Here is a 72,089-nt window from a genome sequence, read left to right as displayed (position 1 = left end):
AATAGTTTAAGGAAAGGATATGTGTTGGTTTTCGGCTGCTCTTGCTGCTGTGAAACTGATGTTAAACGACCACCGAGGCTTGTTCTTCCTTGTTCTTTCTTCCCTAACCGCCACAAGTCCAAACCCTTAGCCGAAAAAACTTTTCTCCCCTTCTTCTCTTGCTGGCCGATCGCAGGTAGGCTGCCCTTCTAGGGTTTTTTTTTCTTTTTTATATAATATAATATAATAGTAGGCTTGGGCTTTTCCATGATGTAACGGACCGGGCCTTGAGTTTTTACTTGAAAATGTATGCGTAAAAGGCTCGTAAACTACTCCAAAAGCTCGGTTTCTTTCTTTCTTTCACCCAAAACCTACAAGATAAATAAAAAATATGTAAAACATATCTAAAACAAGTTAAAATACATAAAATTAATACAATACGTAGATAAAAAGTGCGAAAAATACGTATGTTTTACAACACATCATCTTTCTTTGAGAAGCTTCTGATAATAAAAGCTCATCTGCCTATTAATATCGCTGCGATTTCGTATAAAAAATAAATACTTAGCACAAGAGGAGACTACTTCGTATCCACACAAAACCTGAAATGGATTGAAAAGGTTGACATCAAATAATTGACTCATCAAAATAAACACTTAGGGTCATTATATTCATATAAATTAATGGTCTGTAGTTCTCTGATATCTTAGGGTCACCTTATTCATATAGATTAATGATCTAATTTCTTATTTGAAAATGAATAAGCACCCGAAAATGCTTTAATAGAAATGCATAAGATTTTACCTGTTCAAGTAAAGAGTCTGGCTCCGAATAATCACTTTCTTATCTAATTCTCTGCCTTCTACAGCCTCATAACTCTTATGTGAGATAACAATCATTACTTTTTGAGTATACCAATCGTGGCTGTATATAACTTTCTTAACACCAGCACTATAGGTTCATTCACCAAATCAGGAGTAATTCATTTTTGTCTAAGTTGTTCAAGGACCTTCAAAAATAAAAATAACAATCAGAAGAGACTTTATCCAAAACCTTTTGATTTTGGGTTGATATTGTCTAGTTTGAGGATAGGCTTGGTTTTGGTTCTGAAATGTTGATTTTGTGGATGGTTTTCAAACACATTTCTGTGTTGGTTCTGGTAAGCATGGTTTTGATTTTAAAAGTGTTGGTTCTGTGGAGCTTGATTCTGATATTGCCTAGGCAGGTTGCATTCTCTGGCAAAATGGCCAGGTTGTTGACAGTTGTAGCAAATTGCTTTGGATTTATCAAATCCAATCCTGTCATTTGGTCTAGTGAAAGTTGACCTGCCGGTTCTGTTGTAAAGTCTCTTACTTCTCAAAGTCAACATGGCTGTTTGCCATTTCAAATCCATATCCTCTAGATTATCAACATCAATTTGCTCTAAATCCTTTTGAACAACACTTGTGTGTATGAGATTTTTGGCAAAAAAAATGCATTGTATGATTCTGTGAATATTGAGAATAAGGCCTGGTATTCATTGTTGTGGTTTGCATTGGGAGGCACATATGGAGCTTAGCTTGTCCGCTGGCTGTTGATGCAATATCACTATCTTCAATCATTTGAACATTAAATCTTGGTTGGTTAGACTGGTTTGAAGAAGCGGGAACACTTGGATACACCCTTGGAGTTTCTGAGCAACTGAGCCTGACAAAGTTGAAGTTTGAATGTTCTTCAATTATAGGAAGTTGTTGAAGAGGACTAGTAGACAGATTACTCAATGGAGCAAACAAGGCGTTTGCAACAAGGAAACTAGCCTATCTTCCTTAATCATATGATTTTCTATCATCTCATGTTCAGTTGCTTGGAGGAAAGAGATCACAACATCAAGCTTGAAGTTGAGAAAATTGGCTTTCTCCTTAATAAACTTGCTGGCTGTATACCATTCTCCTGATAAAGAAGACAACAATTTCTTGTTCAATTCAAAGTCAATAATCTGCAAGTCTGTTGTCCTAATTTCATTTTCAAAGTCATAAATCTTTCTTCCTCCTTAAACTTGAATCTATACAACCGCTGCTTGAGTCTGTCTTTCTTTATGTCTCTCAACCCGTTGTTTCTCTCATGCATCTCAACTATTGCATCATACATTTCTTTTGCATTGGTGTGGTGTTACACCCCGACTTAGGACCTATGCGTGACCGTAGTTGGTACCTGTTTTGTAAATATATCAGAGTTGCGGTTTATTAGCGGAAGTCTTTGGTTATAAAATATTTTATATTGAAAATCTCTTGGATAATAAATATCCAAGTATTTGATATACAAACCTTGTTTGTTCTTGTTTACAATATTTATTTATTTAAAAATGATCCATCTCCATCTACGAGCATCTAACTCCAAGAGTGACTCTAATTCCTTGCTCTCTGTGCTATACTTGCTTTCCTGTAATGTCGGGAACAATCTCAGCAGAAACGTCTCTTATTTCTGGGATCTTGTGCCACTGCCATACACACACAATTATGGTTCTCCAAGAACAGATGCCCATTGGAGAACTTTGGTTATGACTGTTTCTTTTTCCTTACCTCAGTTTCTTTTTCCTTTCATTTATCATTCTTATATTCCTCTTGATTTCTAATAAGACCATTCATGAGATAACCAGCCAATTCCATGGCTGAGTCAGTAGTGTGAGGCAGATTGGATCTCACCATGTCTCTAATTTCCCGAGGCAATCCCCAGATATGTCGAGTCACTTTGTGTATTCGGTTGTTACCATATACGGTACCGGTCTACAATACTCATGAAACTTAGTATTGTATTCCCTGAGATTAGTGCCTTCCACTTTGTGGTTTAAAAACTTGGTTTTAATAAGATCCTTTTCATGCATGGGACAGAACCTTCGTATTACAAGTTCTCTGAATGCTTCCTATCCCATTTGATACAAGGTTTCTCTACCCTTTGACATGATTAGGTCATTCCACCATTCCAGAGCTTCACCTTTGAATAGTTGAGACGCATACTGAATCTTTTGAATCTCGGTACATTGAATTATGATAACGATGGACTCGATCTCTTCAAGCCATCGTAATGCTGATATGGCACCTTGATCGCCATGGAATTCTTTTGGTCCATAGACTTGGAAATTCTTGAAATTCGAACCTTGGATTACTAACTTATTCTTGAAATTGCGATTGAAACTGTTATCAGCGCTAGAACTATGAACGCTTTCTTCATGATCAGAAGGATTTCGGTACGGATGATGTCTAACAGTCTTGTTTGAATGCGAGGATTTACTTTTATGTGATCCTCCTTTCATTGCATCGATGAGAGGAGTGATTGCATTATGAATCATTTCTTGTACTTTGACTAAGTATTACTTAGGAATCTCCTGGGCATGTTTTGATACTTTTCTGTTGCTTCTTTAATTTGAAGTTTCATCATTGTTCTCTTGATTGATTGGATTCGACATTTCTGTGAACAGAATTTATTTAGTATGGAAGAAACTTTTTATATCAATAAAATGTTCGCAATAATTGCGTGACACTGAAACAAATGATACAAGTACAAATTATCTATTTTGCTAATTTTATAACGATTTTGTCGCACTTCGAGAAGATTTATAGAAGATCTCTTATTGACTTTTCCTTTTCTTTTCTCTGATCTTCAATATCTCTTTCTTGAGATTATCTATTTTACATAAAGCACAATCTCAATGCTTTCTCTTGAATGAGGTAATCGATAAAGCGATAAATCCATGCATTTTTTTTCGGAATGTCTTGAGTCTTTTCTTGAGATACTATCACATATCTTGTGTGCATACAGATTGTGAGAATTTCTCTAATTCTCTTTCTAGGTCTATTCCTTTTAAAAATATAGCATTGACTTGAAGCTAATCATCTTTTGAAATTTGTCCACCTGAACCTTTTCTCATTTCATTGTTAATGTTCTCTCTACTTCCAACATTCTTGGAAGGATTGTCTTATAAGTGTGCACTTTCTTTTCTTGACATACTACAATAAAATTTTCAAAGATAAGTTCAATATTCGGGGAATTTAAAACATATATTTTATTTATTTATATTGTAGTTTACAAGAGTACACAACATTATTATAGTTATACTTGTTTACAGCCATTGCGATTCTTAATATCTATATCTTCCAACGGACAATCAATTTCTTAATTTTACTATCCTTCTTGGTATTCTCCTTTATCGCCTTTTCTTTTTCTTTCTCTTCTTCCATCTCTATATCGTTGAGCATTGCTTCTGCTATTTTTGTAACATCGACTCCATAGCATGTTGAATCATCAATGAAGTTGTACATTCTTTCATAACCTGTACTCTGGTGTTCATTTTGTGGATGAGCAAAGTAAGGATCCTGATCTGTTGAATAATTAAAATATTCCTAACCCTGAGGATTTTCTTCGGGATCAGTCATTATTTCTTTTCTTTTTGACATTGTTAGCTTCTTGGATCCACTTGATCATGTTCCTTGCATATTTTGTCTTGGAATGATACGATCTAATGGGATGTTAGAGTCGAAGGAATACGAATCTTCCTTCATTGTTGTCTGATGCGAGTTGTCTTCACTACTAGAATAGGGATTGGGAGTAAAGCGATTCCTATACACCCTTTTCCTTTACTTGAGGGAGGTTTATATGATCCTTGACTGGATTGACGATCGGACATCTGTACGATGTTAGATTGGGAATAGGATTATATTCCTATCTTATACGTAATATTTTTACTTACATTTCAGATACTTTTAATTAAATACTTATCAGTATCAGTATGATAAGATTGAATCTTATGTTTTAATCATTCAATGACTATATATGTTGATATTCTTAATTAAATACCAATGCTTTCTAATTCTGATCAAAGCCTAGGTATACTCAATACCTAATTCTCTAAGAACGATGGCTCTGATACCAACCTGTCACACCCCAACTTAAGGCCTAGGCGTGACACCCGTAGTTGGTACCTGTTTTGTAAATATATCAGAGTTGCGATTTATTAGCGGATGTCTTTGGTTATAAAATATTTTATATTGAAAATCTCTTGGATAATAAATATCCAATTATTGGATTTGCAAACCTTGTTTGTTCTTGTTTACAATATTTATTTATTTAAAACTGAGCCATCTCCATCTGCTAGCATCTAACTCCAAGAGTGACTCTAATTCCTTGTTATCTGTGCTATACTGCTTTCCTGTAATGTGGGAAAAAATACGTCAGCGGTATGCTGGTGAATCGTTGACTCTGAAAACATTTATTAATATTTGACTGACAATATAGTTTTGGAACAATCTCAGCAGAAACGTCTCTTATTTCTGGGATCTTGTGCCACTGCCATACACACAATTATGGTTCTCCAAGAACAGATGCCCATTGGAGAACTTTGGTTATGACTGTTTAGCCTGCTGCCACGTAGCCTTGATTGAAAGACTGTCCAGTTATGTTTGGATCCAGACACATGTGTACTCGGTCTGAGTTGCCTTTTATTTTCTACCTTGTGACTTAGGGATCACGTAATCCCTTTAAAATTTAGAGATCACGTAATCTCTTATTTGACTGACTGTTTAAGATAACCCATTTATCTTAATGACTGACTGAAAAAGGTTTAACCTATTCACCTGTGATTGTCTTTTCTGAATGATGTGGTGATCTCGTTGAAAACCCTTGTGAATGAATGATGACTGATCTATAATAAAGTAGGTTTATATAAATACCCGGATCATCTCTTGACCCAGCTACAGACCTTTAGTCTGGTTTTAACCTTGATTTGGTTTGTGAATGTTTTTGAAATCATGATTGTATTTGTTGTGACGTTTGATATAGCATGCTTTGGGTTAATAGGTTCTATCACTTTGGTAAACTTCTCCAGGTAAGTAAACGGGTCCAACGGTTGATTGTGATTTGTACGAATTACTTACCAGGCAAGAAGAGTGATATCCCCCTTACAGTTACTACATGCCCGTCAAAATATAATTTTGTACAGCATTATCTTTATAGAAGTAATGTTTGATTGAAAACCTTTTTGTGAATGCTTTTGAAAATATTTTCAAGGTTAAAGGCCAAAGACTTGACTGAGTCTAAGCTATTCGTAATATACCTGAATTAACTTATACTTAGATCCTACCTTAAGCAGCTAGTCGAGAATAAGAACTCAGAGAATCAGCGACTCGTCGGTTAATGTTTCGCTTAATATGACAGCGGGTTATTAACAGCGTCTCGAAACCTCGTTTCGTCGTGAAAACAAGCCCTCGGAATTTCGGGAGAACACACACTCCTAGGCTAACTATGTGAGAATGAGAGCGAAATGGGATAAATGGGGTTCAAGCCCGTAGCTCCCCTTTTATAGGCAAATTGTGATCACCATCGCATAGTGCGATGGTCCCTGATGGTGACCGTCGCGCAGCACGACGCCGCAATTTCGAAGATCATGCCACGTGTTGACACATGGTTGGACACGTGGATCCGGTTACTTAACGTGGTCATCCCGTAGTGTGATGCCCCATTTATCTCTGACCATCGCGTAACACGACGCCCCCTTTTTCTTGATTTTGATGAAACTACATCGCTTAACGCGATGCTCTTGTCCTGGGCTCATCGTGCAGCTCGATGGGTTCCTGGATTCAAATTTTACTTTTTGGTCCCTTGTATTTGATAACTTGTCACTTCTTGGTCATACTTCCATTTTCCAAAAATACTAAAGCGGCCCTTATGCGGCGATGCGAGGGTGCAAAGTGCGCCATCAAAATGCCACATTACGCCCATCGCCCGAGTTCGTGTCTCTGTCAGTGTCCGAGTCCGAGTCCGTGCGCGTCGGGTGCTTTGCACCCTCCTCTAGGTCTATGGAGAGTGGTTAGCCACATAAGAATATTACTATGGAAACTCTCTTCCTTATAAAGAGCTTCCATTTCTTTTCTCCTTTTCATGTGAGATGAAAGTTCCCTTTCTTATTTACACTCATGTGAAATGCTTCCATTTTCTTCCATCTTTTCATGTGGGATGGAATTTTCTCATTTCCTTAACATGAGATATATTTATTTTTCTTATTTCATTTTTCCCATTATGTGTCTTGTGAATGTTTTTTAATCCTTCAACTTTCAAAATTGACATTTTTAGTCCAAAATAGTTATGGGAGTTTCTAGGATGTTACATGTGGTGGTTGACAATTGTATGGATCTCCCAAGACAGTCCCAATTTGAGCATGGATAGGGCTTTTTATCCCTTCTCTTCATCTGTCTTTAAAGCCTGATTTGTGTTTGGTGAAGTAGAGGAAACATATGGACCTTCACTGATTGAGACCCATAGTTCAGTGTCATTATAGTTCACTGCAGCTTCAAACAACACTTTCCATTTGATGTAGTTTTCTTGACCTAACAATCTTGGAATCTTGTTAGTAGACACTTCTTAATCATTCATTTGTTATTTTTAGAGATTTTATAAAAGACTTAAGAAATTATTTTTGGTGTTTTGATTTATAGAATATTGACAACTAAAACAGAGTAAAAACACTGAAAAACTTGAGATAATTTCAAAAAGTTTAAAAACTTGTAGATTCAAGAAAATTTTCTTAGATCTGCTAAGAACAAACAGCCTTGATCAAGATCTAAGGACAAAATAACCCAAATAAGCAATAACAAGGATTATAACACTTTTAAACCTCAAACAGTAGTGAGTATGCTTACGTCATCGTCTTTAACCTCAAAAAACCTTAAATCTTCTGAAAACTTCAAAATCACACTATCAAACAACAAAATTGTCTTCACTGAGCTTACACGGCTCTGATACCACTTGTCAGAATCGTGATTCCGTGATACAAAAATAATCGACAAGAACACACACGAAATTAGAAATGTAAAGACCCACTGAGAATATCCGACGGAATCCGTTATACTCAGGATGTTGCTAATATTAGTATGATAACGATTAATAGACACAGAGTACATATACTCAAAAGATTTCCATTATATATATATATATATATTAAATGTTCGTTAATGGTACAATGGAAGCTTTGAAGGTTTTCCGTTAGGAATGTGTGGTGCAGAACCCTAGAAAACAAGAATATTCTGTTTGCTCTAGTATTGTGTGCAAGGGACCATCTGGATTGATGTATCCTAGTAATTCTTTTATAGGGGGACCAACATTCCTTCTAGAATTTCATCATTACAAAACAAAATTGAAAATAAACAAAAGTGTAAAATCAGGTCTTCGAGTATGCTTTTGTCTTTGTTGAGCAGACCTGGTAACCTTGAGTATGCTCGAGCATTTCTTCGAGTAGACTTTACTTAGAATATAAATATTCTACTCCAGTAGACTTTATTCTATCTGATTAATCCCAACTTTGCTCGGATCAATCCCACGAGCAAGCATATTCTTCCTTGATCTCTACAATCTTCACTAATGCTCTGTTCCCGAGTTTCATTTAACAAGGGAAAGGAAAGGAAATGAAGGGATGGAAAGAAAATGTTGTGTTCTTGAGTTTCATTAAAGGAAGGAAAGAACAATAAGTGTGTTCCCGAGTTTCATTAAAGGAAAGAAAGCAAAGGAAAGGAAAATGGAGGGTTTTATAGTGTATATTCTTTCCTTCCATTTTGGAAGGAATTGAACGGATGGAAAGGAAAGGAAAATGAATGAAAGGAAAGGAAAATGAAAAGAAAGGAAATGAATAGAAATGTTTTCATTTCCTTTCCTTTCCTTCGTTAAGTGGGCTCGGGAACAAAGCGTAAGGTTTATTATGAACAAGTTTAGTATGCTCGGGTACTGAACCTTGCTCGAGATTGAGCCATGCTCGGAGCTTTACTTAGAATATTTCCTTGACTCCTCACAAGCATGCTTGAGATCATTCTTTATTATATCCTTGCTCGACCCACTAAAATACTTGTTGTCCTGATTTAAGCTTGGATAGATCAAGTGTTTGCTCGAACACAAACTGTGCTTGATGAGGAACATCCTTGCATGATGACGTGTAGCTTGCTCGAAGCTTTAAACACTTAGAAGAATACCAGAAGATAACCTTACAATAGTAAGATATCATGCTCGAGTTAGTAAAAGTCATGCCCGAAGATCCTAATCTTGCTCGAGTTCCATACTTAGCCATTTCAGAGGAGGTTGAGAAGATTCCAATCTTCCTTGTTAATATCTTGACCCAACGGGTGGTGTGTGAGAAGATGAATGAACGATTAATTGGTCAATAGACAATGCATGTATAAAGCCCGGAAAATATGACGACATTGTGTTGTTCGGAAGGTGGTTGTGGTGGCCGGAAATAGAAATTGAGAACACACACACATATAGCATCAACTTCGTAATATATGTAAATTACATGGACCAATTGTGTAATTAAAAGTAAATGGAGTTAACAATATGTTAGTGTGAGATCGTTATTGGTAACAAAGTTGAAAGTTGAGATTACTGCTAAATAATTTGTTAGTTAGGATTAATATTTGTCAACAAGTAATTGTTTGGATTATTAAAATCCAAGTTTCTTTTAAAAAAATTACACATAAGCATGCCTTGTAATTAAAATAATGTCACGTCAATAACTAACAAAGTTAGTAACCTATTAGTTTGTGAGTGACAGAAGAAAAATATGGTGAAAGTTGGAAATTATAGGAAACATTTTGTTAGTCGGGAGTTTTTAGGTTAATTACTAAAAGTTAGGAGCATTTAAATCCAACAATCCAAATGAATACGATTGGTTCATAAAATAAAAAATAATAATATTAAGTTGATATAGCTGATTAGTAAATTAAACAAACATCAAAAGGCCTGTGATTTATTTGTATCAAAGTCTTGTATAAAACTTTATCGTGAAGTATATAAAGTTGCTTTCAAATTCATATTCCTATAATCTAATTAAAAAACCATTTATTTCTAAAATTTAAAAAACTTTAAGAAACTAATATTCTTTTATTACGGGTGTTTATGAAAACCAAAATTCAAGGAAAATCGAATCAAAACTGAAACCCAAATAAATCGATATGAATTGTTGGGTCTAAAGGAATGATTGAAATCTTTATAAATCTTCTAAGTGTTTAGTTTCGAGTAAACTGCACTTTATCGAGCAAGGTTTTTTCTTGGTAAAGTATGGTTTACTACCGAGCAAACCCTTGATATAACATTGCTTAAACTAAGTTCACGAGAAACTTAGTGGGTCGAACAAGGTTTGGAATAAGCATGAATCTCAAGTATACTGGTATGGAATTTGTGAAAATCTATCTAAGTGTTACTCCCAACATGATTGGGCTCGAGCATTTCTACAGTAACCGAATACACTTAGAATGTTCAAATAAATCTAAGTAAAGGCTGAAGAGATTCGAGCAAGAACTTGTTTGCTCGTAGGAACTATCCGAGCAAAGTTAGGTATGCTTGTGAAGATTGAAGCTTGCTTGAGAGGAATACTTGAGTACTTCCAAATATTCTAAGTATGGACCTGCTCGAAGTTATGTCCCGAGCACATTCAAAGATTACAAGGTCAATGGATCTTTACTCGTCAGTGAAGATGTCTGCTCGAAGACCTCTTTTTACACTTGTTTTAATTTTGGTTTAGTATTTGTAATGATTAGGGTTTCGAGAAGAAATATCAGGTGTGCTTATAAATAGAATGATTAGGTCACATTGAGAGGACACCACTTTGCACATCTTCCTACCTAACAACTTTATTGCCGTCATTCCTTCCAAAACCCTAAGTTTTCGTGTATCTATTTTAATATTGATATCAGGTGCGGGACGTTCTTTGGGACATCTTAAGGCTAGCTGGGATATCAGCTAAAAAGGAAGCCCCCGTAAACTTCCTTACAGACCCCACGGAAGGGAGATCCACTCTACGACCGGCAGATTTGCTCGTCTTTGGTTGGGCCGGGGGAAAACACGCTTGTGTTGACCTCACAGGGGTATCTCCCTTAGCTGGTTTGAGGGATAATGGGTTTGTAGCTGGGCAAGCAATGAAAAGGGCTGAAACAAAGAAGGTGGAGAAACATGCTAAAGCCTGCGAAGAGAACCAACATGTTTTTGTCCCTCTGGCTTTTGATACATTTGGCTCCTTGGCACCGGAAGCTATCATTTTTCTAACCGGGTCCAACAGGTTGTGCATAGCAATGTGTCGACTCCAAAGGGGCAGGGGTATGTCTTTAGCAGGTTAGGGTTTGCAATTCAGAAAGGGGTGGCGGCGCAGCTTGTTGCCCGCCTACCTACTATATTGATGTAATATCTATGTTTCTACATATTGGAACCCAATTTTTGACACATCTAAATAAAGAAAATTGATATGTTTATTTAAGAAAAAAAAATATTGATATTAACGATGATGAAAATCTTTTGAGTTTAATTTGTCCTTAAATCACTTAATATATCCAGCAACTTACTACTTGTGGTTGATTCCGCTGGCCACATTTTAGGGCTTTTCACATTCTGTGTTTCGTTTGTTCTTGTCCGATTTATATCGTTATCACGAAATCCGATCCTGACACGAATTCTTATTCAGATATTCGGATCGGATCATTACAAATATCTGAATAACTAATTTGGATTCGGATATAGAATTAAAAAGAAAAAACTAGAAAAATTTTGTTATTGGGTTATTTTCGGATTGTTCGGATAATTTAATATATATGGATTATATCCGAATCCGATCCGAATTGAATTCAGATAAATTCGGATTGGATTTCGAATAGGTAGTAAAATTTCTAAAACCGAATAATAATATAATGATTCGATTAATATCCATAACAAAAAGTATGGTGTTTTACTATTTCTTTTCCATAAAATTTGGAAAATGAAGATAGAAAAGTTGATACAGAGTTAAAAAAACACGAATTTTGTGATTTCTACTAAAATTTAGAGAGAGAAACACCAGTGAAAATGCTGATGTAATGCTCTTATGTAAAATGATGATAAAAAAAAGTTAGAATGAAACAAAAAGCCATTAAAAAATTAAATTAGTTAAAAGAATATACTGCTAATTTATTTGAAGCCACGGACTAGTAAAATTAAAAACAAATAGCAAAATTGATAAATTTATTGTTTTTTTTTATTTTTGTGGTAATTAAGTTTTCAACATATACTTAAAACTTGTGTGTGACTTTGAAGTAGGGGTATGTGGTTTTCCCAGTCTCAAGTCATTTAACATTACACGCCATCCTACTTTCTCTCCGTACCAAATCCAAATGGCCGTCGTTTCACTAATCACTAGTTTTCCGTCCGAAACATTATTACCACCGGTGAAACTAACCTCCAGAGCCCCGAGTTTTCCCGCCAAATCCTCAACAAAATCCAAGCTTATTTTCACCGCCGGCAAGAAACTCAATTTCAATTTCAGTTTGCGTGCTTCCACCGAAGAGAACTGGGAACCGGTGGCGGTGACGGAGAAAGAACCGGTGCCCGAGCCAACGGAGATTGATACGTTGAAGAAGCAGCTGGTGGATTCGTTCTACGGGACCAACCGTGGGTTGACCGCCACCAGTGAGACTCGGGCGGAGGTTGTGGAGCTGATCACGCACCTCGAGGCGAAGAATCCGACTCCCGCGCCGACTGAGGCGCTTTCGCTGCTCAACGGGAAGTGGATATTGGCGTAAGTGACTTATTTACAGCTCTAACTTTATAAGCTTGGCTTGTGCATAGTTTTTCAAACTCAAGCACGCTCGTTTATTATTTGTCAATAATTTAACTATTTTCTTTATATATTTTTATAATTTTTCACATATATATATATTTATACTTATATTTTTATGTATAGTAATATGGTATAATATACATTACTTAATTATTTTTATCATAGTTTTATACATAATGATAGTTTTTATCTAAATATATTAAAAAATAAAAATTATATAAATAAAAACCTCGTTTAGGCTCACAAGTGGGATCTCGATATGTGAAGCTCGGGCTCGTTTATTAAAGAGTCCCATTAAAAGCTTGAGCTTGTTTAAGCTCAACTTGATTGAAGCTTTTCACAAGGCGATCTTGAGTAGCTCACGAGCTGCTCGGCTCGTTTACACCCCTATTTGCACCTAATCAAATATCAAAACTAGTTCAGGAGTTGTATGTTATAGGTTTATATCATGAATCTTAGGGCGCGTTCATTTCACATAATGGAATGAAATTGAAATTGGAATTGGAATTTGCATAGGGTTTGGAATTGAAATCCAATTATATTTTTGATGTGTTCGTTTGACAAATGAATTGGAATCAATTGTTTTTTTTGTTTTTCTTTTAACGAGGATAACGGCGGAAACATTCTAGCTTTTTTAGATTTTTTGTTTTTTATTTATATTTTGTGTTATGATTTTATTATTATTTTTTTAGAGGTTTTCTATTAAGATTAAAAACCCTTCAAAAAATATTCAAAAATAATAATAAAAAATTCATAACTCAAAATAAAAATAAAAAACAAAAATGTAAAAAAACTATAATGTTTTATTTGTTATCCTCGTTCAAAAAAAAACCCTTAGAGAAAAGGTTCTAATGAATTTACTTGAATTCCTCCATGGAAAGATTTGGAATTCCTTTATTCAAAGGAATTTGAAGGAATTGAATTCCAATTCTTTGAACCGAATTCACCAAAATGGAATTAAGATTCCAATTACAACGAAACGAACACGCCATGCCATTGGATTTTAATTCCAATTCCTTTGAATTCCCAAGAATTCTGTGAAATGAACACTCCCTTAGATTGTCATCGTATACAATTTAATTTAATTTATTTAAATTAGCACGGAATGGTAGTTGATGTTAGCCTGTTTGGTAAGTCACTTTAAAATTAAAGATTTTCTGTTTGTTATAGGCTAGTACCACTTGATGAATGTAATGTATATATAAATTTGGAAAATGATTGTTACGTTTAACAAACGAAGAAAAAAGCTTGATCATAGCCACCAATTCCAACTCATGTGCATTAAATGAAACCAAACTTATCCAAAATACATAGGCTTGTTTGAGGCAGTTATGCTATGATGTTATCTTTCTTGTTTGTGTGGTTCGAACTTTGTTATTACTACATGTGTAAATGAGCCCTGAGTCGTAAGGGTGTAAATGAGCTTGAGCTCGGCTCGTTTTCACTTACAAGAGCTCTAGCTTGAGCTTTGCTTGTTTCAGCTTTGTTTATAATGCTCGAGCTTGACTCGTGAGTGAGTCCTTTCTTCAAACTTAAGCTTGGCTTGGGCTCGGCTGGCTTATGACCTATTACTTAATTTAAATCATTTTTATATATTTTTTAATTATAATTTCAATATATAACAGAATACAAATTATATAGTAATTCTTATGATAAAGTATATATATAATAAATCTTATTATATAAATATGTATTTAACAAAAATCAAACCGTTTGATTCTCCGTTTCGAGATGAGTTTTACATCAGTTGATTCGTATCATTCTTCTGATCAAAAGCCCTAAAACATCGGTTCGAAACTTGGAAAAAAAACTGGATGACGTTAAGTGCTTTTTAACAAAGTTCCATTGAGACAAAACTAGTTGAAATGTTGGTCGTAGGTAGTGATTTTTAAATATGAGATTAGTATTGGCCAATACACAAAGGGGTGAGATTATTCCAATTTTGCCTTTTCTTTGTCTAGGCTAGCCTTAAGTTTTTAACAAGCCGATCTCATGTAGCTCACGAGCTGGATATGGCTCGTTTACACCCCTAGCTAAGAGAGCTCTAGCTCGAGCTTGACTCCTTAATTCACTAATTATGTTTTATATATAATTATATATTCAGTTTTTTTTTTCATAAGTATATGTATAATAATATCTATTATGTAATTATGTGAACAAGATTATATATTATTTAAATAATGGGCTCATTTAGGCCTGCGGACCTAACCATATGTGAATGCTTGCTTATTAAAAGTGCTTCTCTTAGGATTGACCTCATGCTAGAGTTTGTTTATGCTCGGTTAAGTCGAACTTTTAGCGAGTGGATCTGGTTGTCACTCATAGTTTCTAGCGCTTCATCAGTTTATTACGAAAAACGAGTAGACAAAAATTTCATAATCAAATATGTAACCACATTTTGATACATGTTTTGTGTGTTACTGCAGTTATACATCCTTCCTAGGTTTGTACCCTTTGCTGTCAAGGGGATTGCCAGTGGTGAAGGTTGAAGAAATATCACAAACCATTGACTCTGAAAATTTTACAGTCCAAAACTGTGTTGTTTTTTCTGGACTCGGGTCCACAACCGCAATTACTACAAATGCCAAGTTTGAAGTCAGAAGTCCTAAGCGAGTGCAGGTGGGTCTCACAAACGCTTATTTTATTTGTGCTAAGGATGAAATAGACCTAACGAGTTAAACGGGTCAAAGCTGCTTAAAATGTATATCTCATAAGCTTAGGGTGTTCATCGGTTGGAATATCAGTTTATTCAATTCGTTTAGTCGGTTTTGAATTTTTTTGGCCCTAACCGGCAGTGAACCGACCAGAATTAGAAATCTGTCTAACAGAATTCAACCGATTATTTCGGTTTATTCTGTTTGGTTATCCAAGTAAACAAGTTTTTTGGAACCGATAACTGGGTTTACAATTCTGACACGGTTAGGAACTGAACTGGAAACCGAATTCTCAATTATATAATTCACAATGCGGTTAGGATACGGTTTGGTTTTCGGTTTTTATTTTCCCACCGCTACGTAAGCCTCTTAAAACACTTTCTGTAATCAAATTAACACATTAACTTTTCAATTAAAAAGGGATAAAATCATAAAATAATAACGGAATTTCCATATTGTTCGAATAAAGTCAAACATATCTTTTTTGCAACTATAATAAGCACTCAACTATCAATATTGTTTCATTGCTGTGAAGCCTTTTATATCTGTTTAATTTCAATGATCAGAATGAAACAATTATGATCACTTTATAAATGAAAAGAATAATCAGTAAACTAAAACCAAGAGTTTCACATCTGCTCCATTTAAATAACTTAATTATGCATTGTATAAAAGCATCGGAATTGTTGTTTGAATGGCAGATAAAGTTTGATGAAGGGATCATCGGGACACCACAGTTAACCGACTCGATTGTGCTACCTGAAAACGTTGAAGTTTTAGGGCAAAAAGTCGATTTGTCTCCTTTCAAAGGCCTGATCACATCGGTTCAAGACACGGCTTCAAATGTGGCAAAGACCATTTCCAACCAACCGCCATTGAAGTTCTCCATCTCGCAAGCAAATGCAGAATCATGGCTATTAACAACTTACCTTGATGAAGAACTTCGGATCTCGAGGGGCGATGGGGGTAGTGTCTTTGTTCTCCTTAAAGAAGGCTCCCCCCTTCTTTTACCTTAATCTGTCTCTCCTGATCTTCAAAGTGTTGAACTCATAAATAAAATCTATGCTTTGTATTATATGTATATGTAAATCTCATAATCATAAAAACTATGGAAAGTTGAAAGTGAATTACAATATAGGTTTTGAGTGTTTAAAAGGAAAGCTTCTTAGTCTTATCTAAAGCGTATATGCTTTGATAAAAGAGTGATATTATTAAATGAGTACCCTCCGCTCTGTGGTGGATTTATGATTATTTTTGCGTGCGGTGTGTTGTCATGTTTCGATATTCAGATGTCTATTAATTTGATTTTCAGATTTTCAAAGCACTAATCCAAATTTGGTACTAGAAGTTAGAATGTGACCTATGACCAAAAACACTCTCCCGTTGAACCTTGTAAGATGTGGTTGGTATAGCTTCCATTTCTTTGTATCTTTCACTTTGATGACGATGAAGCTGAAAATACAATACACATATACCAACTTCATTGTTTATTCTTTCACATAATTTTTTATACTGTTTTTATGGTATACAGAGTTTAACCATTTTAAGATTAAGAAATCAAGAAACAGATTAGTGTTGATCCGGAATTTACTAAGCAATTTGTGACATGCCAATGAGACGTTTAATTTTAAAAATTCATAGATCTTGAGAATAAATTCAAGTAGCCAATGTCGACGACTAGTATATCGTCTCAAACCCAACAATTACAGGAAGATCAAGAGAAGAAAATGACAAGTTTCACTCATATTTATTATTTAAGTATGAAGCAGCTTCTTTATCTCAAGCTATTCTCATCATAAAGTCCTCACTCCTCAAACTTTACAGAATAACTACTATTAAAAAAATTTATTTGAAGTACCTGAAAATCGAAATATCCAAAAAAAGTAATAAAAATTATCCAAAATTATCCAAATTATAATTAATATTTATTATTTAATACATAGACTCGCTTAACTTATACAGTGCTCGAGCTTGGCTCGTTTCAATCTAAATTTCTAAAGCTTGAGCTCGGCTCGTTTACCATTTCTTAAATAATTTTATATATTTATAATTATTAGTTATATATATTTTTAAATTATAATTTTATATATAGCATACCATATATTATGTGTTATTTTTTTCATAATATTAACTTGATTAACTAATAATTATTAAATATATGCAAATATATTATAAAAATTATATTAATGATAATAGCATTAATAAATTAATATAATTCAGGAATACTTTTGAGTTTGTATTTGATTATAATTCTTGTTATCCTTATCTCAAAAAGATGAGATATTATTATAAATACCTATTTATAGGGAGATGAATGGAAGGGGAATTGATTGAGCCGATAATTATCTTTCATGGTATCATACCTAAACTCGCATTCTCTTCTTCCAGGCGATAATACGATCCTGAACACCTTCTGTTTTCTGTGATAGCCTTTTGCTTCCTTCGACATCTCCCCCCCCCCCCTCTTTTTCATGAACACCAAGCTTCACCCCGCCGTCGCCATATCAAATATTAAAAACTTCATCCCCATCACCTTAGATAATGAATCTGCACCCTATGCTACTTGGTCCGAGCTTTTCCGGATTCATTGTACCGCCTTTCAGGTTAGGCATCATCTTCAACCTAAACCGGCGCCCACCACCTTTTTATCCAGCGGAGATAAACAACCCGAAACCACACCTGATGACACATGGAAATGCTTAGACGCCATTGTCTTGCTAGGGATATATGGCACTATCTCAACCGATCTACTCCAAAAATTATCAAACCTAACACTACTGCCTATGATGCTTGTATTGCTCGAAAACCTGTTCCAAGATAACTAACCTTCACGTGCCATTCAACTTCAACAAAAACTGACCAACACCCGACTCGACAACTTTACCGACATGGAAAGTTATTGCCGGGAAGTCAAAATACTTTCTGATCAATTGGCAAACGTTGATGCACCGTTATCCAACCAACAATTGGTCCTTCAACTATTAACTGGTCTTAACGAACAGTTCGAAACCTTGGCCACTTTGCTGCAACAATCGACCCCACTTCCAGATTTCAATGTTGCTAGGTCACGATTGGTTCAGGAAGCCACACAAAAAGCTCATCACATCAGAATGGCACAACGCCATGATAGTTGAGTTTAACGCCCTTATTAAAAATAAGACGTGGGAGTTAGTTCCACGCCAACCACATATAAATGTTCTACGTAGTATATGGTTATTTCACCACAAATTTAAATCAGATGGCATGTTGGAACGTTACAAAGTGAGGTTGGTATGTGATGGAAGAAACCAACAGATTGGCGTGGATTGTGGTGAAACATTTAGTCCAGTTGTTAAACCGGCTACTGTTCGCACGACATTATCTCTTGCTTTAGCTAAATCATGGCCAATACATCAACTTGATGTCACTAATGCATTCCTACATGGTACACTCAATGAGACTGTTTATATTTATCAGCCTACGGGTTTTCGACATCAGACTTATCCAGATCATGGTTGTCTTCTTAAAAAGTCTCTATATGGCCTTAAGCAAGCACCACGTGCGTTGTATCAACGGTTTACCGATTTTGTTTATACTATAGGCTTCATACATAGTAGATGTGACAACTCGTTATTTGTTTACCATCATGGTAATGATATTGCGTATTTTCTCATTTATGTGGATGATATCATTCTTACCACGTCTTCGGATCAGTTACGGGTTACTTTAATGGCTTCTTTAGTGCATGAATTCGCTATGAAGGATCTTGGTCCTCTCAGTTAATTTTTGGGCATCAATGTTTCTAGACGGGGAAACCTCATGTTTTTATCACAACAGGCTTATACAAATGATATTATTCATCGAGCTGGTATGAAAGATTGCAAATCAGTTCCCACACCCGTTGATACTAAACTGAGTAATCATGATGACAAAGTTTTTGACGATCCAACGTTGTTCCGAAGCCTGGCAGGTGCTCTACAATATCTTACGTTTACCCGTTAGGATATTTCGTATTTTGTACAATAGATTTGCATCCACATGCACTCACCTAAAATCATTCATTGGCATGCTCTCACACGTATTTACGGTACCTCCAAGGCACGACTTCATATGGTGTTACCCTTGGGCCCTTGCAATCAGTTTCTCTACGAGCCTACACCGACGGTGATTGGGCCGGATGCCCCGATACTTGTTGTAAGGCCCCCGAGCCTGGGTGCCCTACTTTCTCGCTGGTTGGATTTACTCATTCACATAATTTGGAAAATCAGAGTTAATTAAAACATTTAGCGGAATAAAAGTCAACCATCATACATAACTTAAATACTTGTCTTAAGCGGAAACAACATAAGTCTTAAACATAAAACATAAACGACACGAGAAACTTCTTCATAGCGATGCCAGTATTCCTCTTATTGCCATGTGTCCCACTCTAGCAACCTGTCTCATCCTACTCACCTGCGTGCATACTAAAAAGTCAGCTACGCTGAGTGAGTTCTAGTTAATCAATTAACATACAATACATTCACGTCCATACACATACGCGTCAGAAGATACGTATTTCGTACTTTACTTGCTATTACTCATTCATATATACTTTACGTACATACATACGTATTTACACACTTTCTTTCCTAGTTTCCTAAGGTATACTATAACTATCCTACTTCTACTATCTCGGATATTATTAGGGTCTGGTCCCTCAATCTCGGATATTTTCAAGGTTCTGGTCCCTCTAATCTTAGATATTATTAGGGTCTGGTCCCTTCTATCACAATCTTAGATATTATTAGGGTCTGGTCCCTTATACTTCAGATATCATTAGGGTCTGGTCCCTTTGTCTCGTTTAACCATACAACCATACATGTCCCGTCAATCATCCATACATTACTTCCTATGTTTCCTATCATACGTGCATACTTTACGCATCTTTCAATTGCATATATAATAATTATATTTATATACGCATATTCATACAACGATTAATAATAACATTAAATAAATAATCATACACATATCATACGCTTATCACTTAGGATAAGTGTATTAACTATATACAATTTTTTTTAATAAAGAAATATAATATTTTTGGCGATCAAGACACTAACGGGCTCGTATATGACTGAGCAATTGCTTTTCTCCCTATCATTCGGAGAAATGTATCTAGAGACATGCAAGCATCTTCAAAATGACTCTCCACAATAAGTTTAGCAGATTTAGTTTATATCACTTCAAACTTTTACATATCATGGAAAGCTACCATACACATCAATGACTATTCAAAAGCCCTTTTAGCTTAATAACTTCGCACACAAAATCAATTTATCTATCATTTTTCAAATGTTGGATCAATTTTCATTTGAAAATATTTAAGTTTCTATAAAGATTTTGGCTGAATAATCATATCACTTCCTAGATGATAACTTAGAAGACAATTTTAGATTCAGTCGCCCTAGTCATGTTCAGTCTTCAGGTAAATGGCTGTCCTATATGTCTATCGGTAGACAATAGGACCAAACATGTATTAATATATGTCCCTCAAACTTTAGGTAACCGACATAATTTTCAGCGAAAGAATTAAAATCAGATAGTTAAATCAAAAACATTATTTTTATATTCAGTCACCTCAGTCACTTTCAGTACTTAGGCAAATGGCTATCCCGTACGTCAAAGATTGACAACGGGACCAAACATAAGAATATTTCCCTCAAACTTGAGTAATCGCATATTTTTAAGCGACAGAACAAAACAATTTTGTTTATTTATATATATATATTTTTAATTTTTTTAAGGACACACACACTCTTTTTGTATTTTTTTTTCTTTTTCTCCCCCTAAAGTTGTACAGAAATTATGACAAAACAAGAAAATATTTATGTACAAATTTAACCTAAAAAATACTCAGTCATCAAAACGCAACATCTTAAGAAACCCTACAAGCACATTAAATCTGGCTGTTCCGACCAGTTTTGTAAATACGTCCGCCACATTATTATCAGTGTGAACTTGTTCAAGATGAATCAATTTCCTGTCATAACAGTCACGAATAAAATGAATTTTGATATCGATGTGCTTGGTTTTAGAATGCTGAACCAGATTTTTAACAATGGCAATGGCAGCATCATTATCACAAAAAATAGGAGTGTCAAGAAATTCCAAACCGTAATCCAGCAATTGATGTCGCATCCAGATAACCTGTGAACAGCAGGCATAAGCAGCAACATACTCAGCCTCAGCACTGGATGTGGAAACCGTTTGTTGTTTCTTGCATTGCCATGAAATGAGTCGATCTCCCAAGAATTGACATCCAGCAGACATAGATTTTCTGTCAATATCATCACCTCCATAATTGCTGTCAGCAAAAGCATACAGGTCAACTTCTGAGTTTTTGGGATACCAAATACCTAGCTTCGATTGCCCTTTCAGATATCTAAAAATACGTTTAACAGCAATTGAGTGAGAAAGTTTAGGATTAGCCTGGAAGCGAGCGCATTGACAAACTGTAAACATAATGTCTAGGAAACTGGCAGTGAGATACATCAGGGATCCGATCATCGATCGATAGTACATTTGATCTACGGGTTACCCTTCAGGATCTGATGAAAGAAGATGTCTTTCTGCCCTAGGAGTCGCCGCACTCTTGGAATCTTGAAACTCGAACTTTGCCAACATGTGCTCGACGTATTTCCCTTGATATAGTAGAATACATGTCGAGCTCTGACGAACACGCAAACCAAAAAATGTCGTCATCTCCCCCAACAAACTCATCTCAAATCTTTTCTTCATCACTTTATCAAATTCAGAACAGAGAGCAGTGCAGGTAGAGCCGAAAATGATGTCATCCACATAAATCTGAACAAAAATCAGATCCTTTTCAACAGTCTTAATGAAAAGTGTCTGATCGATGGTTCCTCGCTCGTACCCATGCTCCAGAAGATGAGCCGTCAACGTCACATACCATGCCTGAGGAGCCTGATGAAGACCATAAAGGGCCTTGTCCAACTTGTAGACATGCGACGGATGCTTGGAATCAACAAAACATGGTGGCTGATCCATATAAATCTCCTCCTTCACTTCACCATACAAAAACGCTGTCTTGACATCCATCTGATAAACCGTGAACCCCATGTAGGATGCATAAGCCAAGAAAATCCGAATAGCCTCAAGACGAGCCATTATAGCATACACCTCAGTATAATCCACGAACCACAAGACGCGCTTTGTTCAAACAATAACCCCAGTATCATCTTACTTGTTACGAAAAACCCACCTCGTATCTAAAGACTTCTTCTCAACAGGCAACTCAACCAACCTCCAAACCTTGAGTTTCTCAAGCTGATTCAGTTCCTCATGCATGGCGTCTACTTGGTTCTTTCAAAGCCATCTCAACGAACTTAGGTTTAATCTGAGAGATGAAGCAAGAGTATAAGCAATTGTTGATATGTCCTGTCTGACTTCTGGTTTAAATGCCAACTTTAAGGGGACCAATAGCATTTTCGATTTGGTGATCCCACTGAATTCTTGACGGAATGTAGTGATCGGGAACAGATTAGTTTGCCGGTAAGTTTTTTGGATCTTCAATGATTTCAGTGAGAGGATTCTTCCATCCAGATGCCGCAGTACTATGCGAGTACGAGGTACTGAAAACATACTTATTTGGTATGGCATCAGGGAATATAGTGCTACCAAAAATTTGACGAATAGCACTCTCCCCCTCAACTGGTGAGGCATCGGCTGCAGAGGTCTCTTGTGGGAACACAGTCTTAGTAACAATTTCTTCCTAATTTTCAGACAACGGCTGAGTAGTGTCCAAAGACTCAGACGGATCGACACTCAGCATAGGAGATTTTTGATCATCAGTAGAAATGTCATCTTCATCATCAACAACATTAGAAGTCCCTACACCTGAGTTTTCTGCATCAACTACTAGAAACACATTGAACGGCTTAAGCAGTTTGTTGTAATCGAATAGCCAGTTAGGACTAACACGGGCATCCGTTTCATTCTCCTCTTGACAGTGCACATCAAAAGATTCGACGATCTGTTTCGATGCCTTGTTGTGGACTTTGTAGGCAGTGCGACCAGCATATCCAAGAAAATAACAATCATCTGCCTTGGCTTCAAAATTTGGAGTCGATTCAAGATTCAGGAGAGTACACGGACCACCAAATGCTCGAAAATATGCAACAGTAGGCTTGTGACTATAAACAATTTCATAGGGAGTCTTCATCTGCGATTTGTTGATCAACACCCGATTTTGAACATAACAGGTCGTGTTGACCGCTTCAGCCTAAAAGAACAACGGTAACTTTGAATCACACAACATAGTTCTTGCAGCTTCAATCAAAGTTCGGTTCCGTCTTTCAGCAACACCAGTTTGCTGTGGAGTACGAGCTGAGCTGTACTGTCGAAGTATTCCCTTTTCGGCACAAAAATATTCAATCCATAGTTCTTAAACTCTGTGCTGTTGTCATAGCGAATTCCTTTGAGCATCAAATTCAGTTGATTTTCCATAAGCACTACAAATCGCTTGTTCAATTATGCAATTTCACCCTTATTTGACAAGAAAAACACCCAAGTGAAACGTGAGTAGTCGTTAGTAATAACCAAACAATGATTACTACGAGAAAGACTCAGAACGTGAACCGGACCAAACAAGTCCATATGAAGCAGTTGAAAAACACCGGAAACGTATTGATCAGCTTTGGCTTGTGTGATTTACGATGACGTTTGCCTAAAGCACAAGCCACACATTTCTCAATTATCACAAAATCTCTAACAGGTAGACCATGGAATATGTTGTTTTTAGCAAGACGGTTCAGGGTTTTGACTTTTGCATGACCAAGGCGACGATGCCAAAGCATGGCATTGTGTTCTGACACTTTTGAAAACAAACATGTAATTTCGTCAGGAACATTTTTGCTCATGCCAATCAAGTATGCATTATCTTTCCTTTGAGATCGAACAAGATCCCAATCTTCTGGTATGATGATACTAGGCTTCATAATCAAACACTCTTTGTTGGTCAAATGAGTTGAAAAACCTTTGTTACAAATCTGCGAGACGCTGAGCAGACTGTGTTTCAACTCCGGAACATAGTTCACATTTTCGAACTTGAGAACACCATTACACACAGTACCCTTCTGAGTAATCTTTCCCTTCTTTCCTCCCGCAAAGGAAACATACCCTCCATTAAAAATTTGAATGTCGTGCAGTTGAGAGATGTCTCCTGTCATGTGCCTGGAACAGCCACTATCAAACATACCACGGTCTGATGATATTCCTTCATAGCTAGTCCTGCACGATGTGCGAGATTAGTTAGTTTTAGATACCCAGTCCATAGCCGTTCTAGGTAGGCCTGACTTGTTCAAACATGTCACGGGTTGCAATGACATGTCTTCCTGATTATCAAAGATCGAACAGGAAGGTTTTGATGACTTGGTCACCGGAGATTTAGGCAACCATTTATATTTAGGTTTTAAAATTTTATAATTTGTACAAACGGTTGACTTTGTCTCCGGTTTGCGGACGAAAGACACATTTGACTTTTACCTTCTAAATGATTTCGATTCTGAGTCCCACTTGGGTCTCGGAGCCAAAACCAAGTTTCTGTTCCGCCTTTGAACCGTAATAGGCTTGGTCTGATAGGAACTTGACTTGTCAGCCATGTTTCTCCTCCAATCATCGTCAGAGGGCTTTGCCTTATAATACCTTGTTTTATTTGAGTTAAAATTCTTGTAGGTATTTTGAGGCATAGTCCTCTGATGATGTCTGTAATATGGGACATACGGGAGACATGAACAATTTCTAGCAATGTGACCGGGAATGCCACAATTAAAACATGTTTTCCTTTTAACAAAAAAATCGTTGTGGCCGATTCCTGGTCTTGCTTTGTTGTGTAAACTTGTTTGTCCACCTTTGGACTTAGCCTTGGATTTCTCACAGTTGTGAGCACATGAACCTTTTTCTTTAACAAACTTAGGTGACAAAAATTTATTCAGATTTTTACTTTCATCAAGTTTATTAGAGAGTAGATCACTACTTTTAGAAGTTTTTGAAAAATCTACCACAAAATTGTCTTTGCTCTTAAAAACAGAGCCCACACAAACATCAGTAGCAACAATATTCAAAATAGGCAAATTCAAAGAAACATAAGAATCAATAGGTGAGTCATCATCCTCATCAGTCCAATCCTCAATTATTACTTAATTTGCACGTGAAGTAAACACATTAGAATCGTTCACCCCAGATGTTGATTCAGTAGCGCTGACTAAACCAACCATACCTTTGCCATTTGCAGTTGAGTTACCATACTGCATGCATTTTTCCATTTCTTCCTCTTCTTTGGTAAAAGGAAGACCAGTGTAGTTGTCATTATATGGAGGGGGAACCATGTTGTACCCAATACCCACACCCTTATTCTCTTTCCATTTTAACTGGTTTTCAATCACTAACTCAACAACAACACTAGAGACATCAAATTTCTTAAAATTGAATTCAGAATTTTCAAATTTATTTGTTAATTTAAGTATCTCCAACTTGGATGCATCTAACTCGGCGGTTAGTTCAGAAATTTTCTGTTTAGCATCTGAGTGGTGACAACATTTTATGTTGAAATCAGATTGAAGTTTCGAAAAATCCTTTTGCTGTGCCTTTAGTTTTTCTTTTAAAGCCTTTTCTAGTTTCTTAAGGGTGAGATTTTCATTTTTAATTGCCTTCATTTCTCTAAGCATATTACTATTGTGAATTTTATACAAATCTACCTTATTAATACAGGATTGGGAACACAGTACAGAACTTACCTCAGAGGAGTTGAAGGAGGTGAAGGCCATAAAAGCATGCTAAAGATCCTTAACCTGATCCTCAGCTTCATTCTCGTCTTCTTCGACATCGACATCAACCTTAGCAAAGTTGACAGTTTGATTGCTGATATCCAAAGCTGCCATCTGATAATCCCAAGAGAAGTGTTGAGCCACCAAACCCCGCTCACCTTCATTTGAACTAGCCACATTCTCACCTCTACTACTGTTCATCGGAACCAATGCCCTCTCCCTGTTTCCCTCCTTGGTTGGATTTGTTCATTCACGAGAAAAATGACCCGGCTCATGACAGTTATAACACCTCAAAGTACTCTTGTTGAACCCCACCTTCTGATTTGCAGGCACATTCTAGTTGTTTCTACCTGTCCTCTTTATAAACTTTTTGGCTCTAAACACAACCATGGCAATTTCCAAGAGATAGCCATCTCCTCCACATCATCAGGATGAATCTGATCCAGCTCAGCAGCCATAACAGGTTGAACCAGATCTCCAGCAAGAAAAGCATTGTAGTAGTTCATAAAACCTGCCATCAAAGCAATGTTTTCTTGAGTCTCCTTCGAAATGGTGGGAATTTGAATGGGAGACTGGTTGGAGGTGGCAGCAGAAGCTTGAGGCTTGGTTGTAGAAGCTGATTGTGGAAAGAAAATAGGAGTAGGCTGTGCTGGTTGCGGAGTGAATTGACCTTGAGCTGACTTAAACATTGAGAAGGTCTGCTGAGACTGCTGTGGTTGAGCTTGCTGACCTTGAGAAGACTTGATTATGGAGAAGCTGTCTTGTGAAATGAGAGCATTGTTAGAAGCAACACTATAACCAGCAGCATTGTAGGAATTGGCATGATTAATTGCATGCTGCTTGTCATCCATATCACAAGCCTTAATAATAGGGATCACTTCTAAAAGAGTTGTCTGGCCAAATCCTTTGTCTTCTTAATGACAGCCACATTCATGTCCCAGCTTTGCGGCAGGGAGTTGACCAGCTTGTTATTGATTTCAGCAGAATTAAGGTTTATGTTTGCTGATCTCATATCTATGACCAATGATATAAACCTATGAAGCTGCTTCTCCAATGACTCTCTTAGTACATGATTGAACATGTTGAATTTTTGTCTCCATAGATCTTGCCTACTTCTCCTCATATCCTGATTTCCCTCATATACTTCTATGAGAGCCTCCTACAGCGCTTTAGCAGATTGTAACTCTCTGAACCCCAAGGCAATTTCAGGGGAAAGTGCCATGGTCAATGTAGCGAGAGCCTTCTCATCCTCCTCAACCTTTTCAAAGTCTGCATCCACATATAACTCAACAGGCTTTGTCACCACTTTGTCAGAACCTTCTCTTTGATAAGTGATGACCTGAGGGCCCCTGACAACGCTCCTCCAGATCTTTGCATCCTTCATCTTTACATACTTCTCAAATCTCAACTCGGCAAACCCCTCATGAGACAATAGACGGGGTACACAAGTAGCAGTTCACATGATTGATCCAGCTCTTGGTGTAAAGCAGCATTTGAAGATGTACTAACTGATTGGTCCATCTCACTCTTGACCGAAAACTCTGAATTCAGATGATAAAACCGAGAATAATGAAAACTTCCCAAGAACCCAGAAATCTTCCCGAGAACACTGAAAATTGACCGAGAACAGTCAATAATGCCCGAAAATACTGTAATCTACCCGAGAACATTGAAATCTTCCTGAGAACACTGAAATTATCCCGAAAACACTGAAATCCTCCCGAGAGCACTGAAAACTTCTCTAGATCCCAATAAAACCACCGAGAACTATCAAATCTTTCCTGAGAACCTTCAAAACTTGGCCGAAAACTATTAAAAAACTAAAGATATGGTAATCTTTGAAAATATAGTCAAATCCTGAGAATGAAGGGATTTGAACTAACTCAAAGATTACCCTAAATCTTTTCTAGAAAAATATCACCAGCCCGAAGAACATGAAGAACAGTTCTTCTTCAGAATCCATATATCTTCAACCAAAACACAACCGAAAATCACCGGTAGAATCCTTGATATCACCTTAAATCGAGCCTAGAATAGGTCTATAGGCTATGATACCAGTTATAAGTCCCGTGAGAGGATCTTTCAATGTGATATCAATTAACTCGTTGATTAGGCGGAAATTAACAACAAGCCGATTGTATAACAACCAAAACAATCACAATGAACATAATAAAACTAGCTTCAAAACACACGTATATTTTTACGCCGGGTGCTTAAGCCCTTTAACAAACTTACACGGTGATCGACCAACTAGACAAACAACACTACAATGAACTACATACATCATATATATATAGTTATACCAACCTAGGCCCAAAACATACAAAAGCCCACCGAAATCTAGAGATTTCGGTTTACATAATATAGCCCAAACTAAGCCCAATATTACAAAGCATAAACTATAAACTATAGCCCAACACATGCGTAACTTGACGGTGGTATGCATTTAGCATGGCATCAGACGTGTAACCAGTGCCAGTAAGCGTGCCACATAACACCTATACGCAAGCACTCCGATATGCAAACAATGTCATCCGCGTAATTAATGCTTGAGTACTCACAACTGGTGGCGACAATCAAGAAACAAAGATGAAATGTAAAGAAATTTCAAATAAACTTCTTTTTAACCCAATCCGTTTTGACGGACATGTTCCGACCCGATAACGTTGTAACCTGAAGCCCTTTTTGACATGATCCCTTTCGATCTAAACCCAGCCTGACATGAACTAAACTTACCCTTTTATGTATTAACCTGTTCCAACCCTAACTCGTTCTGACACCATTAGCCAAACATGCTGTAACATTTCGGTTTTCCGTTTTCTTTTACTTGTAAACGTTACCCGACCCGGTTCGTGTTCGGGCGAGCTATTAATAAAATATTCCTTTTATTTAGTTATTTCTTTAATTTATTTATTTATTGTTAAGACTATCAAGGATATACAAATCTAACCAGTAACTAATCGTTCGATCTTCTTTGTACCCTTAGCTATAATAGAAGGACCAAAATGCAAGTATCATTCAAAATTATAATAATAAAATAATATATCTTTCCTTCTTCTTCACCATCAGACCGTCGCCTATACCCCCCCTCCATTTCTTGATCCTTAATTCTTGGGTATAATCAAAAATTGATATAACCAAATCTTTTATTACCAAAAACGCATCACACCAATGGTTTAAACAGGGAAAAACGAATCAAATTGATAGAGAATTTAATTAAAACAAATCGCGGCTGACCTAGCCTCTAAATCACTATATAAACGCAACGAAAATTCAATTAAACGTGCACACCACATCCTCGCTTCATCTCGATCACAAACCCTAATCTAATTGCACTGCACCTGGCCGTTAAGAGCAAGCCCCCTTTCTGTTTGAAGCCGTGACCTGCTGTTGATCGTTAACCATCAATCCGCACTAGCATACGGTAATTAATATATGGTTTGCAATCATTTTTAATCGATAACAAAAAACCCCAAATCAATTTAAACGAACAACAAACAAATCAACGGATTTAACTCCTAGGGTTTGGAATTGAAATAGGGTTCTGCGTGATGTCTGGTTATAAACTTGCAAAAACTGATATAAACACAAATTAAAGCACCAGCCCGCTGGCTGGTGCGTTTCGTTTAAAGTCATTGAGCCGGCCCAGGGCGCGGGTTCGACCCCCTAGACCCGGTTTTGTTTGTTTTTTTATATATTGTTTTTAATTTACTTTAATAATAATAGTAATAGATAAACATTATTTTGGTGAAACCAAACCTCGAAAGTGTTAATTTGGCCATGGCTTTGCGTCATAAGTATGTATACACATATACACATAAACATACATATATATACATATAATACTATAAAACAAATATTATATTATTTATTTATTCATCTATTTATAATACTAAACCGATCTAGTTCAAGGGTCCGAATAAATTCTCCCATGTTTTATATATACATATATATATATATATGAATTTGTTTTTAAAATTAATGTTTATTAATACTTAATATCGTTTACCATTTATTTAAAATCTATTTACTTAAATAATATAAACATGGATAAAATATATCGCTTATATTATTTACCAAATAATAATATTAACACTAACAATTATAATAAGTATAATAATAATAATATTCATAATAATAATCTTAAATATAATAAAAATACAATAATAATATATCATCAAATCTCAAATCGTTGTTAATTCTTTTTCCTCATTTATTAATGCTATCATTAACAATTAGGGCATCTTTGTTGACGTATCTCAAAGGCTTGAACGTGTTCATCCTCATTTTCTTGTTATTATTATCACATCCTCACTAATCCACTCACTAAAGGTAAGTAATTCATATCCCCCTTTTTACCGTTTTACATTTTGGGGGCGTTATGCGTTAATCAATTTTTCACTAAAATTCCACTATTTGCGTTATATGATGTTGCTCAATTAGTTATACGTGCAAATGTGACTATCTGTTGAATTTATGTTTTGGTGGTTGGTATCTCATCCTCATCCTCATCCTCATTAGTATGATCATACACCATTGAAGTAGCTCGCTATCCATGAGATTCGAGTGAAAAGACAACTTTTATATTATTGTTATATTGTTGTTATGCTAGTTGTAGTATTTCATATTATCGCAAAGAATTGTCAATTTTATATTATATGTATTCAAAAACCGTGATTACTTGCTTAACTTTATGTTGACAAACTATGTATTTCCCGCATGGCGCAGGTAGCTATATTGGATGAAGCAAGAGATTTAAAGAATAGTTGACCTTAGGTTGCATGATGAACTAAAGACTTATTTATTTTTTTATTTTATTTAATTGTAATGTTTATTTCCATGAGACAATGTTTGTGCTTTTGCGCACTTGAATAATATGAATTTAATAATTTAGATATTGACACGTGTATTTATTTTAGTGTCTTTTGAGCTATGATACAATTATGTCGCGCCCCGGCATATTCCGCCGTAGATTGGGGTGTGATAGATTGGTATCAGAGCCGAAGGCTATAAGATAGGTGGTTAGACGTAACTACCTAGTAGCATGTTTAGGGTCCCTATACATGTTCCTATACATGCACCCTATTTGTTTAAATTTTTGTTATACATAGATTAACTTATTTAAATTGTTTATCATATACAATGGTACACGAAAGCACACACTTATTCCGAGGCTATGCCTCAAAATCATTTTTTTCAAAATTTTAGGACGGTTTTTAAATATGGAAATTCCTTAAGAATTCCCACCTTTTAACTCCCCTCTCCTAGAGGAAGATTCGTGTAACGGATACGTAGTAACTGTAAGGGGGACACACCTGTACACCGATCCCTTGATACCAAGGCTTGCGAGCCTAAGGAAGTGCAATGCGCATACATCTCAATCAACTGCGAGACCTGGTTGCCTTCCTAGAGGGTGAGGTGTGAGTATGAAACTTGTTAGGCCAAAGCATATCACACCAAACGTTTACGAATCTACTACCCTCATTGTATCAATCGTGGTCATGTGACGATCACATCCTTAATTTATAACGGAATTCACGGTGATACGTGGCTAAACTCGGTTTTTCGTATTGTGTTTTAGTTGAATAGTTGGGTGACGTACACAAATACGGGGTGGTTCCCGAAGTACTTCAACCATCTATCTCAACCCCCCTCACAACTCAATTTTAATCAATTTTATTTGGTTTTAGATATTTTCATTTCGTTGGAAAGAACCATGGTGGTTCATGAAATCCTAACCAACAGATGTAACCCCATGTTTCAATTTTTTAAGTTATGTTATAACTATTTATTTATTTATTTATGTATTTATTTTATTTATTATTCCTCATTACGTCAACACTTACAAAATTATGTCTCATAAATGACCTCATTCTCAACCTCAACCACAAACTCAACCTCAAATTGTTAAATAGAATTCACAAGTATCAACTTATATAAACTCAAACATTTACAACATTTACCCAAGTCTCATAAATTTTACACATTTTATCCTTGCAGTATGTCTTCTAGTCTCATTAACCGTAAACGCCGCATCGACAACTCAGGCCGTCGCATGTCTTCCCGCATTACAAAGGGAATCGTGGAAGCCCTCCCTATGGTCATCTCTCAACTCCAAGTCGTGAATGCCGCAACTGTTCCTGTAAACCCTAATGTTTTCACTATCAAGCAATTCACCAACGCTAACCCGAGCGATTACTTTGGGACTGAGGGTGCTACAACCCTTCTTCAATGGTTCGAGCACATGGAGAGCGTGTTCCTCCACTGTGCATGTCCGGATGACAAGAAGACCACGTATGCATCAAGTGTTTTCAAATCTAGTGCCCTTACTTGGTGGACTAGCAAAAAGAGAGACCTTGGGGCTGAGGTTGTCATGGCCTTGCCATGGGATGACCTCAAGAAGCTCATGTTAGACAAATTCTGCCCGAATTATGAACTCCGGAAGTTGGAAGAAGAATTTTGGAATTTGAAGCAAGAGGGAGGTGATAATACCGCTTACAACAATCGGTTCCACAAATTGAGCGTCCTCATCCCGCACATGGTTACTCCTTGGAGCGTGCCATTGATAAGTACATCACGGGTTTGCCGATGCAAATCCAAGATTCCGTCCTTAGTCGTGACCTGAAAGAACTTCATGATGTCATCACCCTAGCCGGTACACTAACTGAAAACCACGTTAAAGCCGGGACCTTGACGCGGAAAAGTTATAAGAAGCCCAATGATAAGCCCGCATTCGAGCCCGTTAAAGAGTCCAAGCCCACATTCTCAAAACCCGAATCCTCCACACACAACCACAACCACAACTCCTCTCACTACCGCAATAACAAACGAAAGCCCAATTCACAAAATTTTGTTATAGCCCAACCACAAGCCCAACAAGCCCCTCCAACCAAGAAACCATACACCGGCCCACACCCATATTGCAACACTTGCCAACGTCACCATCCGGCCCAATTCACTTGCCGAGTGTGCACCAATTGCCATCGATTCGGCCACCTTACCCAATACTGCCGAGAAGCACCCCAAGTGCAAGCCGCTCCACCATGGTTCGCACCATCAAACCAACCCAACCGAGCCATCCCTCGTGCTCCAATCATTAATCCCGTTAGGGCTTGCTATAATTGCGGTGATCCAAACCACCTCCGCAATGCGTGTCCTCGACTCGCTCAAACCCATCAAGCCTTTGTTGCCACACAACCCTACTACACCTCCCAAGCCTACTAAGTTCAAACTTACCAACCTCAATTACCCCAACTCATGCCTCCTCCAAACCCTCAAGCTCAACCCATGCTCATGCAAGCCTACCAAACTCCAACCCCTCAAGCTTCAACTTCCCAAACCCAAGCACCTCAAGGAACTCAAGCGCGAGCTTTCACCATCAATGCTAATCAAGCCCGAAATTCGAACGATGTGGTGAACGGTACGTTTCTAGTTAACAAGCATCATGGATCGGTAGGAGCCGATAAGAGTTTCATTTCCTCTGATTTTGAGTACATACTTGATGTGCCACGTAATAAATTGTCTAAGCAATTCACGGTAGAGATAGCTAACGGTAGTTCGATCGTTATTGACTCTGTTATCCGTAATTGCATGCTCACCCTTAATGGGCAAAAGTTCTCCATTGATCTCATTCCGATGCAAATGGGTAACTTCGACGTCATCATTGGTATGGATTGGCTCTCTCTTCACCGTGCTGAAATTCTATGTTTCGAGAAGATTATTCGTATCCCTATCGAAGGTGGCGTGATTCTAAACGTCGTCGGAGAAAGACCATTCTCGAAGCTAAACCTCATGTCGTGCCTTGAAACCCAACGTTATTTGCGCAAGAAGTATGTCGCTTTCTTAGCCCATGTCACTACAAAGGCCCACGAAGAAAAGCAACTTTCCGACATCCCGATTGTTCGCGATTTCCCCGAAGTATTTCCCGAAGATGTTTCTGGACTCCCTTCCATACGTTAAGTGGAGTTCCGTATTGATCTTGTACCCGGAGCAAACCCCGTAGCCAAAGCACCGTACCGTCTTGCACTCTCCGAGATGCAATAACTCACCAATCAAATCCAAGAACTCACGGACAAGGGTTTCATTCGCCCAAGTTCGTCTCCATGGGGCACACCCGTTTTGTTTGTCAAGAAGAAAGATGGTACTCTTCGTATGTGTATCGATTACCGTGAGCTCAATAAGCTTACTATCAAGAACCGCTATCCCCTTCCGCGCATCGATGATCTCTTTGATCAACTCCAAGGATCCGCTTGTTTCTCCAAGATTGATCTCCGTTCGGGTTATCACCAACTTCGTGTCCACGAGGATGACATACCCAAGACCGCCTTCCGTACTCGTTATGGCACTTTGAATTCCGAGTTATGCCTTTTGGGTTGACTAATGCTCTTGCCGTTTTCATGGATCTTATGAATCGCGTTTGTAAACCCTACCTCGACAAGTTTGTGATTGTTTTCATCGACGACATCTTGATATATTCTAAATCCAAGGACGAACATAAAGATCATTTGCGTGCTATTCTCGACTTGTTGCGAAAAGAACAACTTTATGCTAAATTCTCCAAATGCGAATTTTGGCTAAAGAAAGTTCAATTCTTGGGCCACATCGTCAACGACAAGGGTATTCACGTTGACCCCGCTAAAATCGAGGCCGTTAAAAATTGGAAAACCCCGTCCTCTCCAACGGAGGTTCGCTCATTTCTTGGTTTAGCGGGATATTGCCGTCGCTTCATCCGCAACTTTTCGAAGATTGCTTCACCCCTTACCGCACTAACCCACAAAGGGAAGGTTTATGAATGGGGTCCCGAACAAGAAAAAGCGTTTCAAAACCTAAAGGACATGCTTTGCAATACTCCTATCCTTGCTCTTCCCGAGGGCAGCAATGATTTTGTTGTGTTTTGCGACGCTTCCACTCAAGGTCTCGGTTGTGTTTTTATGCAATGAGACAAGGTTATTGCTTACGCTTCGCGTCAACTCAAGGTTTACGAGAAAAATTACATGACGCACGATCTCGAACTTGGGCGGTCGTCTTTGCCTTGAAAATTTGGAGACACTATATTTATGGCACGAAATGTGTGGTCTTCACTGATCATAAGAGTTTGCAACACATATTCGACCAAAGAATCTCAACATGAGACAAAGACGATGGGCCGAATTGTTAAGTGATTACGATTGCGAGATTCGCTACCACCCCGAGAAAGCAAATGTCGTGGCCGATGCTCTTTGTCGTAAGAGTCACATTAAATCCGTTTTGCTCAATTGTGTCACCATGCAATCCGACCTTCAATACCGCATCTTCGACGCTCAACACGTCTCCGTGACCGAAGGAAGTTTATACGACGAGATGTCGTGTGGCGCCGAACTCCAACTTGAAACCAAACGTAACGGTTTTCTTTATTATTTAAACTGTTTATGGGTTCCCGATCATGACGGTATTCACATGTTCATCCTTGTTGAAGCTCATAAGTCACGATACTCGATTCATCCCGGTGCGGATAAGATATATGCCGATCTTCGTCCCATGTTTTGGTGGTCGGGAATGAAGAAAGATATCGCGGTATATGTATCTAAATGCCTCACTTGTTCTAGGGTCAAATCCGAGCATCAAAAGCCATTTGGCTTGCTCGAGGAACCGCCGATCCCCGTTTGGAAATGGGAGGACATAGCTTTGGATTTTGTCACCAAACTCCCCACTACTCAAAGCCGCAATGATAGTATTTGGGTAATTATTGATCGGTTGACCAAGTCGGCTCATTTCATACCCATTCGAGAAAAGTTCTCCGTGAGTCAACTAGCTCAACTCTATGTCAAGAATATCATTTGTCACCATGGAACACCGTTGACCATTATCTCCGATCGTGATGGTCGGTTTACCTCTTATTTTTGGAATTCATTGCAAACCGCCTTGGGTACCCGTATTGATATAAGCACCACTTATCACCTGAAACCAATGGTCAATCTGAGCGAACGATTCAAACGCTCGAAGATATGCTTCGCTCTTATGTGCTAGACTTTGGTGGAAATTGGGATACTCACTTACCACTTGTTGAGTTTTCCTATAATAATAGTTTACATACTAGTATTAGCATGGCACCCTTTGAAGCTCTCTATGGTCGTAAAATGTCGTTCCCCGATTTGTTGGAACGAGATTGGTGAATCGCAAATCACCGGTCCCGAGCTTGTTTAAGAAACTTCCGACCGGATTGCTCTTACTCGTCAAAATCTTCTTGTCGCTCGTAGCCGTCAAAAGAGCTACGCCGATAAGCACCGTAAACCCCTCGAGTTTAATGTTGGTGATCGAGTTCTCCTCAAAGTATCTCCTTGGAAGGGAGTAGTTTGTTTTGGTAAAAGAAACAAGTTATCTCCTCGTTTTGTTCGGCCATTTGAAATTATTGAAAGAGTTGGTGGATTTGCGTATCGTCTCGATCTCAACTTTTCACGTTTCCAATCTCAAGAAGTGCTTGGCCAAGGGGAATCTCCACATACCCCTCGACGAAGTACAAGTTGATGAATCTATGCGCGCGATCGAGAAACTCGTTGAAATCATGGATCGTATGGACAAAGAAACAAAGTGTAGCCGCATTCCGCTTGTCAAGGTTCGTTGGGAATCCAAGCGTGGACCCAAGTTCACTTGGGAACGGGAAGACCAAATGGAAGCCAAGTATCCGCACCTCTTCGTTACGACTTAATCCCTAATTTCGGGACGAAATTTCCAAAAGTAGGGAATGCTGTAACATTTCGGTTTTCCGTTTTCTTTTACTTGTAAACGTTACCCGACCCGGTTCGTGTTCGGGCGAGCTATTAATAAAATATTCCTTTTATTTAGTTATTTCTTTAATTTATTTATTTATTGTTAAGACTATCAAGGATATACAAATCTAACCAGTAACTAATCGTTCGATCTTCTTTGTACCCTTAGCTATAATAGAAGGACCAAAATGCAAGTATCATTCAAAATTATAATAATAAAATAATATATCTTTCCTTCTTCTTCACCATCAGACCGTCGCCTATACCCCCCCTCCATTTCTTGATCCTTAATTCTTGGGTATAATCAAAAATTGATATAACCAAATCTTTTATTACCAAAAACGCATCACACCAATGGTTTAAACAGGGAAAAACGAATCAAATTGATAGAGAATTTAATTAAAACAAATCGCGGCTGACCTAGCCTCTAAATCACTATATAAACGCAACGAAAATTCAATTAAACGTGCACACCACATCCTCGCTTCATCTCGATCACAAACCCTAATCTAATTGCACTGCACCTGGCCGTTAAGAGCAAGCCCCCTTTCTGTTTGAAGCCGTGACCTGCTGTTGATCGTTAACCATCAATCCGCACTAGCATACGGTAATTAATATATGGTTTGCAATCATTTTTAATCGATAACCAAAAACCCCAAATCAATTTAAACGAACAACAAACAAATCAACGGATTTAACTCCTAGGGTTTGGAATTGAAATAGGGTTCTGCGTGATGTCTGGTTATAAACTTGCAGAAATTGATATAAACACAAATTAAAGCACCAGCCCGCTGGCTGGTGCGTTTCGTTTAAAGTCATTGAGCCGGCCCAGGGCGCGGGTTCGACCCCCTGGACCCGGTTTTGTTTGTTTTTTTTATATATTGTTTTTAATTTACTTTAATAATAATAATAATAATAATAATAATAATAGATAAACATTATTTTGGTGAAACCGAACATCGAAAGTGTTAATTTGGCCATGGCTTTTTGTCATAAGTACGTATAGACATATACACATAAACATACATATATATACATATAATACTATAAAACAAATATTATATTATTTATTATTCATATCTATTTATTTATTCATCTATTTATAGTATTAAACCGATCTAGTTCAAGGATCCGAATAAATTCTCCCATGTTTTATACATACATACATACATACATACATACATATATATATATATATAGGATCAGGATCATGTGAGAACTTTTTGGGAATCCCGGGAATCCTACAGTTGGTAATCATATTCAAAAATTCTCAAAAATTTAAAACCAAACATGTTCATCTTATTAAAATCAGTTCAGAGTAATCAACAGTGGAATAAATAACATCAAAATTCCCAAAAACCAGGAAAAGTACCCAAAACCAAAATTTAAATGCTTATAGTAATAAATTAAAAGAAACAGTTTGCGTTATTAATTCTTCGACTAGATATGCCTTCAACCTCTCGAGTAGCATCCAGCACGTCCAAGCGGTAGCATCCACTTCTAAACCTGAAACTCACACTAACATACACACAAAGTCTGCTTGAGCTGAGTGAGTTCAAGTTTTAATAATAGAAATTTAAATAAATCATTCCAATGGGTTAATTATAAAAACGGGACTATAAAGCATTTCAAGAGTTTAAATATAAAAACAGGATTATAAAACATTCTAAGAGTTTAAATATAAAAATGGGATTATAAAACATTCTAAGAGTTTAAATATAAAAATGGGAATTATAAAACATTCCCAGGGTTTAAATATAAAAACGTGATTATAAAACATTCCCAGAGTTTAAATATAAAAACGAGATTATAAAACATTCTAAGAGTTTAAATATAAAAATGGGATTATAAAACATTCACAGAGTTTAAATATAAAAACGGCACTATAAAACATTCCAAGAATTTAAATATAAAAACGGGATACGAACAGTTAGGCCATCATCAACACTAAGTATTGATACTTAGACAACTATATACATCCATATATTTATATCCCTATAAATACCATCCAATTAAATAATAACATCAGGGTCGAGCACACGTACAACCCAAACACGTAACATCCGATAATGATCATGCCACACGAGCCTCCCCCCTCACGGGCTTTTCAGGGCCCGCCACAGGATTTAAGAACCTGAGTCGTATAGTTTGGCCCGGCCAAGATCACCATCCATCCGTATGCAAACACAAAGTAGGCATACACAACATCAGTAGTCGAAACGACTACAACATCGCCAAATATAGGCCAAACAATAATTTAGATATATATATACATACTATAACATTCCAAGGCCAACTATATACTAGCAAGCCTATATAAAATAGTTTAAACGTTTCATCAGGAAAAATCGTAAGAATTAATACTAGGCCTAATAGCAACCTCGAGCCTAGACCACAAGTAATATGTATAACCTTAAGGAATATAAGACCATATATATATATATAACATCCACGTATAACATCAGGGTCGAGCAAACATACAACCCAAACACGTAACATCAGTGCATGCAAACACAAAGTAGGCATACACAACATCAGTAGTAGAAACGACTACAACATTGCCAGATATAGGCCAAGCAATAATGTATATACATATATATATATATTTAACATCCCAAGGCCTACCATATGCTAGCAAGCCTATATAAATTCGTTTAAAACATTTCATCATGTAAGAAAACACTTATGTGTGCATGCTAGCCCAAAAGTAAAAAAAGTAAAAAGGGCATCATGAACTCACCTGGAATCAATCAAACACCTGCAACGAGCTAGGAAATCCCTAAGTGCACAATCATAAGCAAGGGCCTGTAAATTATACACAACACGTTACTAAACTAGACTGTAAGAACACTTTTGCCTATTTGGCCGTTCAAGCCTAACTCTTTGGCCCAAGGCCCAACAACTTGGCCCAAGGCCCAACACTTGGCCCATGGCCCAACAACTTAGCCCAAGGCCTAACAACTTGGCCCAAGGCCCAACACTTTGGCCCAAGGCCCAATGATAATCAAATCGGGTCGAATGCGCGTGTAATAAACCTTAAAACCATTTGTTAAACGACTCAGCCCCGAATGGACCAAATTCCATTTTAAATCTTTTCATTCATCAAGATTATGTCACCCGAGTTGATAGGGTTGACGGTTCCTTTTTACAACTCTTACTTTAACGTTTAAACGAAAATTTGCGCACCGCCGACTCGATTGACGAAGCACTAACCACAACAGCCCCGAGCATCAAAAAAATAATTTTTCCACAGCCCTTAAACCCCCTTAGGGCTGTACAAACTGATCCGGTGGGTCACCCGATCAATTAACGCATCAAACTCAACAATTTGCAATTCTACACCCGATAAACCCTAGTTTTCGAACTAAAATCGATTGACCGGCCTAAACACCTCCATTGGCCATGAAATTATAATATGATGTAAGTGACATACCAAAGAAGATGACGGAGCACGAACTTCAATTATAACAGCCCCGAAAGATGCGAGAAAGGGCAGCCACCACTTAAGCCTAAAACGAACTTATCGATCAATAACGAATATAACATGCAGATTTTAGCATGCAAAGATGTATTTTATTACATAGGAAAACCGTGGAATTAAATTATTAAAATTTTACTAATGTTGCATAAATATCTTAAGTTTATAAAAATATTTTTATTATATTTTTCTAGTGGACACAAAAATCATAAAAATTCTTCCAACACAGAAAGGTATGTGCAGCTATTTCAGCCCGCAACAAAATGGTTTTATTTTTATAAAATTAATTACCAAACCAAATTAAACGATTCCAATTGGGTTTGATTCTTAACTCAAAATATTAAGTTCCAGAAGTGGAACCAACTAATTTGGACTTGTTGAAAAAGAGTTATGATGTCGGGAAGACAGACCAGAATCTGACATCCCGTATCAGCTTTGATACTCGATTTTATAAAATCATAAAAACCATTCAAATCTCGTCCAAAAATTACGTATTATACCTTTCTGGAAACTAGACTCAATGTAGAACATCATGGAATCAAGAATCGATCAAAAACAGTGGATTAACATCACGTTACTGACCCTACAATAAACGTATACGAATCTGTCAGCAAGCTGTTATCATCAAAACTCAATCTTAATGACCAATAAACGCATTAATATGATCAATTAAGGTGTAAAAGAGTTGTAGACACTTAATACCGACCTTGAATTAGACTCGGGAGGGCTGGAACTCGGCTGAAGCTGCACGGAAAACGAGGTGGGAGGGCTGTAGCTGCTGCGATCGGCTGCTGGTAGGAGTTAGGGTTAGGGTTTGTTTTGTTTTATGATATAAAAACAAAAGTTACATCCAAGTCCCTCCAAATTGAAGTGTAAGGCAAAATGGAAGGAAAGTTAAATGGTTTAACGTACCGAGATGACGCAAAGGCTTCCGAGAAACGTCGGATAAATCCCGAGAATTATACATACTTTACAAGCTTTAATTCTTGAAACCAGAATTAACGGGCGTTACAGAGAACTATGAGAACCATTTTGGACCACAAAAAAACCCAAAAATAAAAAAAGTAAAAAAACCAAAGTTCTTATTTATCATCCTAGTTTCTAAAAAAAAACATAAAAAAAAAATTCTCGGTTTAGCTAAATTATACATATACATATATGTATAATATGTACATATATGTACACACATGTTTTTTTTCTATACACATATGTATAATTTAAGGTAAATGATAATGTACATATGTGTACATTACATAACTAGAGATTAAATGAAAGTATACATATGTGTATAGGTATAATACGAATTAAAAAGAAAAAAAATTGGTTTTTTTTATTATACATATATGTATAATATGCACACACTTGTTTTTTCCTATAAACATATGTATAATTTAAGGTAAATGATAGTGTACATATGTGTATATTACGTAACTAGAGATTAAATGAAAGTATACATATGTGTATAGGTATAATACGAATTTAAAAGTAAAAAAAATTTCGGTTTTTTTAGTGAAACCAGAATGAAATATAAGAATTTTGGTTTTTTTACTTTTTTAAAATTTTCGGTTTTGTTTGTTTTATAATTTTTTTAAATATTTTTTTAGAGGGTTTTTTTAGTGATCCAAAATGGTTCTCAAAGTTCTCAATTTGCCAATGGTTCTCTTAGGATCCTTACCCTATATATATATATATATATGAATTTGTTTTTAAAATTAATGTCTATTAATACTTAATATCGTTTACTATTTATTTAAAATCTATTTACTTAAATAATATAAACATGAATAAAATATATCGCTTATATTATTTACCAAATAATAATATTAACACTAACAATTATAATAAGTATAATAATAATAATATTCATAATAATGATCTTAAATATAATAAAAATACAATAATAATATATCATCAAATCTCAAATAGTTGTTAATTCTTTTTCCTCATTTATTAATGCTATCGTTAACAATTAGAGCATCTTTGTTGATGTATCTCGAAGGCTTGAACGTGTTAATCCTCATTTTCTTGTTATTGTTATCCCATCCCCACTAATCCACTCACTAAAGGTAAGTAATTCACATCCCTCTTTTTACCGTTTTACATTTTGGGGGCGTTATGCGTTAATCAATTTTTCACTACAATTCCACTATTTGCGTTATATGATGTTGCTCAATTAGGTATACATGCAATGTGACTATGTGTTGAATTTATGTTTTGGTGGTTGGTATCTCATCCTCATCCTCATTAGTATGATCATACGCCATCGGAGTAGCTCGCTATCCATGGGATTCGAGTGAAAAGACAACTTTTATATTATTGTTCTGCTAGTTGTAGTATTTCATATTATCGCAAGGAATCGTCATTTTTATATTATATGTATTCAAAAACCGTGATTACTTGCTCAACTTTATGTTGACAAACTACGTATTTTACCGCATGGCGTAGGTAGCTATATTGGATGAAGCAAGAGATTTAAAGAATAGTTGACCTTAGGTTGCATGATGAATTAAAGACTTATTTATTTTTTTGTTTTATTTAATTGTAATGTTTATTTCCATGTGACAATGTTTGTGCTTTTGCGTACTTGAATAATATGAATTCAATAATTTAGATATTGACACGTGTATTTATTTTAGTGTCTTTTGAGCTATGATACAATTATGTCGCGCCCCGGCATATTCCGCCGTAGGTTGGGGTGTGACACCTGCCCGATCAGTTGCCGGTAATAACTGGTAATCACGTAACATGTTAGTCTTTTAAAAATTAACAAACTATAGCAATACCATACTCAAATTAAAGAGAATAAAATGCTCGTTTTTATGGTGCAACTTTTTAGAAAAAAATATTAGTTCGTGAAAAGTTATGACCGTTAAAAAGTCGTGGGGGTGGTGATTTAGAATGAGGGAAAAATGTGTAACTATTTAATAAATTAAAAAAAAATTGATTGAAGTTGAAGGACCATAATTGTAAATTATTTTTGAATGTATGAAGACTATATTACCCCCACATTCTTAAAATTCTTTGTATTGTTACTTGTACAATATGCAACAAGAGTGGTACCTATTAAAATTTAAGAGGTCCTCACTCCTATATAATATATATATATATAGGGGTGGGTTATAGTAAAAAGAGATAATTTTTTAGGAAGAGTAAGAATAGATATAGGCTATTGGATTTAGGATCTAGTGGTTAAGATTAGTAGTTTCAAAAATATCAAATAGTTTCATAGGATATAGGATTTAGCATACATATAGTTCCCTAAATAGGCTCACATAGTTTTCTAATTCTAAATTTTATGTTCTTCCTACTCTTCTGACAAAACTATGTAATTTTATTTTAATCCTTTTATATATATATATATATATATATATATCTATAATATATATAAATGAAAACCCTAAAATCCTATGTGTCGCGATGGGTCGCTCCCTCTTTTTATGAAAGTCACTAGTTTGCTTGATTAATTAAGCGGTGGCCTCTCATTCGTTTAACTCAGTTTACATCCATTTATGATCCGAATATTAGACGGGTTATTGTACTTCTCCTCTCAAACCCTATGGGTGGTTGTTTCTTCTTCTCCACACCTACGAACCCAAAGCCCTACTCCTACCTAATTAGATCCTGATCCACAAATTCAGTCATAGTAGTCCGACATCCATCACGGGGGTTGTTTTACATTATTCGTTTTTAATATATATATATATATATATATATATTTGGATTTTAATTTTATTTATAGTAAGAAAGTTAATAATTAATACACTTGAGGTTTGATGATAAAATGGTTTCACAAATAAATGATATTTTATAATCCGGTTTAAAAGTTATCTGGGTTTGGTGATACCCATTACCTGTTTATTTTCTTTATTATAAAATTGTTTCTTAATTATAAATAATATCTTTTTTTTAAATAAAATAGGATATTAATTTTTTGTATATCCCTGTTTTATAGGATTTTCATATCAAATATTTGATGAGATTGATTTTTAATATAATGAAATGTTATAACCCATTTAAGAGCTATCTGAGTTTGGTGAGATCTTTACCCGTGAATTCAGGTCAAATGCTTGAGAAGCCTTCATTTACAATAAAACAATCTAATGGCTTGAGAGAATGGTTGTTTTACATTTTTCGTTTTTTAATATTTATTTTTTTGATTTTAATTTTCTTTATTGTAAAAAAGTTAATAATATACTTAGGGTTTGATGATGAAATGGTTTTATAAATAAATGATATGTTATAACTCCTTTAAAAGCTATCTGGATTCGGTGACCCATGACCCGCTTATATTTTTTACTATAAAATTGTTTATTAATTATAAATAATATATTTTTCTTTTTAAATTGGATATTAAATTTTAATATATCCTTATTTTATAGGATTTTCAAACGGGTAATGGGTATCACCAAACCCAGATAGCTTTTAAATCGGATTATAACATATCATTTATTTGTGAAACCATTTTATCATCAAACCTCAAGTATATATTAATTATTAACTTTCTTACAATAAATAAAATTAAATCCAAATATACATATATAAATATATTAAAAACGAATAATGTAAAACAACCCTCGTAATACGAGGGATAAAATCTAGTATATATATAATGAATATTAGAGAGAGAATGAAAAATGTTGAAAATTTAAGAGTTTTACAATGTATTATGCATTGTGTACAAGTGGTTAAGCATAAAATCTTAAAGCCCAAGTCGAACAGTATGAAATATTGAAAAAGGATGATGAATCACCCTTTGAGTTTTTTGGGTACCATTTTGTATTCTAGGTCCAAGTTTGATTACTTCAAGTGCTAGGATGATGGAGGTGGTAACTATATTTAGGAAGAGAGAGAGAGAGTGGGAGAGAGGGGGGGGGGTGTTGACGTAGACGAGGTCCAAATATGGCTTTGAGGCTTTCTCTCTATGTTCGGAGTTCCCAGCAGAACTAGGTTGAAGCCTGAAGGTAGTAGCGATGATCATGGTGGTCGGAATTAGATGACAAACTTGCAGTTGGTGGAAGCGTTAGGTTGTACATAAGGTTTTAACATTTTGTACCTAATGTAAAAGATCAATATGCCCTTTATTTAAAAACCAAGACTAACGATATTAATCAGCTGTCTGATTGCAACGAGAAGAAAGCATCCCTGGCTAAAATAACAATTTCGAAATATTAAACTGAAATAGCAAATTTCAATCAACAAGAGGACGAAAACATTATAAAAATAACTTAGATTAAAAATAAATAAAAACAGAAATATACATTTATATTTTTGTCCTTTATATCCGTCCTTTTTATTTTATATATTTATACACATGTGGGCCCATCTTTGGTTTTACTTTATCTTTGTCATCACCTATATAAGCCGCCCCATCGCCCCACCATCCATCTTTTGTAATAACCTCGCAAGAAACGTATGAATCAACCGTTTCGAGATTCATCAATTAATTCATTCACTTTTGAAACCACTCTCTTAATCACAGATTAATTCTGCATAAATTAATTCTACACAGAGATATTGCTCATGAAGAGACCAAGAGTACCGAGATCTGATCTCTTTGAATCGTTACATGATGATATTGTTATATACATCCTCTGTAAACTCAGCTCCACAGCCTCTTCTCCGTCTGATTTCATCGCCGTTCTTCTAACGTAAGTTTTTAATCCATACATACATATTAGTGAAACGTATAGATATATGTATATATAATCATCGTTTTTCTGCTCACAGATGCAAGCGATTGAACAAATTAGGTCTTAATCCACTAGTTTTATCAAATTCATGCTCTAAAGTGCTTGCGGTTCGAGCTAAAGCCTGATGCGACGAGGCGCACCGGTTTCTGAAGCTTTGCGTCAACGCTGGAAACCAGGAGGCTTATTATACTCTAGGAATGGTAAGTATTCAGCTATTCAAACCGAATATTGTTATTATTCAACTTGCTTTATTTGATATATTATTATTTATTATGTATTTATCTGTGTAGATCCGGTTTTATTGTTTGCAAGACCGTCGAAATGGAACGTCGTTACTGGAGAAGGCGGCGATTAAGTCACACGCTCCGGCACTGTACTCGCTGGCGCTGATTCAGTTCAACGGTAGGGGTGGTTTGAAGACCGAGAAGGATCCGTCTGCCGGAGTTGCGTTGTGTGCACGTGCATCGTCTCTCGGTCACATCGATGCTATCCGTGAATTCGGTCATTGCTATCAAGACGGTTACGGTGTACGGAAGAACGTGGCTGAAGGCCGCCGGCTTCTCGTCCAAGCTAACGCACGTGTCTTTAATAATAATAATATTTATAATCTTTCATTTCCGCAATTATCGGGACTCCCGTTATGGTTACATAATCTGGCCGGGTTTGGGTTCGAGTTGTTTAGCGACTACGGGTTTAATTTTAATATGATAACTGGGGATATGCATCCGGCGAATAGGTTTTGGTGGAATGGTTCGGGTTAATAAGAGGCGTGGGCGAGGGTTTGAGGATGTGTTCTTATGAGAGGTGTGGGCGACCCGAGACTCGAGCGAGCGAGTTTCATAAGTGTTCGGGGTGCGGGAAGGTGAACTATTGCTCGCGAGGGTGTCAAGCGCATGATTGGAGGGTGCGCCATAAGATGGAGGGTGCACCTATAGAGGAGTGGATGGGTCATGCTATTCAAGACGTGGAGGGCGGAGATGGCGTGAACGGTGTGGATGGTGTGGTGGATGATCGGATGGTGTAGGTTGAACAAGGGTAAGGATAGGTGATTGGATCCAGATCTGAACTTGGCTGTTTGTGTAGGCTGATTTTGTTTCCTATTTTTTGGTTTTTTTTTTTTTCTTTTTGTTAAATTTGGTTTTATTAGGAAGATTTTTATTTTTTAGGCGTATTACTAATATAAAACTTTGGTGACGATGAAATATTATTAGTTCATTTGGCAAGACTCCATTGGACCAAATTTTATGTTGTTTATGTTCTTTTATTTTTGTTTGTCTTTTGTTTTAAACTTTGATAATTATATTTCTAATTATCTTTGTTATGTTTGTTTTTTATTAGTTTAATTCCAATATCGATATACCGTAACGGACGTGATAAAAACTGACATAATTTGCGTAGACTTGGCGCATTTTGTTTTAGTTATAGTACTGTAATGAAAATGACCGAATGACAATTCTTTTTTTAGTCCGGTTTTATAACGAACGTGAAAACCCAACCAAATTTGCATAGACTCACCGCCAGGGACCAACAATGCTCGGGTTTTACCAACGCTTGAGTTTCAACGACCAACGCTATCCCAATGTTCCATCTCAATTTTTATAACTTTTTTTTGTTTTACTTTCCGTACAATAACACATGTAACAGAAACTGACCGAATTCACGTCAACTTACCGCCTAAACACTCGGTAATGCTTGTGTCTTACCAACGTTCGGATTTAACAACCTGCCCGACGCAACGCGCCAGGTAAAAGACTAGTTTTCTATATATGGCATGGACGGGAGAAAATTTCCGTTTTGTACAACTTTAATGCTACAGGTACAAGTATACATGGTTTTCTTTTTCTCTTTTAGAAATATATATTTTTTTTATTTTTTAAAAAGTATGAGTATCAAATCTATATATTCATGACATATACCAATACGATGTATATGTAGGTCTCCTTTAGTTTGGATATATGTGACGATGTGGTCGCTCTCTCTTTTTATGGAAGCCACCACATTGGTTGACGATGGTCTCTCATTCATTTAACCCGGTTTACATCTACTTCTCCTCTCAAACCCTACGGGGGGTTGTTTCTTCTTCTCCACACCTACGAACACAAAACCTAATCAGATCCTGATCCACAAATTCAGTCACAGTAGTCCGACGTCCACCACCCTCATTGTTCAATTTGAAAAGAATAGAGGCAAATCAGTTGAAATTACTTTAGCTATATTAATTTGAAAATAATAGAGGCAAATCAGTTGAAAAGAATATTGTGACTTTCAATTTGGGGTGGGAGTCCCCAGTGGGGCAGAGGCCGTGCTTCATAGCGCGAACAGGTTTCTAAATCAGTTTCATTCGGATGGGTCATTGGCTATGCTTACTGTTGATTTCTCCAATGCCTTCAACTTAGTAGATAGGACGACCCTTCTACATGAGGTTCGGAGTCGATGTCCTTCCATTTCTCTTTGGGTGGATTTTTTATATGGGCAGTCGGCTAGGTTATATGTGGGTGATACTTTCATTAAATCCACCACTGGGGTTCAACAGGGGGACCCTCTTGGGCCTCTCCTTTTTGCCTTAGCTTTGCACCCACTTGTTCACCAAATCAGAGATCGGTGCAAGCTTCTCTTTCATGCTTGGTACTTGGATGATGGCACGATTATCGGGGATACTAGAGAGGTAGCCAAAGCATTAGATATTATCAGGTCTGAGGGGCCTCGTTTGGGTCTTGAATTAAACGTTAAGAAAACAGAGTTATTTTGGCCAACATGCAATGGGGTGAAGGCACAGGAGGGGTTGTTCCCTTGCGGGATTGGAAGGCCGGTGCTTGGCGTGAAACTCCTTGGTGGTGCTGTAAGCCAGGATGCGGGGTTTATCAGCAGTTTGGCTATGAAAAGGGCATCTAGCGCTGTGGAACTGATGAGCTGTCTCCCAAGACTTCGGGATCCTCAATACGAGCTTCTTTTGCTTCGCTCATGTATGGGAGTCGCCAAGCTTTTGTTCGGTTTGAGAACATGCCAACCTATGTATGTGGGGGAAGCTGTTTCTATATTTGACAATGGTCTTCGAAGGGCGATTGAGGACATCGTGGTTTGTGGAGGTCCGTTCTTTGGGGATCTCCAATGGAGGTTGGCGTCACTTCCGATCCGTTATGGGGGGTTGGGTCTCTGTTCGGCTGAGGATGTATCTACATATGCTTTTGTGGCTTCGAGAGCACAGTCGTGGTGTTTGCAAGACCATATTCTTCGGGGTTGTGATATTCATAGGTTGGACTCTGATTATGGGTGTGCGATGGATCGTTTACGTACTTCACTTCCAGATTTTGATCTTAGTGGGTTCTCTAATAAGGACACCGCCCCCCCTAAAGCCCAACATGTTGTGGTGAGTGCCTTATTTAGTGGAATCGTCAAGAGTTTAGAAGTGAAGTTTGATCTATCCCCTCGCCAAAAGGCGGTGTTTGAATGCCTTCGGGCTCCTCGGGCTCAGGATTTTCTAACGGCTATCCCCATTGAAGGATTAGGCCAACGTATGTCGGGTTTAGAGTATCGGGCTATCCTTAAGTACCGGTTAATGATCCCTATGTTCCCGACGGATGAACCTTGCCCAATTTGTCGCAGGGTCTGTTTGGATTCTTTTGGTGACCATGCGGTGCATTGCAAAGAATTGCCTGGCTTTAAATACAGACATGATCTGGTTAGGGATGTTCTGTGTGATGTTCTTAAACGGGCAGGGATTTCTGCTAAAAAGGAGGCCCCTGTTAACTTTCTCACGGATCCTATTGAAGGGAGGTCTACTTTACGACCAGCTGATATTCTTGTGTTCGGGTGGGCAGGGGGGAAACACGCCTGTGTGGATCTTACAGGAGTGTCTCCTCTTGTTGGGCTCAGGGACCGTGGGTTTGTTGTGGGTCAGGCTGCGTTGAAGGCTGAATCGGGCAAAGTTGTTAAACACGAGAAAGCTTGTTTAGATAATCAACATGTCTTTCTACCATTTGCCTTTGATACATTTGGTTTTCTGGTTCCAGAGGCTGTGAAATTTTTGAGTAGGGTTCAGCGCGTCATACACGGAACCTCTTCAGCTTCTATGTCTCAAAGCTTCGTTTTTAGCAGGATTGGCTTTGCTGTTCAAAAGGGGGTTGCGGCGTAGCTTGTTGCCCGTTTGCCTGCCACTTTATTGTAATCGTTTTATAGCGAATTATATAAAACTTCGATTATTCTAATTCTATTTTCTGCTCCATATCCAGCTTTGATTTCCGCCTGAAAACCTTCTTGGCTGATAAGCAGCGTCGTCGTCGGTGCTTCCGTTGCCCACCATTGTCGTTGTTCATCTCAATTGACACTATAAGCACAGAACTTTTCACTTCAATTGCTACAGGGGAACCGTTACTAGGTATCGTGAATAAGACTTTCTTTAAAGTATCCCCAAATTTAAGATCTATGATTTAGGGACAGGTTTGACAGTTAAAGTCAACGAGAATAGCAAAATTTAAACTGGAGGCTGTGGGGATTTTATTTTTTTAATGTATCTTGATGATTTAATTTGGTTTTAAATGGATCGATTTTTAATGAATCTTGATTATTTAGTTTGTTTTTTCATGAGTATGATGATTTAGTTTAGTTTTTCGTAAATATATGAAGCAAAATCATTAACCAAATAGTTTGTTCATATATAAGCAGCAATTGCAATTTTGACCCATTTACTTTGGATTTCAATTCACAGCGGACGCCACTAGATTCTCTCTTGCAGATTCAGTGGACGGAATGGATGACGTAAACTTTGTGTTTGAAATTGCTAACGCTGCAATTTTACGTCCCACTAATGAGAGAGTGTGGATGGAGAAGGTTCTTGGTGCTGAGTCAGATTTAAGAACGGGCCCACCTTGTACATTTTCTGACCAACAGATACTAGCAAGAGTCCATAGCCACTTTCAGGTTTGCTCTAAGTATAAATATATGCTCTATTGCTTATGTTTTTTTTACACCTGCTGCTTTAAAAAATGATTTTTGGTTTTTAGGAAGCTTATTCGGAAGCAAAGAGGTGTTAAACCAACAATTGGGCTCATATTGGGCTTATATTTGTGAATGAACGATATGATGGAAAAGAATGAGTTTGAACATCTTACGGGACAAATTTGATAGTCAAAACCGTACATTTCCACCAGACGATGAGATAGTAGAAGCATTGTAGCAGAGTGAGGATTTGAACATCTCATGAGACAAATTCGATAGTCAAAACCGTACATTTTCACCAGACAAGGAGATAGTAGAAGCATTGCAGCAGATTGAGCGTTTGAACATCTTACGAGACAAATCTGATAGTCAAAACGACGAGGAGACAGTAAAAGCTTTGAAGCCGGAGGGAGATGGGATAAAGAAGGTATGTACTCAACTTTCTTCACGACGATTTGATTTCATCAGGATTTCTTCACGATGATTCTTAGATTGCTAATCGTACTCAACTTTCTTTAATATTAGTATAAAAGTGCACTAAAATCGATATCTATTTTTAGTTTAGGCTATCTAAACTTTTAATTGGTTAAGACTAACTGAAAAAAAAGTATGCTCCTTTTTAGACACATGCTTATTGGTACTGATTTTCACATTCATACTTTCAATTTGTAAAAATTTAAAAGGTGAAGCACATTTCACAAAATCTACTATTACATTTATAACTTTTTATACAAGTTAGATTAGTGTTGGATTTTCAACCAATAGATACCCTATTAAGATATTGATATCATCAAACAACAATCCAGTTTACAATTCAACAATTAAAACATGAGGTCTTGATGGGTTTCTTCCAATCCAAATGGAAACAATCACAGCAAACAAAATCTGCATGTTCGTTGGTCATAGAAACATATCATTCAATGGGGCCTCAGGTAAACTAAACTGATAGAGCCATTACGAGCTTTCTCGGATGGCCAGGGGTTTTCCATAAGGTTTTCTAGAGGTCTCGGGTTTGATTCTCACAAGTGTATGCCTCTTACTGGTGAGAACAACACTGTAAAAGGATTCGAACTCGAGTAACTTCCCTTCAAGCACGTTAGCCAGACTAACTTCATTTGAAAAAAAAAAACTAAACTCATAGAATATTTAGAGAAAAATTTAAAATAATATCACTATTCACTAAATAGTACACCTCACTTAATTTCAAATCTTTTAACATTTATAAAATAATTCCATAAAATTAGAACGTTTTAGAGAATTTTCTTTAGGAATACCAAATTGCAGGTTAAATGATTTTGTTAGTAACAAAATGCATAAGATGTCAGATTTGTGCAGTTTTGACTGCATAAGGTCAAATTGCATGAATGGATGCTAAAGCACAAAATGCTAGTTGCATTGAAGGGCTGCAAAAGTCAACGGGCTACGAATTAGAATTCTGTCAAGTTTCGAGTCATTAGCACGATTCATAGTTTTATGGTTTTTGTAGTTTTATGAATAAAATTATTCTTTATTAATTAAACACAAATTTTGTAATGCTAATTAATATTTGATAAAAACAAAACTAGCTGTAACATAAAACTGATCACAAAAATATGTCGTAACATGTTAACATGTTCTTGCATGACAATTGCCCATTTGTAGCTTCAAAAAAATATTGTTTAATTTATGTTAGGCGGTTTTATGAAAGACAGCATAAGTTTACATTAAATTTTATCTTCTTACTTCGTCAACTGTTCGTTTGTCTAATAAAAGCTTAACGAAAAAACACGAACAAGACTTCGTTCAGTTCTGTAAGGTCGTTTAACGAACGAACACGTTAACGGACGAACAAACATGAACAAGTTCACTTCCTTAATGGACGAAAGCCAACACGAAACGCTATTCAATTATGTGCTCATGAACCGTTCAATTTTTTATGAAGGCTTAACAAATGAACACAAACAAGGATTCGTTCAGTTTAGTAAGCTTGTGTTCATTTATTTATGTTTGTGCGTACGGTTTCGTTCACTTACGTTCCTTTACGTTCCTTTACGTGCGTTCAGGCTAATTTTTTTTTAATATGGATGACTAACTGATCAAGTCCACCATGTACAGTTTTCTATTTAATTTAAATATTTTTTATTGTATATGACACAAGTTGGGGTCCAACACACCCATCAACAAACCGTACATATTTCAACAAATATTTAGTTTTTCTATGTTAATTATCTTATAATAATAAATGAGAATATTTGAAAAAAAAAATGTATGTTAATTTAAATCCTTATTAAATCTAGGTTTTATCTTTACCTATTATTAGTATACAACTCATAAAAAATCATTATAATTATAAATATACATCATCATTTCAAAAAGTTACTTTTCTCCAAATATTTTTAAAAAAATAAAAAATAACCTTCAAGTTTTTGCATACTAATAATTTGTACATTATTAGTATGTTCATAAGTAATAATTAAAACGTATATCAATTATCAATATAACCATCCTTACAAATTTAATTTATAAATTTGCAGGATATATTAAGGTTGAAACAAAATGTTGTTTTGGAGAAGTTTTAATTCTCTCAATATTGGTATTATGAAAATAAGGAATGTGAATAATGATTCTTATAATCTCAAAAGTTATATAGCTGGTTGAATATTTGGTTTAAATTAGTTATAATCTCAAAAGTAATGTTCTTTCAACCTACAAAAATCAAGGTAGTGATATGTTATTTTTATGATTAAGGTTTTGTTGTAGCTGCCAATGTGTGTTGTTTGTTTGAATTTTATTTGTTTTATTCACATAAGTTTATTTAGTGTTAGTATTGCAGATAAGTTTATATGCAGATGGTTATGATTAGATATGCCATATGCAAATATGCTAAAATGTTCATTCATTTGCTTCAGAGGTAGTTATGTTCTTGCACTATTTTTTCTAATTCTGGATAGGCGAAGAGGTGTAAGTTCAAAATCTCAAGCTGCTGACGATAATAAAAAACCTAGAACCCGTGACCGTGTACCTGAGGCAAATGTAGAGGTCCAATCCAACAAAGATGTAAGTTAATTTCACATATTAACAATGTTAAAAATATTGAATTAAATAATGTTACACTTTTTCATTTACAGATATGGATTGCAAATAGCTCAGATACCAAAAGCAAGAGCGAAGAATACACGCCACCTCATAGGGATATAGCTGTCAGGCACCATGTTGACTCACACAATGGCAGGCCCGTTTCATTCGGTACAGATGATGGCATATCAGTTAGCTCATCGGTTTTTGAGTTGACCTCTTGGGCAAAGAAGCCAGGAATTTTCACGGGCCGTCTACTAGAAAGCATAAGAGGCCTGTTCAAATATGACATCTTCTGGTAAGTTCATAGGGACCTTTTTTACATCATAGCCATGGTATTGACGGGACGATGCATGACTGATCGATATTAACAACTTATTGTTGATTATTAATTGAATCCATCTATATATGTATATATAACTTGTGCGCATAATAATTTTTATGTGTATAATGTGTTATTTAGTATAGATATTCGTATCTGTACGTTATATATGTATCCAGTGACACCGATACCCCAAAAAATTAAATAGTTTTTAAGATGACCACATATTGAAAAAAGAAGGCGTAAATTGACTTCCTATTTTGGTCAAGGCCTTGCTCTTGCCATTGCAATAGCTCTAACCAGTGAATGACAATAAGTACATAAAACACGATAACTAACTTCTTTGTTAATGTCTCCTTTTCAAAGTGGAAAACCCACAGCCAACGGCAATAGAAAGAAGAATTGAGCCCGGATAGCAAATAGACACATTGTGTAACATCTCTGAAATCCAAAAGCATAAAACTCTGAAACACAAAGTATTCAATTTAAAAAGAAAAAGAACACTTTATTCGCGTATAAGAGCCAACAATGGGTTATATATGTTTTTTCCTGATGATGAATAATTGTATGTGTAACATGTTCTAGATCTTTATCACAACTTTTATGGACCAGTTCTTCCAGAGTTAAGGAATTGTATAGAGCTGCCAGGATTGTAAGTCATTTGGCCATCTTTGTTTGATGAAATTTATTTTATTTTTCTTCTGTTTTTGTCTTACCAGATTTTTGTAGAATAATTACATGAGTGGATTTATTCGTACTGGTTGGGGGAATCTTTCAAACCTTCAAACATTGTTAGTTAGATTTCCTTTAAAGATTGGGAAACATATATCACTATAAAATTTAAGAATATCATGATCTTTTGTAAATATCACTGTATCTAGCAATTTCCTTGATGTAAGCATTCCCGCTTCAAATAGGAATTTAAGGAACCTTGTAAACATGTTAGCATGTTTATACTTTAATTAATTGGTTAAAAGTTGCAATGGAGTGAAAATTTACAATTGGGAATTTAAGCCATTTGACCATCTTTGTTTTAGCTTTTGACCGACTATAAGCGTATGAATCTCAATTGAAATAGCCTAAATATTAAGAAAATATAATTAACATAACAAACGAATATATACGTATTAAATAAAAAAACTCGGTTGAAAAATAAAACAATTAATTAGAAAAGTACAGTTACAAAATGATTAAAAACAAAAGCCTAAATAAACTCACGTGACACGCGGGCTAAAAGTTAGTATGTATGTATATATATATATAGTATATATATATAGGTAAAATCGTAAATTATTTCAATTCAACTTCTCCCTAATTAACCGTGTGCAATCACACTGATGGCAGAATTTTAACGAACGCGATCGTGAATCAATTCGTCTTTCTAAATCGTCGATAAGTTTGTTTGATTCTGGTGTTAACCAGAGCATGGTATCAATTGAGTGTAATAACCAAAAGCTCTGCAATATAGAAATTAGTGTTTGTTAGTTAATGTTCATAATTCAAAGCATAATTGTTTTATTTTTTGAATAAAAAAATTGATTTTGACTCAAGCCAATAGCAAAGACCATGGGTAGATGTGCAAAGAACTCAATTAAATTTGAATCAAAACTTTAGTTTTTTAACTTGAACGTATTACTTGAACGTATTAGTTTAAGAGAATTAGTTGAGGGAAATTGAACGTATTACTTGCACGCATTAGTTTAAGAGTATTAACTGGGTAATTCAACGTATTACTTGAAAGTATTAGTTGAATGTATTAGTTGAATGTATTACTTGAAAGTATTACTTGAATGTATTAGTTGAATGGCAACTTTTCAATTGAAGTTGGCTAATAAAGAACTGAACGTTCAATTAATTTGTTATACTTAGAATATTTTTGCCGATCGTAATTTTAATTTGAACGTTTAAAGGTGTTCGTTTTAGTCAGAACGTTTAACTTGAACGTTTATATGTGTTTTGGTCAGAACATTTTAGTGTCTTCAGTTTTGTTCAGAACGTTTAAACGTGATATTTTGAACCATAATCAGAGCTCAATTGAGTATAGTATTCTGCAATTTCATAATCGATTGATGAATCTAAATCCTTCTACACATCAATTTGATTGATTAAATCATCATTTTTTGATCAATTTTGAAGATTCTTGATGTTCAACGGCGTTTCATTTTGATTTTGGCTTTTGACTTTAGAGATTTCATACTTTAAGCTCTGATTAGGGTTTAGAAATTAGATGAGATAGACTGATGAGTTCAGAATTTGGATTAGATGGGATTTGTAATCGACGAATTTGATCATGAACTAGTTTGGGTTATTTACGAAACTGCCACCGCGTGTTTTTTAATCCAACGCTCTAGAAGTTCGCGTACGTAATGTACGATAAGATATTATTGTACAATAACCCTCCCCTATATATATATATATAGGGTAAGGATCCTATTAGAACCCTTGGCAAATTGAGAACCATTTTGAACCACTAAAAAAACCCTCTAAAAAATATTTAAAAATTATAAAACAAAAAAAATTTTTAAAAGTAAAAAAACCAAAATTCTTATATTTCATTGCGGTTTCATTAAAAAAAGAACCGAATTCTTTTTAATTCGTATTATACCTATACACATATGTATAATTTCATTTAATATCTAGTTGACATATGTATATTATCATTTACCTTAAATTATGCATGTGCGTGCGTATAAACAAAACCATATGTGTACATATATGTACATATTATACATATATGTATCATTTAGCTAAACCGAGAATTTTTTTTCATGTTCTTTATTTTTAGAAACCGGGATGATAAATAAGAATTTTGGTTTTTTTCCTTTTTTTTATTTTTGTGATTTTTTTTGTTTTATGGTTTTGTATTTTTGAGTTTTTTTATGGTCTAAAATGATTTTCATAGTTCTCAATTTCCAAAAAGTTCTCACATGATCCTTATATATATATATATATATATATATATATATATATATATATATAAAGAATTTGGTTCGTTTCAGAAGTGTTTCTTATTACGAGAAGTGCGAAAAATTAATCCAACCATACACATTTTTCTTTTATTTTATCATTTATTTAATGACATGGGTGTTATTGTAAAATGTGCTTTTTTTCATATTTGTTGGTCATAATGTATAAAGAAGTTAAAATTAATTTGTTTTTAATATTTTTTTAAAAAATTTAGTCAAATCAACCTATATTGAATTCTTGTTTTTTTTACTTGTCCAATTCATTTTTGTTGATTTATTAATATTATTTTTTTATTCTTGTAATTTGAATATCATACCTTTATCCAGATAATATTTCTTAAATTCAATAGCGCCGATAAATTTACACAATACATAAATGAACATACATATGAATAAAATTACAAATACACAATTCGAAATACGACCTACATAGTACATATACGAACATACACAGTACTAAATGAATCAACACACGATAAAAATTACACATACACCATTGGAAATACCAGCTACACAGTAAATAAAAGAACATACATAATAATATATGAACCTACACAGTACATAAATGAACCTACACACGATAAAAATTACAAATACGCAATTCGAAATACCATATACACAATGTATATACGAACCTGCACAGTACATAATGAACCTACACTATAAAAATTACATATACACAATTCGAAATACCCCATATACAGTACATATACGAATCTACACAGTACATAAATTAACCTACACAGTACAAAATAATCTTTTTTATTACATTAAACTATATATAATAAATAACAGATAATGATAATAACCTATACTTGTAAAATTTTCACATACACATTCGTGATACCACTTAAATAGTACACATATAAACCCTATACAGTACAAAATAAATTATTTTTTTTAATTTTCACATTAAACTACATATAATAAATAACAATCGTGTTAATAGCCTACAATTATAAAATTTTCACCTAAGCATTCGTGATTCCACCTATACAATAATGACTATGCATGTGTATATAATACATAAATTTGTGCAGGTAATTTATAATATTTAACGCATTTGAAGAAATATGATTGAAGATATTACTATATTTGATTAAAGTTATATTTGTTTAAAATTAGTTTGATTAATAACATTAATTCAAAAATAACAATTAAGCAATTAGTTAGTAATAATAACAAATAAATGCTATTAATGACTTAAGTTTCACTTTCAAAAGTCTAAAAAACAAATACCAAACTACCATTTTTCATTAAAATTTTGGTAGATTAATATATTCATAATTACAAGTTTGCCACAAATTTTCTAATATTGATTACACATAATCAATTGTTCAGATTGATTTCTTGCACTTCTCGCTGTAACTTGACTTCTCGCAAGATCCATCCCATATATATATATATATATATAGTGGAGAGATCTTTTGAGAACCATGTTGAGTTGTAAGAACTTAAGAACTCTATTCTAGGTCACACATTTAATTAGGTGGATTGAAATATGTGGTTGAAATTAAATCTGGCAAAAAAGTCAAAGTAGGAGAGAGAATAAAAATGTAAGTGGTTACACTAACTTTTACGTCCGTGACATATGTGTAAAATGTCGGTTCGGTGTGTAAAAAATTCTATAATTTTTTTATGTGTATGTAACTTACATATATTACGCATGTGTAAAAAAAATTCGAAAAAAAATATCGTTACACTGAGTTCTTTCGAGTTCTTAAAACTCAAAGGGGTTCTCATTTGAAATCTCCCCTATATATATATATATATATATGGGGAAAGTGACTATGGGACTGTTAAGCACCCAACCTTACATGTGAAACCCTCAAAACTACGTAGTTTTGATTGAAATTTCTAATAAAAAATGATTTTTGATTTTTTTGTGTTTACTCTCCACTAATTTAGCAAATCTTGATTACATCTGGTCATCCCCTAATTCGTCATCCTCGATCATGAACTACTTATATTTCAAACAAAACATAAGTTCAGAGTACTTCTAGTTCCGATCATTAGATCTGCAATTTTCTATCTATGAATTAGAAATTAAATAAATTCATTTTAGATTAAAAACCTTGAATTTCCTAATGATTTTTTAATTGGATCTGGGTTCTTGATTTAGGGGAAAAAGACAAATGACAATTGGGTTTGTTGCAGTGAAAAACAACTTGTTTGCAAGTCTGAGAAGTGTTTGGATGATCGATAATGGTGTATTAAGGATGTAATCGATAATTGCTAATTTAGTGGAAAGGAAACAAGAATAAAACCAGTTTTTATTAGAAATTTCAATCAAAACTACGTAATTTTGAGGGTTTCACATGTAAGGTTGGATGCTTAACAGTCTCATATTTACTTTCTCCTATATATATATATATATGGAGTAAGGAGAGGATCAAGAGAAAACTTATCTTTAGAGAGAAAAATTAAAAACTCCTAAATAATTATTTTTAATTAAAAATAAAAAAATAATTTTAAATTTCCGTTTTTGCTATTATTCTTATATTTTGTTACCCTTCACTCAAAAAAATAAAAAAATTTAAAAAAACAAAAAAAAAAACACTGTAATGCATACTGTGCAATACCATTGTATTACACATGTATATTACTATGTATTTTTATATTCTATAATGTTTAATTTTGTATATTCAATATTGGTGTATTGTATATGTGTATTAGTGTTGTATTATATGCAAAATAAAATAAAAGTCGATGTAGTGTATATGTGTGTTAATGTTGTATTACACATACGTACCAATGTGTATTCGATGTGCGTATTAGTCTTATAGGGAGAGGATCAAGATAAAACTCACCTTTAGAGAGAAAACTTAAAAACCCCTAAAAATTATTTTTAATTAAAAATAAAAAAAATAGTTTCAAAATTCTGTTTTAGCCATTATTCTTATGTTTTCTTATATTTCGCTCGAAAAAAATAAAAAAAACCGCTGTAATGCACATACGTATTACTGTGCATTACCGTTGTATTACACATGTGCATTACTATGTATTTTTGAGTTTAATAGTGTTTTATTGCATATATTCAATATTTGTGTATTGTATATGTGTAGTAGTGTTGTATCATATGGAAAAAAAATAATAAAATAAAAGTTGACGTGGTGTACACATGCGTTAATGTTGTATTACACATACGTACTAATGTGTATTCGATGTGTGCATTAGTCTTATATTGCATATATATAATAGTGTGTATCAAATATGTGCAATAGTATTGTATTCTATGCAATACAAACACTTTTGCATATATGCAATGCACACTATTACACATGCGCACTCTACTGACGAGGTTACCGACAAGGATTTTTTTTTGAACCAATAATATCATATAAGAATAATGAAAAAAAAGAAACTTAAAAAAAAATTTTAAAAAAAAGTTAAAAATAGTTTTTTAGGAGTTTTTAAGTTTTCTCTTTAAGAAGAGTTTTCACTAGATCCCACCCCTAGTCTTATATTGCATATATACAATAGTGCGTATCAAATATGTGCAATAGTTTTGTGGGGTTAGGTTATAATAGGAAGTATACTTTTTGTAAGAAGGATAAGAAGTAATCTTGTCAATTGATTTTGAATATGGAGGGTTGAGATTAGTTTAGGGGGAAATCAAGTGTGAACACAAGGTAAATGACATAAAAGGAATAACACATTTGTTGACTTTCTCTCTCCACATGCAAGGCACATGCCAAATTCTCCCATCATTTTAAAACGTCCATAACTTTTTTTACGACGTTTTTATTGAAAAACAAATTCACTATAATAACGAGTGTCTTTTTATCTTTTATATGAATAGCATATTGTAATATAAAAATAAAAAAAAATTAGTGGGTTTTCTACAAATTGTGTTTTACCGAATTGTGTTTTACAAAATTGTGTTATACAATAGTATTTTTCATTGTGTTTTTTTTTCATTGTTTTTTACATTGTGTTATTTACATTGAGTCATACAATTGTGTTTTTTATTATGTTTTTATCATTGTGTTTTTTTTTCATAGTGTATTTTTCCATTGTGTTTTTCATAGTGTTTTTCATTGTGTTTTTTCGGACTTTTCCGGCGAGGTGGTGGCAAAGGGTGACGGTTGTGGTGGTGGTGGGCGGTGGAGTGGTGGTGGTTGTAAGAGATGAGTGAAGATGTAATTGAGTTTTATGTAAGTGGGTTTTTGAAATTAATTTAAGTGGATTTTGAGATTAAAGTAAGTGAGTTTTGATATTAAAGTATTAGACTAAAATACCATCCTTCCTAGCCTTCTTAGGAAAATCAAACTTCTTATTTGAACCTAACCCTAGTTTTGTATTCTATGCAATACAACACTTTTGCATATATGCAATGCACACTATTACACATGTGCACTACACCGACGAGATTACCGATAAGAGTTTTTTTTTTTTTAAGAATAACAATATATAAGAATAATGAAAAAAAAGAAACTATAAAAGAAATTTAAAAAAAAAGTTAAAAAGGATTATTTTGTGAGTTAGTCATCGGTTTAGGTTCATGATCCGCCTTTAAAATTTGTATGTTCGTCAAGATTTTAAAAATTAATTAGCAGTTTTGCTAATGGTATGGCTTAAAAACATCCGAATCAAACCATGTATACATAATATTATAATACGCACGTGTGTTCGTGTAATATATATCATGTTGATTAACTAAGAACACAAATCAATGTGATTAAAGAAATACTTGTGAGAGAAAACAGCAGAAAAAAAAAGACAAATAAGAAAAATGAGAAATTTATAATGGAATTATAACAATAATATGTTTGATACTTTATTTCTTCCTTTGTTTATATCCTTGATAAAAATTTGCAATTGAATAGTCCTTGAGAGGGCTGAAACCTCTTGCGTTGTGCTTTGACACTTTTAGTTTGTCTAGCCATTTTGTGAATCACACGTTAATCTTTAACAATTGAAAGTATTATTAAAATGCCACGTGTCATATACGGATTCACCAATTTGATGAGATAGCATCACATTTTGTCATGTAAGGTAGAGTTTGATGCATGCTTGCTGATTATAATCTATGCATATTTCTTTTTTAGAAAGGGCCATTTGAAACCTTATATAATAAGTATTTTGGGATTCTATACTTAAAATATCTTTGGAAGGTAAGTATAGATCATTTGAAGTAATACATTCACACTAGGTTTTTGTTACAACATAATGTGTATATATGTACTAGACATTACAACCCTAAGACGTGCACACATAAAATACAATTCAAACACAAACACGTACTCTATCTTTTTCTTATCACTCTCCAAATATCTATGAACGATTCTGTGTACACGAATATTAATTCAGAACTCTACAGAACTCTGATGAAGATGGACGATGCAAAAGTGCAAGCATTCCCAAGGGTCCATTGCACACAGTTACGACACACAATAACAGTGTTATCCATATTGCTTCTTACCACAGAAAAATGACCTTATGTTGTCTCTCCTCCTCATGGTCAAGTTTCCAAATTATCACAAAGTCACTTGCCAAAATGGTGGCAGCAATACCATCCTCCACAAGACGGGAACAAATAATAAGACAGTTTGTGCTGCCGGGGAAATGCTACACATGGCTCCTACTTTGCTCAGTGAAGAGCCTACCTCAGAATTGAGCTTCCGAGGTGGCCCATGACCCACTAAGTGAGAGATTTGATGGCGGCCCAAAGAAGAAGGGCCAAAGGAAAAGGTAGAAGATCATTCGAGAAGGAAAAAAGGGAGGGAAAGAAGATTTAGGGGGAATCTCATGTCACTATGTGCCTGGCTTTGGGAGGGGCCCAAGGCACGCATGTCTCAAGATATGGAGCATGGCACAATGGATAAAAGAGAGAAAACTGAAGGTTCGGCGGGGAAGAAAGGAGACTAGTGGGGATAGGTCAAAGAGTCCACACAATGAATGTACGTAGGATAATTGATGATCTCCCTTTTCTCTATATATAGGGATGGAGATAACATTGTAAAGGCAGACTACTAAGAACAACAGTCACTTTCACTTAACACTTGATCATCATTCTTACAAAGTATCTTCGAACTCTCACACACTGCCAATTCAACTGGGTTCCAACATTGGCGCCATCCGTGGGACCTCTTTGTCACACCCCGCCAAAGTGGAAACGCAGGATGCGACGTCCATGGATTTAGATGCCTGGACTAGAGAAATCGGTCACAACAAGATCTTTGAATTCTAGGGTCCAGCCCAAAACAATTGACATATTCCAACCGTGTCGCTGACAACAGGTACCTGAAAAACATACTTAAAAAGTCAACATAATGTTGGTGAGTTCAAGCGTTTTATAGTTAAAATGTAAAACCGTTTTCCAATTAAAACATTGAAAGTGTATATGTAAACTTAGTATGAAATCATATTCCTTGATATCATAATATAAACATGGCCTTAATATGTAATCATTTTTTTCCCTAAAAACATAATATAGAAGTGTAGCCATAATATATGAAAACATAATCATTGAAAACATAATGTAGGCATGGCTGATGTATGAAAGCGTATTCTTGAAATCATAACATAAGCGTGGCCATTTTGTATGAAAACGTATTCTTGAAAACATAATGTAGACCTCACGGTCATAAGTGAAAGCGTTTTCCTCGTGAAACCTTTATTAATGAATTTATGTTCGTGTTAAGCCCTCTTTAATGAAAGTTATGATGATAAGCACGATAACCAAAACAAGTAGAGATGATCCTTCGTAGACTAGCTAAATCTACGAATTAATATGCTGACTCATGAGCCTATAACCAAGCCTAAACCTGTCAATGATTTGCCCAACACCGTGCCATCACGGTAAAAAGTTAGATTACACTACACCCAGACAACCATGCAGATCGTGCGGTTAGCGCGACTAACCCTGAGTGGGGAGGTCGGTCCCCATAGTACTATTCAAACAAGACCACCTGAGGGCTGCGTTCACTCATGTTCACATAAAGATTGGATGTCTTGTTCTCTAGTCATCGTCTTAAATGAGTTCGGGCATGTTAAACAAATATGCTCATGTATGTTTTCAAATAAGTTTGAGTATGTTTCCCCCCGAGGTTGTAAAAAGTACAAAGAAATGGGGTCGGGAAACTCACCTCCGTCCTTATGCATGAATATTAAATGTAGTAAAACGGTGAGCTCGTTATTTGTATAAGCATCAAGATAGCCTAACAAGCAACTTAACATAAGTATAATGTATTAATAGTATCATTATTACACATGTGGTCGAGTTTGGACGATCCGTTATGGTTTTATGACCCGTAACCAAATGTTGGATTGTATATAGTTGGAGGATACATAAGTCATCCCGTATGTCATAGTTGTACTTGTGTATAGCATAGTATATAAGTAATTATCGATCCTCAAATAGAATATTTCTAAGTTTCTCTTATGCGCCATCTATGTATATACAAGTTGATAAACATATCAATTTGTTTAGATATAGATGCATGCCACTTGTATAAAGAAAATATTTGTACAATAAAGACATTCAAGAAAAGTTTTGTATATACTTATTTGTCATCCTAAATAATGAGTGTAAATAAAATATATATTCAAGTATATATAATATGTGTGTGTATAACTTTATGTTTCGATGTCAAATCTAATACAATTAAACTCCAATAAAATTCATTCGAATAATAAGATTAGTTTCAATTCGGGTTTATATGTTATAATCCAAGTTCTTGTCATATTCACGTTTAGATAGGCATGTGTATCCATATTTATTAAGTACTTGTTCGCCATATATTAATAACAGCAAACAAGAATATTACTACTGATACTACTAATAGTGATTAATAGAAAAAAAGAACCATGCTTATGGCTAATTAAATATCATAGTGCTATTTATTATTTACCATCTCTTGGGTGTAACAACATATTAATGTTTGTTACGGTTTAAACTTTAAAAGCAAAAATATTTTCTCGCCATAACAATAATTACAAAGATTAGTGACAATAGTCGTGTTTAATGATAAATAATTATATCTACAATTATTTGTATTTCTTACCGATGCTTGTTTGTTAAATTCAGATCAATTCATTTAGTTATTTTAAGTCGCATTAACAAGCCATTGGTCGGTTGGTCGAGTCGTTAAAGCCCGGCTTGTCTCTCACACGTGTGTTGATTATTTAAAAATGAATGTTTAAATATTTAAATAACACCTAAGTGTGTTTATTCCTTCTCGCTCGGTTTGAGGTAAAACGATCGGGTTGACTAAGACCCGAAGAGCCACCTAATATACTATGTTACTCGATTTTTTGCCATGAATGCGTTCTTGATATCCTTTTCTTGGTTGGCCTTGTTCACTGGCTGAGCTGACTCAGTTTGGTTGGATTTGACCAACCATTCTTGGCCCGAATGAACCCGGATGGCACCGTTCCACTCATGACTCGGATGACCCGTAATCTAAACACCACCAGCCCGATCTTTGGTCATTGGAGATGAGCCGGCTACATATATTACCACTATCAACTACCACCAAGCACGGCCGTTACAACCAGTCAACCACCACCATTATCCACCATGAAGCACCACTTAAAGCCACCCAAAAGTTACCATAACTAAACCAAAACCGCATTACTTATAAGGAATGTTGAAAAGTCACCGATTTACTATGTGAAACAGCCCACCCAAGATTTAGATGCTCGCCGGAAAACTGTGGTTCACCGTAGGTCGCTCCAAAATGCCATCTGCTCGTTCGGCAAGCGTACACATAACACCGATGTAGGTCGTCAATTTTGGTCGCCGGAGAGGCAGCTTACGTGAAATCTTAGCCGCTGCAACCAGAGCTCGCCGAAAGCTTGCCTCTTCAGAGCTCGCTTGTCATTGTTACTGCTGCCATGAGGTTATGTTGTAGCCATAATTACACACAACTATGGGATTATGATTGTGTGATGTTGCATCCATACAAAAACCCCTGATTATCATTGTCGTTGCTGCGGGTGAGGTTAGGTTGCCATCTTCGGAGTACCACCGGAAAAGCGGCTGTGGTTTTTAGGGTTTGGGCATTTGGTGGCAGATTTTAGAAATGGAAGATGGGAGTTATAATAGGGTTTATATAGTTAAGGTAAAAAAAGGGGTAAAATGGTAAATAGGAAGCTATCGCGTACACGAACTCGTTTCAACGCTTAATGTTCCTCCCAATCGATATTTCTTAATGTTCCTCCCGATTATAACACTAGTGTTTATAATCCATACTGTAAATAAGTGTCGTGAATTATTCTTGTCGAAATATTGGCATTATCGCGGTTGTGGGCCGTGTATTCAAGCTGATGGGATAAATTTGTATGTCGAGTCTTGCACAATTATGTTTAAATAGTTCGCTTCATCTAATATTAATAAAGCTAGTATTTTGACATGATCGCCTAGTATTTAAGATAAATAACATCATGTCTTATTGTATTGTCTTAATATTTCATTTATTCTCAAATAAGTTGTTATAAAGATATCTCAAATACACTGAATATGCTGAATTTGAAATAATTATTATTAGACAAAATAATTGTTATTAATCTTTATTAGACCAAATAATTGTTACTAACATAATGAAATTGACACACTTAACGGTTATTAGTTAGATTTGACTCAAGGCATTTATGAAACTAAAATATAATATTAACAAATTGAAATGTTGGGGTTGCCACACTCTTGTTCAAAGGTCCACCTAAACCTTTAAGAAGAATGGCTGATCACAACCTGGGTAGAACGCCACTGCCGTTTCCTTCAGGTTCCGGTGAAAATAATGTTGTGACCAATCTGACGGAGGAGAACGTCTCACATTAGTCCTCGGAGGGTTTGAAGTATACCGAGGGACCGGTGTTGATCGATGACAAAATGGGAAAAGATGAAACAGAAAAGAATGATGTCGAAACAGAAGATAACGTTAAAGAATGGTGGAAGATAACCCCCGAGTTCATCCAGACTCATAAAGACACTTTAGAAGCGTTCCGAGAGGAGCAAGAGAAAAAGGAGAAGTTGGCGACCAGCTCTCGTTTGAAACCCCTGGTCCAGTAAAGGAGAACGAACCTAAAGGTACACACGATAAAGATCTAAATTTGTTGCTATAGTCTTTAGTGACTTTCCTCTCCACGGCTAAACGTAAAGAGAGAGCCTCCCTGAGCACCCTTGAGGCCCCATATCGGCGGACAGACACCTCAGAGGTTTCTAAGTTCACCAAGCGTATAGCTGAAGCTACTCTATCTCCCAAGCTTCGTTACGCATCCACCATGGAAAACTATCCCTAAGACCACTTACATGCTTTCAAGGGGGCTGGTCTAGTCAGTGGATGGTCCATTCCTGTCTGGTGCTTGATGTTCCCCCAAACTTTGATGGGGGGGGGGGGGGTGTCTGGTTTAACAGTCTTGAACCTGGGAGTATAGATGGTTATAAGAAGCTTAAGGGAAAGTTCCTCTAGAATTTTAGTCAGCAACGAAAGGCCATGAGAAACCCTAATGAAATCTTGCACATCCGAAGGAGGGACGAGGAAAAGGTGGAACATTTCATGGATCATTACGTGGTTGAAAGTATGAAGATTAAGGGGGTCCCGTAGGTCATGAAATAAAGGGATTCATCAACGGGGTAAGGTTCTCCCAGGTTACGGAAAAGCCGGGAGAAGACTTTCCATCCACCTTTGATCAGCTCATGGATCAGGATAGAGCGTTTGCCCGAGGAAGGATATTGGGTCCAAGCTAAGAGAATGGGAAGGAAGAATATTACTCCCAAACTAGGGAGGCGGCGGGGGATACCGGTGGACCTTTGATAATTCGGGGGAAGGCTCACTTTGAAGGGGCCCGATTGACTTCGTATCAACCTCTGTCATACTACCCCTTTCCTCATTATCATCCGCCGCGATTCCCTGTTAACTCCCATCCAGAGGGGCCGCGCTATAGGCTACCATATAACAAAAGATTGCTGCCAGGGACGGGGGGATGTGCTGGTGACTGATAAAACCAACTACACTCAAAACTAGCCAGTCCTTTTAAGCAAGCCTATAGATCTAACCCCAGGAGTACTATAACTATCACAAGAGCCTTGGATATACCATTGAAAGTTGTGTCCAGCTAAAGAGGCTGTGGAAAGCTGCGTTAAAATCTGGTCAATTACCCTTGCCTCTCAAAAGAGTTCACCTTGAAGGTTAAAGATAAAGATGAGGATAAGCATTATATCTTATGATACGGAGGAGGAAAATGATAAGGAAGATCAGGAATGGGCACCTAAAGTGGGGAGAATTGACCAAGTCTCCTCAGATCAATCGTGGATGAATGTACCTCTCTATTTTCTTGGGTTGAGTAATGAGGAGGCCTAGGAAATGCCCTTAAACATATCGACTAGCATGGCTGGACACCACATAGCGTGCATCCATTTTGACGGGGCCAGTGGTGTGGAAGCGATGTATGAGCACTGTTTTGCTAGAATCCAATGGGAAATTCAAAACCAGTTGGAAGAAGTTCTATGCCCTTTAATGGGGTTTTCAGGGGAAGTGGTGGAGCCCCTTGGATCCGTCTCCCTCCTGTTAACCCTAAAGGAAGAGGAGAAGATAAGGACAGTCAACCTTCGATTCTCGATGGTCAGAGCCCCTTCCATGTACAATATCATCCTAGGTCGACCGGGAATGAGAGCACTTAGTGTGATGATTTTTTAAAATTGAATGTTTAAATATTTAAATAACACCTAAGTGTGTTTATACCTTCTCGCTCGGTTTGAGGTAAAATGATTGGGTTGACCGAGACCCGATAAGCCACCTAATATACCATCTCACTCGATTTTTCGCCATGAATGCGTTCTTGATATCCTTTTCTAGGTTGGCCTTGTTGACTGGCTCGCTGCTTTGTTGATTCAGTTTGGTTGGATTTGACCAACCTGTTCTTGGCCCGAATGAACCCGTATGGCACCGTTCCACTCCCGACTCGGATGACCCGTAATCTAAACACCACCAGCCTGATCTCTGGTCATTGGAGATGAGACGGCTACATCTATTACCACTATCAACCACCACCACGCACGGCCGTTACAACCACCACCGTTATCCACTTTGAAGCACCCCTTAAAGCCACCCAAAAGTTACCATAACTGAACCAAAACCGCATTACTTACAGGGAATGCTTGAAAAGTCACCGATCTACTATGTGAAGCAGCCCACCCGCGAGTTAGATGCTCGTTGGAAAACTGTGGTTCGCCGGAGGTCGCTCCAAAATGCCATCTGCTCGTTCGGAAAGCGTACACATAGCACCGATGAGTCACTCAAACTCCTAATCGTTGTTTTAGGTCGTCAATTTTGGTTGCCGGAGAGGCAGCTTACGCGAAATCTTCGCCGCTGCAACCAGAGATCGCCGGAAGCTTGCGTTTTCGAAGCTCGCTTGTCATTGTTACTGCTGCGATGAGGTTATGTTGTAGCCACAGTTACACACAACTATGGGATTATGATTGTGTAATGTTGCATCCATACACAAACCCCTGATTATCATTGCCGTCGCTGCCGGTGAGGTCAGGTTGCCATCGTCGGAGTTCCACTAGAAAAGCGGCTGTGGTTTCTAGGGTTTTCGAATTTGGTGGTAGATTTTAGAAATGGAAGATGGGAGTTATAATAAGGTTTATATAGTTAAGGTTAAAAAGGGGTAAAATGGTAAATAGGAAGCTATCGCGTACACAAACTCACTTCCATGCTTAACGTTCCTCCTTATCGATATTTTAAATTACTACTTCATTAAAAAATGTCAGTAACACTAGTGTTTATAATCGATATTGTATATAAGTGTCGTGAATTAGTCTTGTCGAAATATTGGCATTATCGCGGTTGTGGGCGGCGTATTCAAGCAAATGGGTTAAATTGTATGTCGAGTCTTACACAATTATATTTAAATAGTTCGCTTCATCTAATAGTATTAAAGCTAGTATTATTTTTGACTTGATCGCCTAGTATTTAGAATAAATAACATCATGTCTTATTGTGTTGTCTTATATTTCATGTATTCTCAAATAAGTTATTATAAAGATGTCTCAAATACAAAGAATACGCTCAATTTGAAATAGTTATTACTAGACAAACTAATTGTTACCGATCTTTATTAGAAAAAATAATTGTTACTAACCTAACGAAATTGACACACTTAATGGTTATTAGTTAGATTTGACTCACGACATTTATGAAACTAAAATATAATATTAACAAATGGCAATGTTGGGGTTGCCACACTCTTCTTCAAAGGTCTCACCTAAACCTTTAAGAAGAATGGCTGATCACAACCTGGGTGGAACGCCACTGCCGTTTCCCTCAGGTTCTGGTGAAAGTAACGTTGTGACCAAGCTGACGGAGGAGAACGCCACACATCATTCCTCAGAGGGTTGGAAGGATACCGAGGGAACGGTGTTGATCGATGATGAAATGGGAAAAGATGAAATGGAAAAGAATGATGTCGAAACGGAAGATAACGTTAAAGAAGGGTGGAAGGTAACCCCCAAGTTCATTCGGACTCATAGAGACACGTTAATAGCATTCCTAGAGGAACAAACCTAAAGGTACCCCCGATAAAGATCTAATTTTGTTGCTAGAGTCTTTAATGACTCTCCTCTCCGCAGCTAAACGTAAAGAGAGAGCCTCTCTGAGCACCCTTGAGACCCCATATCGGCAGACGGACACCTCAGACGTTTCTATGTTCACCAAGCGTATAGCTGAAGCTACTCTATCTCCCAAGCTTCGTTACGCGTCCACCATGGGTAAATATCCCGAAGACCACTTACATGCTTTTAGGGGGGCTGGTCTAGTCAGTGTATGGTCCTTGCTTGTCTGGTGCTTGATGTTCCCCCAAACATTGCCGAGGGAGGGGGGGGGGTCTGGTTTGACAGTCTTGAACCTGGGAGTATAGATGGTTATGAGGAGCTAAAAGGAAAGTTCCTCCTCAATTTTAGTCAGCAACGAAAGGCCATGAAAAACCCTAATGAAATCTTGCACATCCTAAGGAGGGACGAGGAAAAGGTGGAACATTTAATGGATCGTTACGTGGTTGAAAGTATGAACATTAAGGGGGCCCCGAAGGTCATGAAAATAAGTGGATTCATCAACGGGATAAGGTTCTCCTAACTCATGGAAAAGTTGGGAGAGGAATTTTGCATCCACCTTTGATCAGCTCATGGATCTGGTTAGAGCGTTTGTTTGAGGAAGGATACTAGGTCCAAGCTAAGAGAATGGGAAGGCAAGAATATTACTCCCAAACCAAGGAGCGGGAGGGGGGGGGGGAATAGTGGTCGACCTTTGACAATTCGAGGGATGGCTCCCTTTGAAGGGGGCCGGTTGACTCCTTATCAAACTCCGTCATACTCCCTCTTTCCTCATTACCATCCGCCGTGATTCCCTGTTAACTCCCCTCCAGAGGGCCCCTGCTAAAGGCTACCATATAACAAAAGATTGTTTCCAGGGACGGGGGATGTGACGGCGACTGATAAAACCAAGTACACTCAAAACCAGCTAGTCCTTTTAAGCAAGCATACAGATCCAACCCCCAGGGGTACTATAACTATCACAAGAGCCATAGAAGTACCACCGAAAGTTGTGTTAAGCTAAAGAAGCTGTGGGTAGTTGCGTTAAATCTGGTCAGTTACCCTTGCCCTCAAAAGAGTTAACCTCGAAGGTCAAAGATGAATATGAGAATAAGCATTATGTCGATATGATACGGAGGAGGAAAATGATAGTGAAGATCATGGAATGTCACTTAAAGTGGGGAGAATCGACCAAGTCTCCTTATATCAGTCATGGATGAAAGTACATCTCTTATTTCTTGGGTTGGGTAATGAGGAGGCCCAAGAAATGCCCCTAAACATATCGGCTAGCATGGCTGGACACCGCATAGCGCGCATACATGTTGATCG

At 36.2% G+C, this 72,089-nt stretch overlaps 1 protein-coding gene and 1 pseudogene across 1 annotated transcript; both read left to right on the top strand.

Annotated features, from left to right (window-relative positions):
• The first annotated feature begins 12,128 nt into the window (after window positions 1-12,128).
• Window positions 12,129-16,248, top strand: LOC143628844 (light-induced protein, chloroplastic-like). Its single transcript, XM_077098314.1, has 3 exons — window positions 12,129-12,532; window positions 15,001-15,193; window positions 15,930-16,248. Exons 1-3 carry the CDS (start codon window positions 12,129-12,131, stop codon window positions 16,242-16,244), a joined length of 912 nt encoding a protein of 303 aa, XP_076954429.1. The 3' UTR covers window positions 16,245-16,248.
• Window positions 16,249-45,770: 29,522 nt separating this feature from the next.
• Window positions 45,771-47,003, top strand: LOC143628842 (F-box protein At5g50450-like; annotated as a pseudogene).
• The last annotated feature ends 25,086 nt before the right edge of the window (window positions 47,004-72,089 follow it).

This window comes from Bidens hawaiensis, unplaced genomic scaffold (assembly GCF_021521415.1).
Source record: "Bidens hawaiensis isolate Kalapana, Puna unplaced genomic scaffold, B.hawaiensis_p1.1 tig00005079_1, whole genome shotgun sequence".
Lineage (NCBI taxonomy): Eukaryota > Viridiplantae > Streptophyta > Magnoliopsida > Asterales > Asteraceae > Bidens > Bidens hawaiensis.
This window is presented reverse-complemented; position numbering and strand designations above follow the sequence as displayed.

Excerpts from the sequence above, each read along its gene's own strand:
- LOC143628844 (XM_077098314.1), top strand. The coding sequence starts at position 12,129 with ATGGCCGTCGTTTCACTAATCACTAGTTTTCCGTCCGAAACATTATTA. Across the intron at positions 12,533-15,000 it reads AACGGGAAGTGGATATTGGC|TTATACATCCTTCCTAGGTT; the intron begins GTAAGTGACTTA and ends GTGTTACTGCAG. Across the intron at positions 15,194-15,929 it reads GAAGTCCTAAGCGAGTGCAG|ATAAAGTTTGATGAAGGGAT; the intron begins GTGGGTCTCACA and ends TTTGAATGGCAG.